The sequence below is a fragment of the Gastrolobium bilobum genome, unplaced genomic scaffold (genome assembly GCF_033153095.1).
Source record: "Gastrolobium bilobum isolate Gb01-03AN ecotype WA unplaced genomic scaffold, APGP_CSIRO_Gbil_v1 utg3161, whole genome shotgun sequence".
Taxonomy (NCBI): Eukaryota; Viridiplantae; Streptophyta; class Magnoliopsida; order Fabales; family Fabaceae; genus Gastrolobium; species Gastrolobium bilobum.
This window is the reverse complement of record NW_026899561.1, coordinates 11,283-64,028: the sequence shown is the minus strand read 5'-3', so window position 1 is coordinate 64,028 and position 52,746 is coordinate 11,283. Positions and strand designations below refer to the sequence as shown.

The 52,746-nt window shown below is 32.8% G+C and overlaps 4 protein-coding genes and 1 non-coding gene across 14 annotated transcripts; 2 read left to right on the top strand and 3 right to left on the bottom strand.

Moving 5' to 3' along the window:
- Positions 1 to 5,691: 5,691 nt before the first annotated feature.
- Positions 5,692 to 7,447, bottom strand: LOC133291476 (zinc finger protein JACKDAW-like). The gene is made up of 3 exons (XM_061489743.1): positions 7,348 to 7,447; positions 6,844 to 7,240; positions 5,692 to 6,697 (listed from the first exon to the last, which is right to left on the bottom strand). The coding sequence occupies exons 1-3, from the start codon at positions 7,445 to 7,447 to the stop codon at positions 5,692 to 5,694; spliced, it is 1,503 nt and encodes a 500-aa protein (XP_061345727.1).
- A 17,018-nt stretch (positions 7,448 to 24,465) lies between these two features.
- On the top strand, positions 24,466 to 25,867 carry LOC133291504 (NAC domain-containing protein 2-like). Its single transcript, XM_061489776.1, has 3 exons — positions 24,466 to 24,637; positions 24,915 to 25,201; positions 25,322 to 25,867. Exons 1-3 carry the CDS (start codon positions 24,466 to 24,468, stop codon positions 25,865 to 25,867), a joined length of 1,005 nt encoding a protein of 334 aa, XP_061345760.1.
- Positions 25,868 to 27,807: 1,940 nt separating this feature from the next.
- LOC133291502 (syntaxin-71-like) lies at positions 27,808 to 31,833 on the bottom strand. The gene is made up of 9 exons (XM_061489772.1): positions 31,513 to 31,833; positions 31,199 to 31,324; positions 30,419 to 30,578; positions 30,224 to 30,309; positions 30,028 to 30,096; positions 29,899 to 29,943; positions 29,480 to 29,542; positions 29,299 to 29,375; positions 27,808 to 28,073 (listed from the first exon to the last, which is right to left on the bottom strand). The coding sequence occupies exons 1-9, from the start codon at positions 31,666 to 31,668 to the stop codon at positions 28,058 to 28,060; spliced, it is 798 nt and encodes a 265-aa protein (XP_061345756.1). The 5' UTR covers positions 31,669 to 31,833; the 3' UTR covers positions 27,808 to 28,057.
- A 7,153-nt stretch (positions 31,834 to 38,986) lies between these two features.
- LOC133291474 (probable E3 ubiquitin-protein ligase HIP1) lies at positions 38,987 to 47,160 on the top strand. 10 transcript variants are annotated; one of them, XM_061489734.1, is made up of 10 exons: positions 38,987 to 39,194; positions 40,710 to 40,761; positions 40,926 to 40,959; positions 41,037 to 43,265; positions 44,576 to 44,748; positions 44,874 to 45,623; positions 45,713 to 46,128; positions 46,426 to 46,524; positions 46,616 to 46,753; positions 46,846 to 47,160. In XM_061489734.1, exons 5-10 carry the CDS (start codon positions 44,649 to 44,651, stop codon positions 46,993 to 46,995), a joined length of 1,653 nt encoding a protein of 550 aa, XP_061345718.1. In that variant the 5' UTR covers positions 38,987 to 39,194; positions 40,710 to 40,761; positions 40,926 to 40,959; positions 41,037 to 43,265; positions 44,576 to 44,648; the 3' UTR covers positions 46,996 to 47,160. The 10 variants fall into 10 exon arrangements, with proteins under 10 accessions (XP_061345718.1, XP_061345719.1, XP_061345720.1 ...); XM_061489735.1 differs by having other exon boundaries at positions 40,926 to 43,033; positions 43,211 to 43,265; XM_061489736.1 differs by lacking the exon at positions 40,926 to 40,959.
- A 3,824-nt stretch (positions 47,161 to 50,984) lies between these two features.
- On the bottom strand, positions 50,985 to 51,056 carry TRNAP-AGG (transfer RNA proline (anticodon AGG)). Its single transcript has one exon. It is a non-coding gene; the product is annotated as a tRNA-Pro (tRNA).
- Between the last annotated feature and the right edge of the window lie 1,690 nt (positions 51,057 to 52,746).

Genomic DNA, 52,746 nt, shown 5'->3' with positions numbered 1-52,746 from the left:
GGTGAAGTGCATCCTGGTTACATCTTTTTTATAATATTTTCATCAATATTTTCTCGCGTTCTTGATCTTTTCTTGCATGCGTTCAAAATTAATTGTTATTAATTTCCTATTTTAAATTTAATTGTTTTTAAATTCTATTTTGAATTCCAAAATCAATTACTTTCACAAACCAATCCAATTTTTATTTTCCAACTTAAGGGGAATAGTTAAACTAGTACTTGGTGCATTAATCCTCGTGGAAACGATACTCTACTTATCACTTTATTACTTGAAACGAACGGTAAACTTGCTGATTTCGTAACAATATCCTTACCAAAGAGGTATTCTAAAATATCTTTTTTTCAATGAATTTTTTTTAGGATTTTGTTATGTTGAGAATTGTTACTTAAACGATGGTAATGTGATGCTCAGGACCTGTTTGGTGTGACGTATAAGGCATGATAGTATAAGCTTATACTATACGTTATGACATTTTCAATTGTTTGGTGTGACCATCGTATAGTATAAGCTTATACAGCATAATCCCTTAATACATCAAAACAATGTATAACTTAATCTGACCTAAGGGTAAGGGATAAGGCTTGATAAGAGATTGATGTATTAATATCGTTGACCAATGTAATTCTCAAAAGTTAATATATTATTTTAATATTAATCTATTAAAATAAAAATTAATTTTTCAATATATTAATTTTTAAATTATTGAATATTTTTATTTTTATAAAAATTATTTTATATTTTGGACACACTAATCAATAAATTTTTATAAAAAATTAATATCATATGACATTTTTTGAAGAATTATATAAATTATTTATTAAATGATATTTTTATTAAAAATATGTATTTTTTATCATATATAGCATTATACAGTACATTACCAAATACTAGATGATATTATCTTATACAATATATTATTTTATACAATACCGTGCCAAACGCTGGATAGTATTAAAATTTAATCAAGTCTTATACTATCAGGCTTTATCCTATACTATGCACCAAACATGCCATCAACGTCGATCATGGGATACTTGTTGCTGCAAATGTGAGAACATATGATATTTTTTAGAAAACATTTTCAGATTCAGATGAATAACTCAATGCGTGCTAAGTGCAAGGCAAAATATACTGGGCCAAAACACAATTATTGCACTTGCACAAGATGAACACAAGACATGGGTTCAGGCTTTTGGAGCTGATCAGTTTGATACAACAACCCAGAGGAATGCAGGGCCAAAAGTTCATTTTTTTTTTTAATTGGTTGTAGTTTTACCCTTAATGAAGGTCTCTTTGTGACTGTTTCCATCTTGAACTATGTTCAGCATGATGTAGAAGAAAGGGGCCTTCTTTTGAGGATTGGTAAGGTGTCTATTGTTGCAGTCAACAATTGGCGAATTACCTCTTCAGCAATCTGCCTCACAAAGCTTCAGAACAATTTAGGTAACAATCAACATCAAGAAGCATTTTTTTCTTTTCTTTCTTCCCCCATATATTGATGCCTTAATAGAAGCTCAAAATATGAAACAATTAGAACTCCTCTAAACTTAAGTACGAACAAACTGCTTTCCTTCGATATTTTCGACCTGACTAGATTTCATTCTCCTAGTCATTCGGGTAATTTAAAATGAAGTTATTGTCCATTTATATTTTATTTATTGGACATCTTCGGTGTTGTCATCAATTTTACTGACTAAGCTTTTTTCCATTGCCAAGTATAACTTTTAGTTCTCTTCACTTTATAAGCAGGAATTAAGTCAAACTAATTTTAATAATTATTATAATTTTTTTTATAATGAAGAAAAAAACTAAATGCTAAAAGCTCTCAAGAAAAGTTTTTTTAAGATGTATTCCAATTTTTTTGACTCATAATTTATTTTATAATTTTACTCTTATTCTAAATCTATAGCTAATCGAGTAGCTCTAGAAGCGTGTGTACAAGCTCAGAATGAGGGGCACCAGCTTATGTTTACAAATTTTATTATTTACCCTTATAATTTATTATAATAATAAATTATTTTATCTCCCATCCTTCAAAACTATCAGAATAACCGTTACTTTTAGTTTTTTTTTTTAAGTTTTTTTTTTTTTACTTTAACTTAATTGTAACTTTTAGCTTAAAAATAAAATAAAGAGAAGTGTCAAATAGGCTCTTAGAACATTACTCCTAATTAAGAAGGAAAAAATATTTTATTTTTATTTTTTCTTTCACACTCACATAAAAATAAATAAATTTTATTATGAAAAAGATATTGAAAAAACTAGTCGGATCCACCTACTTTTTCATGAATGTGAGAAAAAAAAAATTGGAGGAAAAACAAAAGTATTAAACCCTATCAGGAATTAAGGTTTGCACATATGCCTTAATATCTCTCTTTATTAATCTGTGATGCATATAGCCCATCAAAAATAAGTTATATGAGGGTCCCGAGTGTTGGAACGTATGCAACAAAATCAAGCGTGCAAGAAACTATTAATGAGTTAAATATAACATCTCTAGGGACCATTGGTGCGGGTTTCCCACTTGGCTTGTTGGTTTGGAGATTGTCCTTCAGCCTCAAGTTTTCAGTTCGATTCCCGCATAATTGAGGGGGAAGAGTGATAAGAGATGAAAATGAGGTATTCTAAAATACCTCTAATTTTAATCGATTTTTTTTTTTGGGTTTTCGTTTGATAATCTAATACTCCACGCCACGACCTTCAAAGGAAATGATAAGAAAAATAAATAAATAACTGTAAACAATTGTTAGCAAATAAAGGAGTTCAAAGTCCAAAGAAATTGGTTGGCTCGACTCAGGTCTCAAAAAACTGGTCGTGAAAAGTACCAATGTAAAGTTGTAATCTCGTTAGGCAATTAAAAATGCTTTGCCTTTTTCTTTTGGGGTATGACCTAGCTAGGGATTGCTTAACCTCTACATACACCACCAATTGGCCATTGGACATGTACAGGCTCTCCTAAGTCCTAGTCTAACCCATTATTTCATTTTCAACGATAATGAAAAGATTGGAAAGTCAAACTCAGTTTTGTAACCATATTAATAAGGTTATATTTATATCATGTTACATAAGATAAATAATTTTCTATACACATAAAAGAGAAGTGAGTCTCATATCTATTTTTTTTTCTATTCTTGTATATGTGGGTTTCACTTGTAATTTTATTTTTACTACATGAAATAAATTTTTTCTTATAACATAAAAAAACCATTTCCCTATTAATAAAGTAACAAAGAATGAGGGTCGATCGACGCTTAGAAGTTAGAACACTGTAAAGCAAAACGAAAGCATTACGGTGTACTGGGCCTACTGGCTTGCTTTCTCGTGGCATTATTTAAGAGAAAAAAATAGGTTAGTTGTTTAATCAAATGCCAAATGTTATATGCATATTTAATAATGTGTAAATTATTTACTTTAATAGCGAAGAAAATAATCATCATTATTATAACATATCCAACGTGTCAAGTTCTTGAAATTTGCAAAGGAGTTATGATTTGTGTTTCGGTTTAGAAAGAAAAACAGTATAACTGGTTGACCGCGTGTCAATTTCGTTTGGTTTCATCACAACCAGGATGCATTTTCCGATCCAGCCCACACTAACTGCAATAATGGGCCTGTTCGGAGACTATTAACCAGGTAGACATTGATTATAATTTATATTTCCAGTACCAATTACCGCCGGTTTCCCAAGTGGCTTGTTGGTTTAGGATGATATTTCCTAATCGCAAACTACTCGGTTCGAAGCCAGCATAGAGAGAGAAGAAGAGATAAAGGGGACAACCTATGAGGTATTCTAAAATACCTCTCTTTTTAATGGATTTTATTTGGGTTTTCGTTCTTTTTTTTTATTTTTTTAAAAAAATATATATAAAATAACAATATAATACTCGTCGACCTTGCAAAAAGATTACAAAATCAAATAAACAACAGTAGACAATTGTTAGAAAATGAAGAAGTTCGAAGTCCAAAGAATTTTCTTGGCCCGACTCGGGTCTCAAAAAGCTGGTCGTGACAAGTACCAATAAAAAGTTGTAATCTCGTTAGGCAATTAAAAATGTTTTGCCTTTTCTATATGTCCTATTAGCCTACTGACGAACAAAGTCCAACATAATCAATAGATAATTGGATCTTTTAATCATGTTGATAGAAATTCAATCCTTAACTGTATGTATAAAAAACACTTTGTTGGTAGAAATAAGATATACTTTGATAATCTCTACGTTTCGGTTGAGGATTATCTTGAAGAAACTCAAAAATTAAAATAAAATTAGCCTACCTATTTACTTAATTTTCGATGCATAAAGCCTTATTTCCTTTTACCTAGCTTATATTTAATAACGATAGTGAAAAGCTTTGGAAAGTCAAACTCTGTTTTATAACGATCCCCAAAGCACGTGCCGCAAGGACAAGGCCTACCATAGATCGTGTGGGCATGCATGCAATATATATTTCTCTTAATAAAGCAACAAAGAATGAAGAACGATCGACTACTTAGAACACTACTGTAAAACAAAACAAAAGCATTACCAGAGTAAAATTTCATTAAAACTCATAACATGTGTCTGAAATTGGAATGGGATAACTTTCTAATTACTAGGACATAAATATTAAATTGCAATTGGCTGTGGTTAGCGGCTCAAACGAAACCTTAATTGTTTAACGCTGGATAGCCAAAAACGGGAGTGGATCCTCTTACGTGAAAAAATGATTATGTGATCATGTTATTTGATCATAATAATTTATTTAAAAATTATATATTTTTTTCTCTCTTATCTGATCATCAATAAGTGATTATGATCAAATAACATAACCACATGATCACTTTTTATCACTTTTTCACATAAGAGGATCTACTCCCGCTAGAAACTATGGTATAATAATTACGGTCTATTGAAAAGCTAGCCTAGCATCTACATTCTAGCTACTTAATATTAGTGTGCAGCACTTGATATGTATCTTCCAATCAAGGAGCGTGAAGTCCTTATCTCCTGATCCTGAATTTCCTCTTAATCATTATTGTTTATTCCTATAATTACTAAATATATCATATCCTACGTGTTAAGATCTTCTTCTTGTTGTTTTGTAATGATAGCGATGTGCAAACTAATCAATAAGCTACTCACTAGCCTTAATTAATCCTAGCTGTTTAAGATGTGAGCTAATAATTTTTGGCTTTAGTTTTTGTTGTTGTTGGTATAATGACATCAATCTGCAAACTAACCAAGCTACTCGCTGCTAATTAGGTTGGGTTAAGATGGTAGCTAATAATTTCTTTGTAATTAACCCACCAAGGTTGACTGACGGTCAACAATAATAATATATAATATCCAATACGTTGTTTTTCTGCACTTCGAATTCTCGGTTTTTCTAGTTCCTTTTATAATTTTATATCTTCTTTCACTTCTCTCAAGGAAGAGAAACCAAAAACGATAACATGGTTTAAGACAGAAGACCAACCAACAAACAAGAACAACTACTAGCAGAACATGCACGACTCGGGGAATTCGCTGCTATTCCTTCATTCATTTCAAAGTTCAAACATGCAGTGGGTCCCCACTACCCTCTGAACAGCTGGCAACACAAATTGGTATCTCTGTGAGAAGCACGAACTCGCTATAACTTAGGTTCCCAAAAATTTGGTGTTATTTTACATAGTTCCATACACTGATACACATGAATTGGGGTGGCTTGACTTCATTGATGGCCTGCAGTGAAATGGTTCAAACCCATTGATGAGCCTATGGAAGCAAACTTTGCCAACTCTTGGGGTAGGAATGGATGGCCTGCAGCTCCTCCTCCACCCACGCCAAGAAAATCTCTTGTCATGTTATGTTCTGCAGAGTTTGAACCACGATGAAGCTTCAATTGCATTGGCTCACTTGGTTTCACATTGGTTTGCATCATCAAATGATCAAAACTGTTTGATGAGTATATCAATGAGCTAAAGTTAGTAGAACCACCCAGCATAGCTGCACTGCTAGTTGGACTAAAATTCCCGTGTTGGTTCATATTCTGATAAGCCTGGTTAAGCTCATCACTGTTTTGGTTTCGGTTGGGAATGGCATTGCTATTGAGACCAGTAGTTTGGGTGTAAGATGAGTTCATTACTCCAAAACTGTCATTGAAAATGGACGGGTTAGTGCTTCTGGTTGAACCCATCTGTGCTGCCTTCTGTAGAAGCGCAGTGGCTGACATTGGAGAAGATAACTTTGATTGCTTGTTTTGACTCTCTGAATAAATAGACACCAAATCTGCATTTCCACTTTCTCCCTTTTTCCCAATTGGTAATGGCGATAATGAAAGTTTTGCATTAGATGAAGTCATTGAAGTGGAAGCTTGCATTCCAAAATTTGACAATAGTGAAGAAGAACCAATTAAAGCATTAGCTTGTGCCATTTGCATAACCTCAGGAAAACACGAAGAACTTGATGACACATGATCAAGTGGATAAATATGAGGATTTCCCTGGTTCAACCAAAGTGACAAGCTTAGCATTTGGTTGTCTGCACCCATGCTCATTCCATTAAAATCTATATTAAAACCATGTGCACCAAATCCATGAGCCAAATCAGGCTGTGTATTCACCACAGTTGTCTCTTCACTCTTAAAACTTAGATTTGTTGTAGCAACTGAAGTGACTTTCGCACTCTCTTCAGCTAAGGCATCACAAAATGCTCTGTGGGTAATAAAGCTGTCTTTCCTGTGCAAAGTTTAATGAAATTCCTCATTAATTTTGTAATCATTTAGACTATAACTTGCACATATATAAGCATTTATGTTATCTACAATAGAAACAAAGATTGCTGAGAAAGGAAAAAAAAAAAAAAAGATATCAATTATATATACCTAGAGAAGAGGGTGCCACAGTCACACTTATATTCTCTAGTGCCACAAGTTTTGGTGTGAGCTTTCCAATCAGATTGGACTGCGTATTTCTTCGAACACTTGTCACACTTCCACTTCTTTTCGCCGTGTTTTCTGCTGAAATGCTTCTTTATTCCGGTGAGGTCGCCGAGTGCTCTGGCGGCGTCATGGTGGACGCAGGTCTTCTCCGGGCAGATATATACCTTCTTCCGCACCTCCTTGTTTGACCTCTGTCGTAGCTTCCATGGAAGGTTGTGACCCCTTCTGTGAAGCTGAAGGTTCTGATCCCTCTGAAACCCTTTGTTGCATATTTCACAGATGAACCTGTTCGTGGCCATGAGTGTCTTTGGTGAAAGAGCAATGACCTCGGCATCTGGATCTGTATTAGTACAAATTCAAAACCCATTTGAAACAAAAAAAAAAAGAAATAACAAAATATACTTATCATCCAAAAAAGAATAAAGTTTTTAAGTTAATTCATATGACCTGGTGTTCCTGGTAGATTTCTCTTCTTCTTGGTGGTTGGAGGGGGATTAGGGTTAGGGTTTGTGTTTGTGGATAGTGAAAAGGGGTCACTGGGAATCATTTGCATATTATAAAAAGAAAAGTAGCTATACTGGAATGGTTTGCTTCTAGCAAAACAGCTAGCTTTCAAAGGTTTCAGACAGTACAAGAAAGAAAACAAAGGTTTTAGAGTAGCTAAAGCCAAGAAATTAACATAAAACCTTTTGGAGGTTACCCAAGTTCTGTAAGAGAGACTGGCTGGCTATTGACGAAAAAGACAAGAATAAGCCATACACGAAACTTGAATCGAATCAAAAGTATTTAACCCCTGAAAAATAAACTATATAGTATATATGTATAAGAGCTTCAACCTGGTGTAGTCTAGTTTCTTTTTTTGATTTCATTTACATATGAAAGATAAAACCAAAAAGCCCATATAACCATGACATGGCTATATATAATATGTTAGCACTTTAATTTTTCCGAGCTCTCCCTCTCTCTTTTCTCGCTTGCTCTTGCTGTCTTTGCTCTCATGGATACTAAGATTATACTTGATTTATTTAATTGTTCAATTAGTATGAACAATGTTATGAAAAAAAATTTCAAGACAATACAAATATCTAAAATTTTGTCACCCACTAAATTTTTTCCACAACACAAAATGAAGACAAAAATGAATGATATTACAATTTTTTTTTTTTACATTATTTGATTTATATATATATCACAATAATCTTGATTTTAAACAGTTATTCACAACAAATATATTATTTACTCTAGCGTATATCCTAAAATGGACGGTCAGCCATAGTCTTTAATGGGCCACCACATGTATACGTACACACTCTCTTTCACTGTTTCACAGTTACAGACGTACACAAACGGACGACAAATTTCTCAAACAGATACAAACACTGGCAGTTCTGTGGACGAGTGTGTGTGTTTGAGGAACAAAACTTCAATGTAACTGAAGCACTGAACATGTAGCCACGTCCTGAAATCTTAGAAATTTGTGCAGATCCACCCACGTATCTTAGAATAAATGAATTACCGATGTACTGAATATTAGTGCATCAATAGTATTGAAGATTTTTCCATGTTTGAGGGAGAGTGAGCTGCATTTTTTTGCCTTTTGTCTAGTAAATCAGAAATTTGAATGTGTAGGGAGAGGATTTGGATCCTCTCTCGTGTAAAAAAATTATCATATTATTTGATTACAATCGCTCGTTAACGATTAACGATGAGATAATAAAGAAAAAAAATATAAATTTTAAATGAATGATTTTGATAAAATAATATGACTAATTTTTTTATGAGAGGATCGAAATGCGTAGGGGGATTATCTTATAGTAGAGCATATTTGAGCAGAAACTCCAACTGTTTGCTTAGAAAACCGAAATTTTGTAAAGAAGGCTTTAAAGAACTAAAAACTAAACCTTAGGGAGAAGTTAATACAGTTACATTAATGTATGCATATGTTAATAGTATCATTACAAGTACATATAAAAAGGATTGTGCTTGTGCACGTAGTAGGGAAGGGAAGAAATAAAGGTTAAAATGATGCTAGGGTTGTTGAGAACGAGGGGTAACAGAAAAGTTACTTACCTTTACAAGAGTCTTTAGCAGGTATTGAATGATTAACCCATAATTACAGTGAGTGCTCCTTTTTAGCATGCGAGAGACTATCAGGTCAGAGTCAGAGATGCATTCATACACTCGCAGACACGGGTGAAACTGTATGCAAGAGAGAGAAAGTTCATGTGTGGGGTCAATATACTATATAGTGGGCCAGTAGTTGGGGTTCTCTTTTCCCAAAGCAAAGTGATAGGACCGTCCGTGATACTATGTCTCTGTCAGAGTCATCCTAGAGGCCCAGAAAATTGAGCTGTGGGGTCCTATCTGCACCGTCCATCATCCCAAAAAGTGCCATCGATTGATCTTTTGTACTATAAATGTTTTTTACTCTTCGTTTTCACACATTTTTTATGGTACAACCCAAAAATATAAAATTTTCTTTCCCCCCTTTTTTTTTTTGAAATAAAAGGTTAAAATTTAAGGACAATAATATTCACATACCAATTATTATTATTTTTCATTTTTTCTATTTTGAAAAGAAAAGAATTAGGCTAAACTGTATGTTTTTTCTTTTACAAAAGTTGTATAGAAATAACATAAGAAAATTAGTATATGAATACCATTATTGAAAATTTTAAAATATATATACAATGATGAGCTCATTATTGCGCTTACATGTACAAACAGGTCAATAAAATGTCGCACACCGAGTTAAGTGTTAGTTGTTACTATAGTAATTAAGTACGAGCTAGCGTAGGATACCCAAAAAAAAAAAGTACGAGCTAGCGTACGTACGTAGGTGTATACAGTTACTTACATTTACGTTAGACTGACACGAAACATGTCTGGGAATATGCTCGTATTGTTTGGTCACCACGACGACGTTACACTAAAATGTTTAGTTTGCAGCCCTGGCCCTGGCTAGTAGTTGTTCCCATCAGCGTCCTAAATAAGGACATGTGTCGACTGTGAACCGTTAAATGCGTGTGTGTGATGTTAATTACTTCAACTGATCAATTTAAGTAATAAGAATAGACAGCATCGGTGATCGTTTCTTTTCAGGTTTGTTAAGATAAACTATGACTATTCCTTCTTATATATTCCTGAAAAACTCGATGATTCATACCGTTCATTTTAATTTCAAAAGCTAGGAGTTTCTTTGTATCACGTTGTGAACAATATGATATATATATATATATATCAGGATCATTTTATATCTGTGCAAGTTACACTCTTAATTTTGATCATTGATCTTATTTATATCTAATGGTTCTGATTTATTGAATATTTAAGTCATTGAATGCAAGTAAATAAATGATCAAGATTTGATATAAAACTTCTTATTTTTACACCGGTGTAAGAATATGTATATATATATATATGACATTATGTATATATGCCATTATCGATTTACACCAGTGTGAAAATTAGAAATCTCACACCTAATCTTAGTCATTGATTTGTATTCATATGACAATTATAATTTATTGAAAAGTAATAATTAATTAATGGTTGAGACCCAATAAATAACAACCATTAGGTATACACATATCGACGGTTAAGATTAGATGTAAGACTTCTTATCAGTCGTTGATTTGTACTCATATGACAATTATAATTTATTGAAAATTAATAATTAATTAATGGTTGAGACCCAATAAATAACAACCGTTAGATATACACATATCGACACTTAAGACTGGATGTACACATATGACAATTATAATTTATCAAAAATTAATAATTAATTAATTAATGTAAGACTTCTTATCTTTATACTGGTACAAGAAGATATCTATATATATATATATGAGAAAGTATTTCTCCAGTCACCGGAGATAAAGTTATTTTCAGTGAGCTCAAAACGACGTCGTTTTGAGTTATAAGATTAAAAAATTATAATGATAAAGACTAATATAACCCTGCAATATATTATAATTACAAAAATATTTTGATTTTCGCCCAAAAACGACATCGTTTTGAGCTCACTGGAGATAACTTTATCTCCGGAGACTAGAGAAATCCTTTACCCATATATATATATATATATATACATATATATATATGTATGGATATGATTAATTTATACCAGTGTAAGAATAATAAATCTTATATTAATCCAAATTGTGGAAGCCTATGAAGCACCGACACTTCAAAAACTCTGACGTGTCGTGTCCGACACTTTCCGACACTCCCCGACACTCTAACACGCATTATAGAAATTCAAAAAAAGGTCAAAGGTTGCGTTGCGTTGAGTTTTTAATTCCAACTATTACATTTGTTGGATTACGATTACCATTTTATTAAGTTTAATATAAATATTTGAGATATATTATGTTTTTTTGCAAAATTGATGAATATTATAAGTTTAGTTTCATTTTTTTGTTAAATTATTGAATATTAAATATAATATACACTGCATAAATTAAAAATATTATTTAATACCAAAAGATGTCCTAACGTGTCGAAATCTAATATTTTTTAGAATTAACGTGTCAGAGTGTTGTGTCGTATCGTGTCACGTGTCCCGTGTCAGTATCGGTGCTACATAGGTGGAAGTTCAGTTGGCGCATGGGAGCTAAGCAGGTGGGGGTGAGAGCATGTGTTCGAATCTCCTCAGTATTCCACCTTTGGGAGGAATTTAAAGCCTTAATCATGGACCCGCCCCGAAAGGATTAGTTGCGAAGCAATGAACCGATTGGAATATTTTCAAAAAAAAAATCTTATATTAAATCTTAACCGTTGATTTTCATGTATCTAATGATTATATCATTAATTAATTATTAATTTTTAATAAATTACAACCGTTAGATTAACATACATCAACAATTAAGATTTGATTTAATACTTATTATTCTTATTGCAAGTTGATGTGTCCCATATATATATGGGTTAATCGAATATCAAGTTCCTTAATATAAGGATTTGTTCAGTCGGGGAATCATAATCATATACAGGTGGATCAATGATGATAAAGGAATAAAGAGAAATATAATATCTATTTCCAATCAATTAGATAAGGAAAATAAATATGTAAAATGATATAGTTTTGGGTGACAATGAAAAATAATTAATTATATATAAATATAGATAGATAGAGAGAGAGAACGAATCTTCCCAACTAAACATGACCTGAAGAATAGATATGAGGTCTTTTATTGAGTGATAAAGACATTTTACCTAAGTTCCACTCCCATAATTGATGATAAGTAGATGACCACGAAGCCAAGATAATACTTAATAATCATTGGCCCATGTGGTTTTGTGAGTCATATTTTCTCTTTTTTCTCTTTCTTTTGTACCGCTAAAATTCTTGGTAATGTCATGTGCAATTGATTATTACAGTCAATTCAAATAGATATTCTAAATCTAGTTACTCTATATCTAATAATTATTTCGCATTCTTCTTTTTCGGTGAAAAAACCTTTTAGAAGACTATCGAACTTATGCATTACACAAATAACTGCACAACGTTACACCTCTGTAAGAAATTAACACACTGCAATCTAATGTAGAGAGTAATAATTTTTTTAAGCAACCCTATATATAATCCGAGTTTTATGCGTGTGTATGATTCCACGGGATTAATTAAAGATTACTTGGCTTTGAAGAATTATGTATTTGAATTCCTCGTAATAACTTTTTGTCAAATTTCCAACAACCCTAAGTATGTGTCTCCTGTGAACAACTTTGTAATTTGCCATCGCAAGTAACAGTATTGATGACATTTTCTTTTCCCACCTCAACTAACCACACTACTACTAAGTTTAATATGAGGACTATTTTTCCATTTATGTAGGGCACCAAGTGTCTCCGAAGGATGATGAATTTTTATTCTATAAATGATCGTTTATAGATCGTTCGAGCAGCCTCACGGATTTGGTCCTTACACTACTACTTGACTTTCCCTGCAATGGGGTATATGGGGAGATGGTGATCATGAGCCTTTATACCATCCTAATATGCACAAACCTAGCTACTAAGTGATTAGTTATATGCAGTTATAGGAGGACCATCCTTCTTATTGGTGCTCATCTTAATTTATATCCACATGCTCAAAGGAAGAATGGAAGAATATGATCATATTTAATTCATATATATAGCTATAGCCAGTTGAAGTGTGAGTGCTTATTTTGGCATATAATCCCATTTTTGTGGCCTTAATGTCCAACAACCAGAGTTAGATTTCTAAGCTATTACCTTGTTTGGTAGGCGTGCAAATGTGGCAATTAATGGTTTAGAAAAGGCTAGAGCACTTTTAATCGCTACTCCGTCGTCATCCCCAGTTGAAGCCGCCTGTCTCTTTCGATACCAAACTTGTATAGTAACATAATATATTTGAAGCTTCAGTAGCTACTTAATTAATTTGTGTTAATCTAAATAAAGACTTTCACTAGTGCAATTTATCACTGGTAAATATATTTCTCAGCTACCCCACTAGTGAATTCCTGTGGCAATACTTAATTCCTACCTCTGTACTTTATTATTATTATTATTATCTTTTAGAATTTTTCACCGGTTGATCAATTATATTCGATTAATCTGGTCGAGTCGGACAGAACCACAAAAAGGGCAAAGCTCTCCCTATCAAGCGAGCTCTTTAGACTTAATTTGTTTGAATAATACACAAAGTAACCAAGTATCTTATCTAAAAACTCAAGCTATTAAGTAAGGTTAACCTTAATAGTTTTATATATTACTTCTCTAATATGTCTCCTCACGTAAAAGTCTCCTGTTAAAGAGATTATGATATCGTATTAAACAATCATCTCAGCTCAAGCTATATAGTAAACACCACGATAATGATTTTATATAGGGTTTAATAAGAGTTATGTTGTAGGAAAAGTGATTGTGTTATGTTATAGAGATTCGTTTTGCGTGCCAGAGTTTTTTTTTTTTTTTTGGTTTCAAAAATTGTGGGTCCCACAAAATGTTGTGTGTGTAGGAAAGTTGTTGTGGTCATGTTAAATTATAGATACAAAACCCTTTTATATATTACTTCTAACCTGTTTGACAACATTATATTCAGAGGGCTACAACTTCTATACGTTATAGTTAAAGGGTTTTATAATTCTCATTTAATATGAGAATTCAAATTTTCCTACACACCTTTCGATTTCCGTGCTGACATGCGTCCTACATATAATTTTTTCTAACAGAGTCCTACATGTTTTTTATCTCTACAACATGAGAATTGAATTCTCATTTAACATGAGAAAATCAAACCCCATAGTTAAATGGGGGAAAGGAAAAGGTAACATAATTAATTTAGTGGAAAACTTATTGTGTTTTGCTATAATAATTAGAGACATTTAAACAGCTTTTGGCTTCACGCATTTGGAGCTTCTCATCCAATGAATATTGTATCTTTCCTCATATCCCCATTTCAGTATCCAATGCTCGATCCACACACATTCACAAGAGTATACATTCAAAACCCCATGTGCAAATAAATAATATTATATAATTAATTAGAACTTAATTAGATCGAATGCACAAGAACTCTGTTTGATTTGAAGGTAGGGCCAGGGAAAGGAATGGAAATGAGAGGTGCAATATAAAAATATATTATATATATCCGACCAGATAACGACACCCCTGTCATCTATCCCTTCTATGGATTCCCCCTCTTCCCCACAAGCTACAGATATCGAATGCTTTGTTTATAAACTATAATTCCCTTCAATTTATTATGCTTGGTCTTCGCTTGCAAATTGTAAATAGATCTGGGTTATTATCTCAAAACGCGTTTTAGTGCAAGTTTTTCAAAGACTCTAGTTCTGTGCCAGTATAAATATTTGTTGGTGGTAGAATTCATGGCTTTTATTATTGATTCGATTCTTTTGCTACTTAAATTATCGTGAAAAAAAAGTACAACACAAAAAAGCGGAATAGAAAAAATCAGGCTAATTGTTCTAAATCTTGGTGAGTCAATCTCTAAAATAAAAGTTAAGCACCTCAAGTTGTTTAGAGCTAAACTTAATATTTGTTTGAAATTTTTACCCAAAAATTGGATAATCCTAAGTGTTTTGAAAGACGGTTGAAATTTTCAAACATTCCATACCAGAACCTATTGATGAGAAATTGTAAAAAATAATATAGATGTTTATTTATCTGTGTATATATATATATAGGGGAAAAATATACTTACCAGCAAAAAATTTTACAACCTTTACCACCAATCTAATCATCGTTAATTTTCGTCAATCTAACGGTTATCATTTATTGGAATTAATAATAATAATAAATACGACCCAATAATTTTTAATAAATGATAATCGTTAGATTGACAAAAATCAACGGTGATTAAGTTGATTTTAAAATTTGTAATTTTTTTTTGTGGTAAGTATATCCTTCCTCATATATATATATATATATATATATATATATATATCTGAAAGATAAAAGTGACTGTAAAATCACTTAATAATCATGCGACGATGTGCATTTTGTCATGGATCTCGTACGTTTATTTTCAAAATCGCTCTTTAAAATTGTTTTTATATCACAGCAACTAACCAGAGTGTGATTTCTCAGGCCCAACCCGAATAAGGATTAGTGTATGCTGTTGCTATAATTAACGGGAAAAAAAACTTTTTGATTATGAGTAGTTTAAACATGTATATATGTTGTGTAGAAGTCCAAACTTTTGAAATTTTAAATTATTTTTTTATGAAATCCAACTTTCACGTCAATTACAGGAGATTTGTGAAAGATATAAATATTGAATTATAACATATATGCGATATTTCTAAATAATCTTTTTTTTATCTTTAGTCATAGAATTATTTTCTCTAAAATTTAATTATGATTGAATTTAAGGGTGTTACTTTAAACGTGCTTGAACTTCAAACTTGGACAGTTGGCGTAGTCACGACACATGAGATGACTTCAACGGAGATCAAAATCATAGAGGAACTAATGCGATCATGAGTCACGACCATTGGAACGTGATGTCTACCCAACAAAAAACAGATCGTTACGTGGAGAATTTAAAATCTGGCGTAGAATTAGACGCCATTCATTATATACAAGACAAATAGAAAGCCTCGGTTTGATCATTTATACTGCTATATAAGGTGTTCAAATTGGAATATTTTATTTACATTTTATTTTTTATGAAAATGAATTTTCTTATAACAGTTAGTGATTTCTTTTTTCTATTTTATGAGTTTTGTCATTAAAATTAAGGGTTCGTCGTTTCTCCTTTCGCTGCTGATGAGAAAAGTTGCAGCAAATTATTAACACTAAGATATGGGGTCGTATTCTGGCCTACAAAAAAAATAAACACATCAGGATTAAGACGCGTATCCTGATAAAAATAAATGTTGCTGCACTTTTTCCCATCTGCAGTGACAGAAGAAGTATATAACCTTAAAATTAATTGTTGATATGTCAATCAATAGGATAATATTATATATCATATTAAAATAAGATATGAGATTATCCGTTCCCATTTTACACACTACAGTATAGATACTTAACGTGTGTGTAAAATTTTCTATAAATTCGAGATCATTCCATCACTTGATTTGATTTAGATATCTTATATCCCCACTCCCCCACCCCAAAAGAAAATTAATCAAAAACTTTGAAGAGTGGGGCTTCTTCAATCTTCATGGACTAATATTTCGTTGATTGAAGTGTACAGGCGTATAGTTGTGACGCAGTAGAGAAATGTCAAATTACAGCCTGTCAATTAAGGGGAGAATGAAAATTGGGAAATTGAATTGAGTTGATTAGTTCCAAGAAGAAGAAACCAAATTACATAATCAAGTTGGTCTTATTAATTATGCTTATCGAGCCTTCGTTCATGTTCTATTTCTTGGAGTTTTGTACAATATGATTATGGTAGGAATAACGCCAAATACAAGGATCCTTCCCCCATATCCGTCTTTATTTTGAAACCGAATAGCTCTATTATTTTGATGTAACTTAGGGCCTCTTTGGTGTGACGTATAAGACATGATAGTATAAGTTTATATTATACATTATGACATTTTCAGTTATTTGGTGTGACCATCGTATAGTATAAGCTTATACAACATAATCCCTTAATACATCAAAACGATGTATAACTTAATCCGGCCTAAGGGTGAAGGATAAGGTCTGATAAGAGATTGATGTATTAACATCGTTGACCAATAATGTAATTCTAAAAAATTAATATATTATTTTAATATTAATCTATTAGAATAAAAATTAATTTTTCAATATATTAATTTTAAAAATATTGAATTTTTTTTATATAAATTAAATTTATATTTTGGACACACTGATCAATAAATTTTTATAAAAATTAATATCATATGACATTTTTTGAAGAATTATATAAATTCTTTATTAAAGGATATTTTTATTAAAAATATTTATTTTTATGATATATAGTATTATACAGTGCATTACCAAATACTAGATGATATTATCTTATACAATATATTATTAATATCGTGCCAAACGCTGTATAGTATTAAAATTCAATCAGGTCTTATACAATCAGGCCTTATACTATCAGGTCTTATATTATCAGGCCTTATCATATACTATACACCAAACATGCCCTTACAAGATAATCTCCTGCTTTGTAATATATATATATATATATATATATATATATATATATATATATATATATATATAGAGGTAAAATCATTTCTGCAGCCGCTTTACGCACAACAACGATAGGTGTATGGTTATGATTAGGGGTGAAACTGGGCTGGGCCAGCCTACAGGGGCCTACGGCTCGGCCTACGTCATGCCAGACCTGACTTAGTATATTTCATAAAATATGCCAGGCTTGGGCCTTGAAAAAGCTTGTTTAAAAAAAAGGTCGTTGGTCCGCTTTCACAAGGCTTGGTCTATAAGCCTACAGACCGACCTATATTGTATTATTTATTTTAAATAAAATAAAATAGAATAAGTATGCCTTGAAGAAAAATTTTAATCAATTGCAATTATTTATAACTTAGTTATATTCAATTATATTTTAATAGAAATCTACTTTATTTCTTATGTAAGAAAAACAACATATTAGCATGTTAGATTGTGTATATGAATATATTAAAAGATTTTCGGGAGAGGTTATACTTACTACAAACATCATGATGTGTTTGTTGGATTCATGTAGCTATTTTAATTTACATATTTATTTGTTGGATCTGATAAAATGTACGTTATTTAGTTTGAGTATTTTGCTTTTGAAAGTGACTTAAATGCAGATTGTATGAGTTTTGTTGTGATTCATGATTCTGTCTGGAGGTTAAAATTATGAGTTTTGATTTAGTACTAACAGAATTTGAGTATTTTGTAAAGTTGATTCATGGTTCTGCTTGGAAGTTAAAAGTTAACAGGCTAATGGGCTAGGCTGAGCCATTTGTTTTTTATAAACGGGTCAAGTCAGGCTAACAATTAGACTCGTATTAGGTTTGGGTCAGGCCAAATTGAAATTTTTTGGCGTAGGCTTGGGCTTTTCGGGGCAAAGCTTGACTCAGCACAACCCACTTTCACCCCTAGTTATAATTCTCCGCATTTAATACTTTCAAATAGATATATAGCAAGTATTTGATTGTTGCACGTACAGCGGCTGCAGAAATGATTGTACATATATATATATATGGCTTATCATTTCTCAAGCTGCTTGAAATAACTTTATCTTCGGCAACTAAATCATAACCGTACAAAGATGGATAAATGATGATAAACGAAGAAAGAGAAAAAGGGAATCATAATCATTCAAAGGGAAATCAATTAATATAAGAAAATAAATAAATAAAATGACGTAGTTTTGGGGTGGCCAGAGATAAACTTATCTCAAGTTGCTAGAGAAATATTTTTCCCATATATATATATATATATATATATATATATATATATATATACAAATAAAAGAATAATAAATCTTACGCTTAATCTTAACCGTTGATTTTCGTATATTTAACCGTTATGATTTATTAGAAATTAATAATTAATTAATGAGTATGACACAATAAATCACAACAATTAGATTCACGGAAATCATCGGTTAATATTTGGTGTAAGACTTATTGATCCTGCCCTAAGTCTTATACTTTATTTTAGCCGTTGATTTTCGTGCATAAGATGATTGTGATCTATTGAGTTACAGTCATTAATTAATTATTAATTCCCAATAAATTACCATTTCATATGTACGGAAATTAATGGTTAATATTTGATATAAGATTTATTATTTTTATATCAGTGTGAAAAGATCTTGCCATATATATATATATATATATATATATATATATATATATATATATATATATAGTGTTTGCTTTTTCTGTAATCACTGCAGATAAGTTATCTCCAGTTACTGCAGATAAGTTATCTGCAGTAAACCCAATACAACGTCATTTTAGGATGGAAATCATGGTATTTTTGTAATTTTAATTTATTTTAGGGTTATACAGTCTTTATAATTATAATTTTTTAATCTTTCAATCCCAAAACGACATCGTTTTGGAAGTAAATGCAAATAACTTATCTGCAGTAACTGCATAAATATTTTTCTGATATATATATATATATATATATATATATATATATATATATATATATATATATATATATATATATATATATAAGAGGTTATATTTACAATCGCTTTCATGGTTATTGGATCAAACTAAAAATCAATGGTTCTCATTTAATGTCATTATAATGACCCTAGCTTATAAGTAAATGAATTAAAGTCATATTTGATGAAAAATGAGTTAAAAATGACAATTAAGGGGTAAAAATATGAGTAGGCAAAATTGCCCGAAAGGTAAAACTAAAAATAGAAACATGACTAGAAAAATATTCTAGTCCATTGGGTAAAATTTGATAATGAATAGACAGATAAACCTTTATCTAGTTGAATTTCACTTAACCTATGTAAGTGAAAACTATCGAACCTTCATACTTCTTCTTCTTTTTCCAGCATCATCGACACAGAAGGGAAAATAGAAAAGGATTTTGAGCGAAATTTTCAAAATTTCATAGAGAGAGCTAGAGACCTCGAAATCACTTGGTTCCAATGCCAAACTTGGGAGAAATTTTGAGAGGAACACATTGGTACCCATATTTTCATGTGGGGTTCACTGTAGAGAGTTCTTCTTCCCTTAAGATTTCATGTTTCATGAAAAAGATGAGTTTTGATGGAACTTGAGGCCATAAGAACTTGAAGTAAGCTTTCCCCTTCATTCTTGGGTATATTGTGGTAAGGAATCACCTTTCTTTTCTTGTTCTCATAAAATTTTAAGAATTCTAGATTTTATGATGAATAGTGCACGAAAATGTGAGGATTTTATGGATTGTGATGGTTATTTGTGGTATATACATGTTGTATAGTTGATCCCAACATTGTTTTGAGCGATCTTCACGGATTAGAATCCACATTCGCTTGAGTTGGAGATTTATGAATTTTTCACATTGAGGTAAGTTATGGTATGGATAGTTAAAGAGCGATTTGGATATAGCTTCCTTTGTTAAATATGCTTATGATTTCTTCTTGATGAAAGACAAAAAAATAAATCACCGTTTAGCTCACTATAGAAAACTATGATTTTCGGCTATATGTCAATGTCGAAAATTTAATGGTAAATAGTTGGAGGATGATTTGTAGGTGAGTCCCTTTGTTAAACATGCTTAGGATTAGTTCTCGTAAAAGGAAAAATTATGAAATCGCCATTTAGAACACTTCGATAAATTGGACTCAAAATCAAGTTTAGGTGTCTTGTATGTGTAGTCTTGAAAATTGAATGTGGTAAACTAGTATATATATACTGATTGTCTTCACATAATTGGAATAGGTTGTGATATTGTGAGATATTTTGGTTGTGACCTTTTGGATACAAGGAGCGCATTTGAGGACGTTGTTTGCCAGGTAAGCTTTCGGTCCTTGGGGTTAATCCCTCGTTTGTTCCTCCAAACTCCAAGGGAGGGTGGTAGTTTGATATAGTATGTTGAAAATAATTTTTTATATGTTGCAAGTATATGTAGGTATGTTTGTGTGCTACACAAGATGGTGTTTCCTTGTGTGAGGCACAAGATAGTGTTTTCTTATACATAGTATAAGACGATGTTTCCTCATACGGTATGTTGTAAGACGATGTTTTCTTGCGTAATGCATACTTGTTATATTCTCTGGCCAGTATGATTTATTATTTGCACACTACAGTGTCATACATATTCTGATGCATGCATGAATATTTTATATGCTGTGATTATACCAGAAGTGAGCTTAGGGGTGGAGGAGCCCTCTAAGGATCCCTAGCTTACTGAGGTAATTATATTATCTCACCCCATGTTATGCGGATTACCATTTCAGGTACAGGAGCTGATGGTGTTGAGATATCGCGTGGCAAGAGGCCAGAGGAGAGATACTATTTGACATGATAATATGATTTGATTGATATGCTGATATGTATTTGGCATGGTTTTATTTTAGATATATATCTTTATGCCATGTCATTATTTTGAGAGCATAGAGAATGTCTATGCCATGTTGCTAGTCTGTATATGTTGTAGTGATGCATGCTCAGGTCTATGTTACTTATTTAATTGCATCTCTTTTGTTTATTTGATGTAATTATTTAAGTAACATTATGGATATTATATGGAGATCATATTACTATGAGATAGCCTAAGCCGTTGATGGCTAGGCAAGATGTTTATTCATTTTGTGGCATGTTTAGTATATTGATAAATTGTTAATTAGGTGAAAATTTCTAGGATGAGAATTAATCCCAATAGTCCGAAAAACAGACGAAATGTCGTTCGCGAAATGTAAAAAGAGTAGATATGAAAGGAAAAAAGAAAAAGTTAACCACAAGCTTCCGCATTTACTAAGTTAAAATGTGCTGCGCTTAATATCATATGAATGTTAATTAACCGGCTGTAGACGGGGCGTTACAGTCATTTTGTAATCGTTGATTTGATTTTGATCTAACAGCCATAAAAATGGTTATAAGAAAAAATATGTCGTAAATATAACTTTCCTCTTTTTTTATACCATTCTGAAAAAAAAAAAAAAAAGTTAACCAGAATATAAAGCATCAAGTTAGTGAGATCCTAGAATTAGCAAGTCATTTTGGGACCGAAATTTGCAGACAGCACGACGGAGTTCCAATATAATTGTGGATCAAATTTCATAATTATGAAGGGTCAAAAAATTTATCATATTTTGCAAATGAAGGTAGCTTAAGAATCTGCTATTTGAATGTTTGGTAGTAAGGAAAAAGTGGAAAATTGCAAAATTAACACTATAATGTTTAAAGGGTAAGTTGAACTTATAAAGTATGTATACTTACACCAAAACGAGTAGTTTTCACTTCACTTTGAGTTCGTGGGAATATAGAACTCCCGTGAATTTCGGGTATTCCTGAAATATGGACTTAAGGCTTTGCTTGGATTGATGAAAAGGAACTGAATAGAGGAGAATGAAATAGCATGAGGTTAGCTATTGTTTTTTTTTTTTATACATAGTTATCATTGTTTAATTTAGATTGTTTTAAATTGGGTGAAATAGATTAAAACCCGATGAACCTTTTTCATCCCATATATCTATTTTTCTTGCTCTCCAATTTAGGATGAAAAGATAAAACTAACTTATTGTTTATAAATAATCTTTATCATTTCATTCACTTCTCAAACCATGGAATGTAAATTGTCCTATATTTCATTATAAAATATTCAATTAATAGTGTGTTAATTTGATTCCATTCCATTTCGTCTATGGTCACATATCCAAACATTTAAGGAAAGTAGTGGCTACCTAAGCATTTTCTAAAACTTAAAAGGCAATTGTTGTTAATGTAACGCCTCCGTTTGCAACCGGTTAATTAATATTTGTATGATAATAAGCACAACAAATTTTAAACTTAATAAATGCGGAATCTAACTGGTTAACTTTTTCCTTTTTTTTTTATCACAGTTAAGGTATCACAATATTGTATTGTTATACAGTCAAAGTACTCATATTGGAGTTGAGTTAACTCTAGTCCGTTCTCAATTTTATATATATAATACTCAACAACAAGAATCGTGTAAACAAATTTTTTTTTTTGTTACTATCATATCGACTTTCAAACATTTGTTTATCTCTATCCCAATCCCAGTTTTTGTTGCAACTTTTTCATTTTAGTTTAACAAAAGCAAATTCTTGAAACCAAGAACATGAAATTATGTATTCACAATATGTAGATTCAACTACTAGACACCACGTTTTAATTAAAAATATTAAAAGAATAATTTCATCGGTCATTCACTTCTATGATCCTCAGTCCATTCTTAATTAGTGTGAGGTTTCACCACTTATACTTAAAAGGTTTAGTGTGTGTCTTTTTAAAAGATATAAGTTTATGTCTTTCACCTTTTATAACTATGTACTCCAGTACATAGTTATAATATAAAGAAAGAAGTTCACCAATGCCTCTGTGGTTTGCTTCAGAATCACCTATGTCCCGGTGATTTTTTTATATCACATATATCACTGTGCTTTGTAAAAAATAAAAAACCACAGGAAATATGTGATAAAAAAACTTACCCTTTTGCAAATCACAGGGTCATATGTGATAGAAAAAAATCACAGGGGCATAGATGATTCTGAAACAAACCACAGGGACATTGGTGAACTTTTTCCTAATATAAAAGTTGCTTTTTTTTTCTCTCTCCACTCTAGCCGACAAGATTTTGAAGAGAGGAAAAGAAAAAAAACTTAATATTATAACTACGTATTTCGCAAAATGCAGTTATAAGGGGATAAAATAATCCTACTTGATATTTACCACAAAAAAAATAATCCTACTTGAAATTATCTCCTCTTATTAAAATCAGGTAGCCAGATTATTATAGCTACATCAGCAGATGTTTCTCCTTAATTTTAGGATTAAATAATCAAAACTTGTTATAAAATTAGAATTAAGTATAAGCCTCTGTAATTAGGCACGCTGTCTAGCTAACATGATGAACTCTGCGCCATCACATTGATGCCATTTCCCCTGACAGTACTATGAATCTACAATCAGCTGGTCAATAACTAGCATATATTATAATTTTGAAATGCATCTATATCATCTGCAACTTCAGGCGGCCGGATAAGCAATTTGTTTTACAAATATTAGATAATTTAATGCAGAAAATTGACAAACTTTGTTGTTAAAGTTTCAAACTAAGCTGTTGTTCAAACCTGATTTTGGTGACCCCACAGAACTCAATCTTTTGTCTAAATTGCAAAGCAACCATGCTGATTAAATTATATGGATGGCCTTTGAAGAATGTTGGATATCAAATGAGACAAATGAGTTGCTTTCGTCATATCTTTTCCCACACACCTACCTAATGCATTCTAACCTACCTAGTATTATATTACCAGATAATTGTCACTCTCTGCATGACCTAAACAACATTTATATATAACCCATGCACAGTGATTTCAAGCTTACAACCATTTTGATCGATAATATCTGGAAACTGATTGATACATTTCCTAAGTTCCTCCGTGGGAATTATTCCTTCATCTTCATGGACAAAGATCCTAATTTAGAAATCCAACTCCCTCCTGGATTTAGATTCCACCCTTCTGATGAGGAGCTCATTGTTCACTATCTGAGAAACAAAGTGACTTCATCTCCCCTTCCAGCTTCATTCATAGCTGAAATAGATCTTTACAAGAATAATCCATGGGAGCTCCCAAGTCTGTGTTAACACTTGCACTGATTTAGAATTTTGTTTCATTGTTTTCTTAAAGGAGAGGACGAGCGTGAAGTAGTGGTAAAATTACTCTTATGTGATTGAAAAGTCACATGTTCGAACCTGAAAAGCAGTCTCTTTGCAAATATGCAAAGATAAGACTGCATACAAGGATTGTCCTCACCCCACACTCCCTAGCTAGTCGGGGTTTAACGGGGAGTGCTTTTGTTTTTTTTAAAGGGATAGTTACTAAAAGAATGCTAGCTTTTCATTTTCAACAGGTAAAGCATTGTTTGGGGAGGATGAATGGTATTTCTTTACTCCTAGAGACAGAAAGTATCCCAATGGAGTGAGGCCTAACAGAGCAGCTGGTTCAGGTTATTGGAAGGCTACTGGGACTGACAAACCTATTCTTACTTCCTGTGGAATGAAGAGCATTGGAGTGAAGAAGGCCCTTGTGTTCTACAAGGGACGTCCACCCAAAGGATCTAAAACTGACTGGATCATGCACGAGTATAGGTTGCATGATTCATTGATCTTGAATTCCAAGCAAAGAAGGTCTATGAGAGTAGGTCAATTAATGAGCATGAGTTCAATTTTTCATCTTCCAAAAAATTTGATGGTTTATGTATATATGAAGTTTTGACAATTTCTTGTTTTTTTTTTTGTTTTTCTCCTTGTGCTTCAGCTGGATGAATGGGTGCTATGCCGGGTTCGACAAAAAATCAGCAACCCAAGAAGCATTTGGGAAGATTCAAATGAACTTAGTTATGAACCAATTACAAGCCACTTTCAACAAATGAATGAGAACTCTAATCTTGAACCAGTCAAAATCTCTCTGCAGAATGAATATCCAATGTTACCTTATATTCTGGCTTCTGAGAGTACTCTGCCTAATTCCATTGGAATGGCCTCAAGCTCACGCTCTTGTTGTAATGATGATATAAAAGAATATGCTTCATTGCATGAAGACAACTTAAACATAGTAGGAGCACAGTTCTTAGCATCTGCAGCTGAGGGCTTCTTTAATCCGCTGAAGAGAAAAGCCATTGAAGAAAATCAGTTGGACCTTTATGCTCCCCTCAATAAAATACTAAGGAAAGAAGTTGATGATGGAAAGCAAAAACTTGAAATAGATGTAAGCAAAGGGTACAATTTCAACAACTTTGAGCATTGGACTTCCATTATACAACCTCAAGAGCTTAATGGCTTAGCCTTCACGGGATATACATGAGTCGTTTTAGTGTATATGGACATGCTTGTTCGTGTGCATATGTAGCTGCTGCATGGGATGGATGGAAAGTGAATTCTATATATGTAACTAAGCAAGAATGCATTTGATTTCATATTTGTACAGTGTGATTATTCTTTTCTGTGCGTAGGAATGTACATAGCTGAAAAAGCATAGGGCATTTGCATACTTTGTTATAGGATATTATTTCAGCTGTGTGTATAGGGTAATATATGAGAGATAGCTTGAAGAATAAAGTGCCATCATAATGCTACTGAGTTGTTGATTGTATTGTATTTTCAAAATAAACTTATGGAAATTGAAATATTTTTTTGAAATTCTTTCTTTTTGTCATGATAGATAAAGGCGTTATTTGTAAGTACTGAAAATCCATTGCACTAAAAACTTCGTGCATTCTAAAACAACTAGCGTTACTGTGAACTGTGAAGGCTGTTTGGATTTGTGTTGTTAATTTCAAGGTACCGAATCAAAAATGACAAAAAAAAGTCATGCATGTATTTAAAACTACGCCACCGCTTTGTAACTTGAACTTTTCAATTAAGAATATCAGTATAAAATTGTAGTACGGTGTAGGATTTTGGAAATAATGCCTTGGAATTGGAGTTTACTTTTGTTCCTGCCTTGTGTGGTTTAAAAGCTAGGAATTTAAATGTATGAAGAGTAGTTTTAACTACGAAGCTAAAGAGTCAGGAGAAACTTGAAAAACAATTACCATTTTGCTACTTGTCTCAGTTGTCTGTATCCTGGAGGGTTATAGGCAATGATGCACGGACACGGACACGAGACACGACACGACACGCCGACACGTTAATTCTAAAAAATGTCATATTTCGACACGTTGGGACACGTTTTGATATTAAATAAAATTTTTAATATATATAATATAATTTATATTTAATACATATAAGAGTCCATAATAAGTCATATAACCAATCAAATATTTAAATTTTATAACATAAATATAAACATAAATATAAATATTTTTTCGTACTTTGTTAAATTTTTATGTCAAATTTCATAACAGAAAAAAATTAATTTATAAATTTTTTCTTTTATATTTAGTTAACAAAATAAAATTAAGATTAAAAAAAAAAGGTATCCGAGCGTGTCCGAGCATTGACCGCGTGTCGAAAAAATGTGTCGGAGAGTTGACCGTGTGTCCTCAAACCGCGTGTTGGACGCGTGTCCAAGCGTATCCGTGTTGGACGCAATTTTTTTTTCAAACACCGTGTACGTGCTTTGAAGGTTATAGAGAATATCTTATATGGGTAGTGGATGAGCTCAGCAGCAATCTCGCACCCGAAAATTTCACTATTAGTATGTATTTTAAGTGGACAAGCAATGAATCATTGGCCGGCAACATGGCGAAGATTTAGGAGTATAGGAAGCAAGGCAACACCTCGTAGTTGGGGCCTTAAGAAGATGTCCAACATTGTAGTTTATACTTTGGAAATTTTATTTTTCAAATAGATTCAAAAGAGATGTTGACCATTTAGGATTGGGCTTAAAAAAAAAAAGATTGGGGGGAGGGGGATTATCAACTGATAATTGCTTTTTAACTGAAACTAGTGACAAAATTTCTTAAATCACACATCATGTAGACCGATTCTTGACTTGCTGACACTAAATTCATATAAAAAAATGATTGTTTGTATATGCGATGGAAATATGCCATGGATTTCTTCACAGATCACATGATTTTAAAGTCGGAAACAAAGATCGCAGGCCCAAAAAAATACAGAAAAATTGATTGTATAATAATCGGTTCTATCTTTCTTTTTTCCTCATGTTTTTAGCTCGCTAATTTCCATTTGATTTCACCTCCCGAACCTCGTCCTCTCTTCTGCTCCAAATTAAAATAGATTATTTGTATAATAGTAAATTGTGAAATCCTCTACGAGAACATTGAATCAGTACGTTCCACAAGTTTTTAAAGATGGGCATATAATACAAGAGCCAGATTCAGTGTCAACACATACCAAAAATATATAAACTACTCGGCATATAACATAACGGCATACCGAGTCTGTTTATAAAGGACAAATGTATCTCTCAAGTGACAGGAAAAATTCACAAAAAATAAAATTTATATAAATAGACACGATATTCTCAAGAAAATAAAATAAATACAGGTAAGCCACACGAATAGATCCAACGGCCTTGTATGCCGTATCATTTCTTTAGCACACTGCAACAAAAGCACAGCAAGTCAGAAAGGTATCTCAAGAAGTAAAACAAAACAAAAAAGACTAGTAAACACCGCCATGAAACACATGCGATGATATTAAAGATCTCACCCATGCTATCAGGAAAGAGACTAAAAGCTACCACGTCAGAAATTTGAAGATTCCAATTAACAGTGCCTCAAATGGATAATATCCAAATTTTAAGTACAGACAGGACACAATATATTTCAACAAAATTGCATTTGAAAATTGATTCATACTCTAGTTTTTATTTTTATATTTAAAAGAGAGGATATAAGGGAAGACATGGAAAATACAAAAGACAACCCCCAAGGCTAACAAATCAAAAGATTTATGATCCCTCTCACTACATGGATATGATCTTACATATATAGTCAAGCTTTTTAATCTGTCAGTGTGTTACCAATTTCTCAGAAATTCATTTGGCCCATTTAACCGTAAGTTGGCAAATAACCATTTCAAAAGAAAGTTCTAGTCTTAGTATACGAGTTCTTATGTGGTACACCAGGAGTGGAAAATAAAACAAGTATTTGGTACATTGTTCGTATTAACTAGATCATCATCAAGAGTTTAGTGAAATATTTATCAACAAAAATATACTAAACTTTGTGGGCTTATATAAAACTTTGGACTCCTCCACCCACATGGAGAAAATAAAGCCTTAGATTAAAAATATATGCTCCTCTAATTTCAAAGGAATGCCATAATCACAATTAATGCAGACCAAAACTTCTCCAACATTAGATCAGAGAATTGTAGTAGAGTTAGCCAGTAAGGGAAAGATGTTATGATTTGTTTTAGTGATAAAGGATATGTTGATATGGATCGCAAAGAAAAACATAATGAGAATTGCATTTCAGAAACTTAGCAAAGTTGCCATACTAGCGAGGAAACATAATGAGATTAATTTCTGCAGCAAAGGCTGCATTGCCATAACAGGAAAATGTGTTGAATGCTTTCATTAAGAAACCACACACCTAATTTTCTAACTTAAGATGCAGCTTAAGGTCACCCACTTAATGACGAATGATTTAAACATGGACCTTAAATTTCCCACACAGATACACTTAAGGCAGATTTCCACTTTTCATATCAAAAAGAGCCACATAAGGCAGGACCAGAATATGAACTGGGCTTGAAATCCACAAGAAAAGAGAAATGGTTGGAACATCTTTTTTAATTTTAGAAAAGAGATAGGAGCCTTACTTGTACAAATAGGCAGCAATTCCCAAAATTATAATCAACAAAACAATATCAATACAGAAGTTTCGACTGGATCGAAGCTGGACAAAAACCAAAAATCACGTAAGATTCAACAGGAAATCTATCACTGATGCAACCGGAAATTGACGGAAATCTAAGACTGAAAGAGTTGCAGTTGTATAACCTGGTTCACCGTGTCTTTAAGTCTAACATTGGTATTCTTAAGGTCTGAGGATGCCTTGTCCACCTGTAAAGACAACAAAAAACAATATCTCATATTAATTTCAACTTCCTAACTCCAGTTTTGAAAAGTAGGGTGTGTTTGAGGAAATGTTTTCTGTTTTCACTAATGATTACAAAAGTGCCTCTTTTTTCACTTTGTTTCCTGTTTTCAAATATTTGTACAGGAAACGGTGATGCTGTTTTCACTATTTCCTGTACAAAATCTTTGAAAATAAGAAACAAATTGAAAGCAAGGTGGCATTTTTGTAATTATTAGTGAAAATAGAAAATGGAAATAGAAAACATTTCCACAAACCAAAGATACCCTTAGTTTCCAAGTTTTATGGCTTCAGGGCACAAGCAGTTATCGATGATTCTCACCTTCGTATCAATCTCATCCATCAGTGGAACTTGTCTATCCATTTCCTGCATTTGGCCCATAAATAATGAACTTAAAAGTGAAAAAAACCACACACAGAGAGGCAGAAAGACAAACACAAGGAATCTGACCTCATTCATATCATGTGCCATGTCTTTCAAAGTATCCAATCCTTCAGCAATCACATCCAAACCTTGATCCTAAAAATGTTTCATATAATTAGATTTGAAACAATTGCCTGGGTAACATTCAACATGTATATCATGCAAAAGACAGCACCAAAAAATCTCGTCTCCCTCCGGTTATAACTGTCTAAATGTGACTTGCCTGTTTTATTTTACGCATTTCATACTCCTGCCTGAATTGACTTGTTTCTTCAGTTTGTTGGAAATATTCATCATCAAATCGCCCATCTGTAATTGACATGATACACAGGAATGAATTGAGACCATTAATTAAAATGCCCCCCATTCATCAGCTGCTATAATTATATCAGTACGAGACACAGATAACTTCAATTACCTGAATCAAATTTAATTTCAGGACGTGAGGCAGAAGCTGCCCAACCTCCAGTTTGTTTGGGTGCAGCAGGGGTCCCATCTGGGATAGCTTGGATCCTATCCGGCAAAGCAAGAACCAAATCATTACGGGCAGCAAATTCTTGTGATGAAAGTCCCTTTACCTGTGAATCCAAATTGTACCATGCATTGGACAAATGTATAATGTCACTAATATTGAACATTTGCTTGCCAGTAATTTACCAAGTGTGAAAAAACGACAATCAAGCAATTGATAGGACATACACGCCAAACGAAATAAGTCAGATTTTTCTCAAATAATCAGAAATACATACAGGAGCAACAAAAAATATCCCCATTCCTAGATGGATAGGTGCACTGGTAAAAGAAGAAGTAGGATTTTTTTTTTCCACTGTCTTTCTCATTGTCAAATTTTATAACAGAACTCTTCAAGTATATTAAATAAATGATCTTTTCAGATAGCATGTCATTAGCTAGATCTCTCTAACTAGGTAATTTCATCAACTTGTTCTTCACTACAGCTGAAAGTGTCAGCTACAATACTATTGACAATTCACAATTACAATACGAATTCAATCAATCAGAGCTAAGACAGATATCATAAGTATAGAATGGAATTCACCATTCCAACCTAAATCCAAAACACGCAGATAACAAAGTTCATAAAATCAATAGAATCCCCACCTCACAAAAAGAAAAAAGAAAAAAAAAGAAACACAATTTCAAAGGATAGTAGAAGTAAGAGAGAAAGCAAAGAACCAACCTTTTTCACAGCCAACCTCTGCAACTTCGGTACCTCCTCGAGCAACCTAGCCTTGGTACGACGAATCTCAGCATTGATCGCTACAGTAGATGCCCTACTTTTCTCCTTGGAAGCGGTTTCTGCTTTCTACACAAAATTGACTCCACATACTATTACACAAGTTTGGGAGTGGAAAAAAAAAAACTCAAATTCCAAATCTTTTCATCAATTAGGGCACAAATTCCCCTATAACTCTGTATCCATGCGAGTTTCTGATACAATCAAACAAAATTGAAGGAAAATAACTATAGAGAGGAGGAAGATCACGATGTAACCTGAAGCGCGGCCTCGATGTCGGCGTCGACGACGGCGTAGAGTCTGGCGAAGGCATCGTCGCCGGACAAATTGGAATCCTTTTGCTTTTCGACGTCGTATTTGTCGTACTTCTTACAAATCGAGTCAACTCTGGTGAGAATGTCGATGACGCTCATGCTGCTGTAGTACCTTTGTAATCAAAATCCGACGTTTTATGTTCTGAATTTTGTTTTCGACAGTGACAAAACACTGGGTTGTGGGTACAGCACACCTTGATCCGTTTGATGCTATCAGAAGAGAGATATTGGCACTACTGTTACACCGTCCAGCCTGTAGCAACCATGAACAGCAAGCAATCTTTTTTTTTCTTTTTTCTTTTTTAAGTTACTGAATTGTAAAAGAAATTCTTATAATAATGTTAAGAGAAATATTCAATATTTTCGGAAAAATATATTTACAAATTTTTACAACCAAATTTTCATATTTAATTTTTATCAATCGAACTATTATAATTTATTGAATCACAATTATAATTATCAGATTAATAAAAATTAATGATTAAAACTTAGTTGTAAGAGCTCATAATTTTTTTTATATAGATATAACATTTTCCTTAATTTTTATTTCAGGATGGTGAAATTATTTTCATTAAACTGCAATTCTGCAAATAAATGATTATACTTGCAAAGTTTAAACTTAGATAAATAGTTTTTTACACCTTAATTATAAAAATTTAATATAAAAAAATGAGATAGTTGAAAAATAATACACATGAAAAAACATCACAGACACTTTAAGCTGTTAATTTTGAGGATTTGTAATAAAAAAATTTCTTATTGCATCTAAAAATTTAAAAAGTTTTGCTAATCAAATCATAAATAAAAAAGAAAAACACTTCAAGTATCTTTAGCTAAAATTTTTTAGTAATTTTTGTGTGAGTGTGTGACGCTAAAAAGAGAAATGCATTGCGAAAGAAGCAACGTACAAGCCAGAACTGAAATGAATAACCAAGCTTCTAAAGAGATGCAGTGCCCGTCAAGCAAGTCTAAGTGCGCTGAACAAAACAAGAAGGAAATAATACAACAAGAGGCTAATTAATTTGCAGACATCTAACATTAGGGTCCAACCTCATCTGTACCAGAATTCAAGTTGCAACTACTTTTTAGCAATCAATCTCTATTGGCACCTTCTAAAATATAACTCCAAAGTTATTTGATGACCGGAACAGGTCGCATATCCTTCCACTGGCATAGGATTCTGTAACAAAGGGTACAACATGAATCACAAGTCAGAGCAATCACCCCCCCTACCTTGCAATGATCAATTAAAAAAATAAAATAATAATAATTAATTAATTGTAGCTCCATCTATGTACATAATTTTCAACTTGACAACACTTCTAGGGGTGGAGGGACCCATTGGAGCAGGGGAGGTTCGACATTTTTTTTAATCTTGTTCAGAAATTGATTATACTTACGTCTTAGTACAAATGTCATTATATTTTCATTTTAATTTTATTTATAAAAACTAAAATTTACAATAATTATTTAGCTGTTCTTTATAATTAAGAGATATAATAAAACATGAATTATTATTAAGAAATATAATAAATATTTTTACCTAATACCATAAGTTTTATTATATACTTTTGTCATAGTTTAATGTAGTCAGTCATGCAAGCCCCTTGGGTCAATAAAATACACTAGCCACCACGGAGAGATACAGAGTAAATAATGGTCCAAAGGCTTGCTCACATAACAAAAATGCATTTGTTTCTTTTTCATTAATGGATGGTGAAGAAGTGGAATCTGCATCGTTTGTTGTTCTTAAGATGCTTTGTTGAAATTGCGTGGTCAAATATGTCACCCTCTTTGTTTGATAGGCTAAATTCGTGTACCACCACCACACCAAGCATATTGCAAATTCCCAAGTGTCAAAGCAAGTGGGGTCCTATTGAATTAGTGCTGCTTATAAATCTTGTCGATTGAGGCATTACCCAAGCCTAACCAAATGCTTATGATCTAATCGCTGGACTATTCTTGGTGAGTTAGGTCCACTGTCCACACTTACATTATTCATTTATCTACACTTCTGGCCCCGTTGATTTTCATCCACCTTAAAAGTCACATTTTGCGCTTCTTCTTCTTTCCATTACATTAAGATCATGATTACAAGAAAGGGGAATAAAGAAAACAGAAAAAAAAAAAAGTAAAGCACTTTTTTTTTAGTAACAAAAAAAAGGACTTTACTTCACTGAATTAAATACTTAAAAAATCTGATAAGAGACAAAGCATTTGTCGACATTGCACGGCCTTAATAAATTGTCAGCCAAAGAATGTGTCGATCCTTGTGAGGGAAGGTAACCACAGTAACCAAATTAAAACTTCTTCCACTCCTTCACGTCAATTGTACTGATCAGGCTTTGAACTCTTCTTTTGTTGATATCAACCACATATAATTCGGAAGATATATATTATGTATGGATATTCAACATGAAAGACACGTGATGAATGAATCTTCTTTTCAACTTTTTCTACTCTATAATTCATGGTTAAACAAAATTTGTGCGTGAATAGTATTCTTTTGTTACTGCAACTATTATTAATTAAAATATTTTGAGCAACATAAAATTACATTCACAGCGAAAAAAGTGTCACACCCCTGAACCTACATTCATTTTTTTTTTATTAAGTGAGTTATTTATATTGAATTTTTTCCCCTTGACACAATTATGGTTAATAATGAGCATGATTCGATTCAATTTTATCTGATCATCAGTATGTTTCGGTTCATTGAACAAGTTTAAAATTGATTTTGAAGATAAATAAAATAAAATACAAAAATTTAAAATTATACGGTTTGGATTTTTTTAAAATTTTATTTTTTCTTATTTATAACCCCTTTTAAGTCATTCAAATTTTTTTCATGTGGGGTTTTTAACGTATTCTTTTGTATGTAAAATCATTTTTCCTTTGCGGTGTTAAAACTATCAACGTCTGCAAGTTCCCCCCTCCCTCCTCCTCAAGATCCAACCTTTAAAATTACAAAAGCTTCTCAACTTATATACAAAAAAAAAAAAAAAAAAAACTTCCCAACTTAAATAATTTTTATGGGTAATTTTCCTTCTAATCACTTATGCTTTTTTATTTTAACTTTAAATATATTTTATATTGATTCAAATAAAATGATTTAGTTATACGAACTTCTATTTAATTTTTGGCAAAAATAACGACTGATTCTTATGTGATTCAGTTAACTTTGTTTTTATACAAATAAGAATTTGTAACCTAATACAACTTACTTAAATCCCTTAATTATTAGACGAATACTAGTGGCTTGTTAACTCTTTTTTAATTATCACAATTGACTCATTAATTTTACATAAATTAAATGCATTGACAATAAATTTATAGTAAAAAATAATTATTTATAAATTTCATTAATCTGAAATTGAATAATATTTATATCATATCTTTTCATTATATTTATATATATATATATATATATATATATGAATATTTAATGAAAAAACTACCTCATGATATAAATATATATACAATTCAAACGGTCAATCACCAATAAAATTAATGAAGCTACCCACTAATTCTAACATCTATGTGAGCATTAAATTTTAATTCTTAATGAACTCAAAAGTCAATGTCAATGTCAAATTCAAATTATTCGTTTTAAATAAATTTAATTTAACTTTTTATTAATCGATATATATTAAAAGAAAAATTGTCAATACATAAATATATTATTTCTAAATGAAAATGATGCGTAAACTTCATTAGAAAAAAAATGTTTTCTTCCTTTATTTTGTTAGTATCATTTTTGTCTCACAATAATATTGTTTTATTTTAGTTTCAAGTTTTTTTAAAATTCATTACATTCATCCCAAAAGGTAATGTCAAAAAAATAAAAAGAAATATTTGGACAATAATTTTTTCCACATAATATTATATGTCAATAAATTTTGTCAATTTAACAAGAAGGAAGAATTTAATGAGTTTTAAAAAGATTTACCATTAAAAAAAAAATATATTTGTCATTTTAAATGATATAACTTTGTGTCATTTTCGGTGAAACAACGTTGTTTTGGTCATGATTTTTTTTATTCTCTCATATCATACACCAAAACATTTTCGTTTCATCTAAAATGACATAAAGTTATGTCAATTAAAATGAAAAATACTTTTTCCATTAATAAAATATAATTATGAATAAACTTGTAATAAAGTTAGTAGGAAATAATTTTTGCCTTTAATATTATTTTAAGCGCATACTTGTTGGAAATCGACAATCACACAAATCACAAACGAAAAGAGAAAGAGAAAGAAAATTGACACAGTGATTTACACTGATTCACCCAATTTAGACCAGTATTTTAAAACCCTGGCCCACCCCGCGGTCAACCCCTTCGGGTCACTGATCACTTCTCTTTGAGGGTTCGGGTTAGTAGTTAGACATACTTGCACGTTGACTCCTCTAACCCCTGAAACCCTCCGGTTGAACCCTTGACTCTCGGGTCAAAGAGGTTGCTGCATTTTTTTAAAAAAAAAAAATTATACACAAAATGACGTCATTTGATGTGTAAAAAAAAAAAAAAAAAAAAACTCTTTGTTGCCTAAATTTAGAACTAAATCTGAAATTTGAATCGTTATTTTTCTTCTCTTCCGATCTTCTCTCCCTGACTCATACTCAGTCTTCCTGTTCCGATGATCATCTCCACCTTGCTGGTTCTTCTTTTCCATCGTTAATTTGTCGTGTTGTCGCCTTTCCTCCGCTATCATCTATTGGGTAAAGAATCTCTTTTCACATACTATTGTAGGTGCATGAGAAGAACAAGAATGGCCTAAGTTTGATGATATAACTTTTTATTAACTCCATTGAAATATGTGTTTTATACTTTGATAGTTTGATTAGCTTGTGAATATTGATTTGTAGATGTAATTGGTTGAATTATGTTAAGTATATTTTGAATCTTTAATGATTGGAGGTTTAATTCTTTTGAATTTTTCATATAGCATATATATTTATATTTTTTTAATGTATAATACTGGGTCAGCGAAGTGACCCCGTAACCCCCCGGTTGAACTCGTGACCCCTGACCTCGGCCGGGCCGAGTTTTTAAACACTGATTTAGACTACTTCTAACTTGTCTGTACTATATTTACTTCATTGCCACTCGTTACAAGTAGGGGTGTAAATAGACTAGGCTAGGCTAGACTTTAACTTAAATAGGTCAGACCTGTGTAAAAAAATATTGGGTCTGACCTGACCTCTTAATCTTTGTAGGCCCCAAATTACAGTCTGGCCTGATCTATATTTAAAAAATAAAAGCATTGGCCTAGGCCTGTTAGCCTATTTAAACTTATTAAATATTCAACAATTAAAGAAGAACTAAAATAATATTATTTTATTATTTTAAATTATTAAAATAATAATTTTATTTATTTTATTTAAAATAAATAAAATGATGTAAGCCGTCTTGTAGGCTTATAGGCTCGATATGTACAAAAAAGCCTATAGCATATTTTCTAAATAGTTTTTTTAAAATTCTAGGCCTATTCTATTTTACTATTTGTAATAGGCCAAGTCTGGTCTAATATAGGCTAGACTGTAGGCTCCTGTAGGCCGGCCTAGTCCATTTACACCTCTAGTTACAAGTCACTCGATTTATAAGAAAAATATAAATAGGATTAGAAATTAATCCTAACAACAGTTATTCATGGGCTCAAACCCAAACTATTAAGAAAAGGAAAAATTACAATAAATTAGAGGTCCACAACAGTACATAACTTCTACGGACCCGAGGGCACTGTCCCTTAGATCCTCGTCCGTCCACCTGAGAGCGAGACCTCAGTTGTTTTTTTGTTGATCCCGACAATAAAAACTCTCATCAACATATGAACCATACCCAACAATAAGATAGAAAACAAAGCTGGCTGTTATCATAAGCAATTAGCATCATTTTATCACCATCATTGAGGAATATATCGAATCAAAACATTGATTGTCATTTGATATTGGGGGTTAAACAGTGTTTGTAAATTTAATCCCTAAGGAGGTGTTTGGTAGAAGAAAAAAAAAAAATTTATCCGAGAATCTCGATTTTTAAAAATATGATGAAAATATTCGATTTACGATAATATCCGAAAATTAAAAATTTAAAAAAATTCAGTTTTTCAAAAATCCTACAAAATACCTTGTATCAAACGCCCCCTAAGGCAATTTTGAAAGAGATATAATATATCCTTTCATTAAGGAAAACGTTGCTATAATATGTAGATTTCCGTATTAAACTTCACGATTAATTGTACAAACCTCTAATAAAAAAAGTTTGTGTTTTCTAAAGTTACTTTAGGTAACTTTATCTAATGTTCATCAAAACGACGTCATTTTGGGACGGAAATCATGGTATTTTTATAATATTAATTTATTTTAGGGTTATAATAGTCTCTATCATTCTAATTTTTTAATTTTTCAATCCCAAAACGACGTCGTTTTGATGAACATTAGATAAAGATATCTAAAGTAATATTTAGATATTTTTTTCCATAAAAAAATGTATCATATGCTAATTAGAGGAGATTTCTTCTCCTTTAGTAAAGAGAGACTTTTTCTATTCGAAGATCAGCGTAAATCACTACACTTGAAGAGTGGATAAATATAAATTTTTATTATTCAAAAAATGAGATTTGCTTGGAATTAGTAAAAGATTCTGAAGCTTACTAGTTACTGAAACTGAGGGGTTATGCGATAATAGGTGGGTTTTTTATTTCTTTTTTTTTTTCAATGTCATACCAGATTATGTACGAAATAATAAGAATATTGTAAAGTATAAAATTACTTCGTATAATATTTCTCTTTCCCTCGACGGAAGGTAAAGATGCATAGTAATATATTTAATGCTAATACTAATAACAACAATAATGTGGTAAGAAAAAAAAACTCAACAAAACAAATTAATATTATATTATATATATATGTTTTTAAATCTTGGCCTGTAACCACAGCGCATGCGTTGAGTTTACACGAAGACATGTTTTTCTTTCTTCTTTTTTATTTTGGCGGTTTTTAAAGTTGGGATTGTAGTCAACACACGCATCTGCGAAGCTCTCAAACGGTCGCGGCCAGAGGGCGAATCATCATATGGCATTTTGGCGCAACGTGAATCAAAGAAGCATCCCAATATATTACCCACCACCAAAAAAGCGCGTCCCATTGTGGTTAATATAAATATAAAGTAATACAAATTCTTTTGCCCTTTCATTGCATGCAGAGAGAGAGAGAGAAGAGAAAAAGAAAGAAAAAAGAAAGAAGGAATTCGAACCTCAAACGTAAATAAAGCAAAAGAAACTGAAAAATTGAAAAATTGAAAATTGAAAATATTTATATATACTAACTAATATTTAGTAACATAACAATGAATGAGAGGAGTTATGTTAATAGTATACGGAATGTATCGGTAACCGGTAAGAAAATTGGGCAGTCCTGGGAATTTTCTCAACCGCTTTATTTCATTGTCTCCTTCTTAGAACAAACCCCTCACACCCTCCTTCTTCTGTTTCTTCTTCTCATCTCTCTCTCTCTCTCTCTTCTCTTCATCTGCAACTCTCTCTCTCTCTCATCTTGCGTGTTTAAGATCGTTACTCAACCGGTGCTGTTTCCTCACCGATTCTCAAGGCACGTTTATCTGGTTGATTCCTTTTTCTATCTATTATATATTCTATCGTTTATAAATTTGCCTGCTTTTATGATAATTCTTGACGATCATTCGCGTTCTCTCTCTTTCTTTCTTTTCTGGTACGCATACCTCGAATCGCTTGCTTGATCAGTTTCAACTTTTCTTCTGATCTTTCTCGTTCATTGTTAAATTGTTTCTGATGAATCATCTGCATCTTCAAGCGTAGATTTTAATTTTTTAATTTTTTTTAAGGAGAGCGTCTGTTGTACTTGCCACGTGTTTGTCTTTGATGATGTCACCGATCCTCAGATTGTTTGTTTTGTTGAGAGTTCTGGATTTCCTTTGGGAAATTCTATGATTTATTAGATTTTTTATATAGATTTTTTTTTTGGCTCGCTTGTGTTTTCGTGTTCCTTAGTTTGCCTGACAGAAATTTATTAAGTGTCTTTTGAGGATGGTAGAAAACACCATCAGTATGTTTCATCTTAACATTTATATATCCACTTCTTATTATAAAAATAAAATAAAAAAGAATAAAAAAAATTAAAGCAATTAAAATTTGTATATGACGAATGTGGCTGTATAATTATGGTTTTTTAAGTGTATCCCTCTTCTGTGTGGAGGAATCCAAGCTTCCTTTTTTGAGGAAATCATGTTACTCGGAACCCCTTTTGAGCTTTTAGTTTTGGTTCTAATTGTCATCTCCTTTTGTATATCTTCTTTTGTGCTTTCTCCTAAAGGAATCTCATTGTGTTAGTAGATTCTTTTATTGTTGATATTTTCGTGCGCAATTACATTTAGTTGTTCAGTGCTGATTTGAAGCGCTGTAAATCGCTCATTTTTGTCTGCTTTTGCTGCTTGATGGATAGATGTCATAGAAAGCTTTCTCACTTGACCTCTTTTGTAGCAGAAGTGCAAAAACAATATTATTAACATCTGCTCATACTTCAGAATGTTCATGATTTCCTTCGTATGTAGTTCATATCCTATCTAACTCTTAGTTAGTGTAAAGAATTAATTCAACTCAAAAGTTAAGCTTAAGGCTACATTAATGGTTTTATATAACTCTAACTCCCCTCCTCACATGAGAGCCCACTGAGCTTGAAGAGTGGACAATGCACAGACCCACCTATCTGTGTTAAGAAATTCCACAAGAGAAAGTGGGGCGGGGAGGATCGAACCCAAGATGGCTTTGATTCCATGTAAAGAACCAATTCAACCCAAAAGCTTAGGCTGTTGGGTGAGGCTACATTAATGGTTTTATATAATTTAACCGTTAGTATTTCTTCCCTTTGATTGTCTTTTTTTGGCATCATAGGGAGTGCCATTCCTGATTTCCTGTATATTGGTTTAATCTTTATACTTTTTATTTATATTTTGATATTTGTCTTTTTGATTTATCTAATATGTGCTGAATACTAATTGTCTATCAAGAATTATAGTTTAGGGTGCTGTAAGTCCGGTTTTTATTTAGATTTCCTTAGAATCAATTAGGTTTAGAACTTTAGATGGTTTTTTATTATGCAGGTTTCTTGGTGCTGTTGGTCTATTTTACATGATTACATCTCTACATGTGCTGGTGAGATGCGCATTCTCATTGGAAATTCTCCTTCATTCCCTATTTTCCCCACCTTTCTTAATAATAATTTACTCTACATAGATATTTCCAAAAAGCTTTAGTTACATACACTCTTACACCTTTGGGTTTATTCATTAAAAATTTATTATTGTTATTATTGGCAGAAGTTGGTTTTGGCTTTGCATTTGCGTCGTGCAGGTTATGGAAGTGGGTGATTTCTTCTTCATTTGGTCGATTCCATTACATTGTCTGAAATGCAAATGGTGTTGTTGTAGGTCCCTTTTAATCCTGGATTAATGGAGTGACTATAGACCTGATGAGTGATGACTTTGGCATGTTTTCTCAGGATTTATTAGCATGATATGCCGCAGTTATGGAGTGTTCTTAGTCAACTTTCATATAGGAAGAAGAAAGTACATCGTACCAAAGAAGCTCTTTTAATTGGAAGAATTGTATAACCCTTGTTCAACTGGAATGTGTCCTTTAGATCATGTCCATCCATCTTTTGGGATTGGATGCTAGTTTGGCATGAAATGGCCTAACAATTATGCAGAGGATACTGTGGCAATAGGTTTGTCACATCCAATGTATAATGATACAAGATGTTGGTGTGGGCTCTTACAGGAAATTTAGGGGGTGTATATCATTGTTATAGTTCTAATTGGTACTCTGAGGTGCTAAGATGTGGGTGTTGGTAAACCTCAGTACTATCTTCCCCATGACTTGTAAAGATCTATAGTCAAATTCTTCCTCTTCTCTTAGTTTGGAAGTTGACAATGATAACTGCTATGGACGTGGTGCTATTTATTAATGGGGACTGGTATAATGAGTTTAGCAGTACAATTTTCTTAGAGCATTCACAACATGTTAGTATGCACTTTGCAGACTGCGATTTTGAACCACTAGTGCATACCATTGATGGAGACTTCTGTAGTGCTGTGCATCCACTCTTAAATGACATAGACCGCCCTTTATGTTGGTGCAGTTTCTGATGAGACTGCTGAATTGCCGTACATCCACTCTTAAATGACATAACTGCCCCTTATGTTGGTGCTGTATCTGATTCTGCAAATGTTTGGTTTCTCCAATAATGTGACAATTCATGGTTGGGATTGGAGTAGTGCTGGATGGTGCATTATTTGGACGTGGGCATGTGAGCTTGTTGACATGGAAGCTGTATAATAAGCATGAGTTGGTTACAATCTTCAGTCATGGTTCTAAATGTTGAGGAATGAGGTGAAACTTGTTTCAAGGTGTTGATAGTCTAGCCAGATTGCAGGGCACTCTTCCATTTGCATTTCCTATTTATGGGGGATGGAAAATATTTTACTTCCATGTTCGAGCCTAATTTTTAATTGTCATGCCTTGCTGGGGGCAATGGATGACAGACAAACAATTGTGTTTCATTGTGAAGAAAATTGATTAGAATTGGATGTGGGTGACATATTTTGATTCTTAATATTCTGGTAAAAGGCAAACAATTCTGACATGTTTTGAAGCTTTTGCACTTATTTTGTATTTAGAAAAAGCTTACAGTCACAATGCTCAAGACATAGCTTTTAGCTGAAAAGCTGTTTTTGTGTAAAATTAAGAATAACCAAACATGTCATCGATCTTCATTGCCATATAATCAAAATCTGTATATATACTTGCTAATATCAAAAATTTTATTGCCCAAGCTTTTTTTAAACAAGTTTATTTGATTTTTCGTGGTATATTAAAGGTAACAAATTCTTTGAAGCCATCTCTACTGTCTTGGGGAAGCTTGGCTTTGATTCGTTTGAATCTCCAGATTATAAAAATATCTTTTTTTATCTATTTTAAGTAATATAGTTTACTGTTGTGCCAATGTAGTATTCTCGTCTATTATTTCTCTATTAGTAAAATTTCTGTCTAGTCAACAGTTTTTTTTACTCTGTTCCGTATGGTTTTATTTATAAATCCTTCCTTTACCTTTTCTGCTAAGTTATACATCTCTCTCTCTCAGGAAATTTTTTTCATTGTTTAAAGTGAACTTAAATCTATATTCTTTTTACTATACAAAACAAGTTGTTTATTTTTTATTCTGTGTTTTTTTTTTTTTGCTGGTTCCTGGGATTTACTTAACTTATTTCTGTTTTTTTGTTCTTGTCTTGATTACTAATTAGAAGGCACACAAAGGAGTGTTTACCCCTATGTGCTCAATGCCTGTGCATAGTCGATTATCTTTTTCAAGTGCAGGAAAAGATTAGAAAATGCTAACACCTTCTAACACTCGCTAAACCTTGCCCAGGTAATATCTGATGCGTTAGTCATCCTATTCTCCAATCCTTCCTCTTTTTATTATGTCAAATCTGAACTCTTGCTATCATTCATGATAAGCTAGAGTGAGGATACATCATCTCATTTAAATCTAGCCAGTTTTTCTTCCTTCTGTTCACTTTTTCCCTGCACTGTTTTCTTGCCTCAGACTAGAAGGTGCTCTTTCTGTATCAGTGGATAGAGGCATGAGTAAATGGCTTCAAGTGAGTGGACTTATTTGGGGCTGTTGGTAATTAATGTTTAAGGAGACCATGAGTGGCAAGTGTTTAGTGTTTACAGGCTAGTTATGTAGATTTATTGTAAACTCCTTCCCTCCTCCAGAAATAATTGCTCTTGGTGATTCTTCCCATTGTTCAAATTGTTGTATGCTGTTATTTATGCTTCAATTTTCATGGAGGCCTATTGGTGGCATTTTAACTCTCCAAGCTTGTAACTTTCATCTTTCATGCAATTTTTGGTGGCACTGTTGGAACGGTATCATAGATATTTATACATGCTGGGAGCATTATCCTCTTGACTTATTAAGCCCATCATTTTGTAATCTTGATATCTAATAAACTCATACCAACTAGTTTCGTATTTACTTTAAACAAATTTAATAGCTGGACACGAAGTCTCCAGCTGAGGTCATTGCGTAGGCCTAAATTTTTTGTCCTAAAAAGGATCAAATGGCAAATGGTGAAAACTGATGAATTATATATGAGAAATCGAAGAAATTTTTCTAATGATGTGGAAGTGGCGGTGGCTATTGCTTTTTGTACATGCTGTAAGTGGAAGTAGTACTATTTTTCTAATGTTAGGAAGGTCAAGGAAAGACTATTCTGATCACATCCATCTGACATCATCTCTAGGTATCGACCCCCCTGCTTTTCTTGTCGGTAGTTTACTCTTCCTAGCCATGTTGTTCCCCTTGGCATGTTACTTATAATTCATGATAATGAAAACTACTAACTTTTAAAAAGTCTATCCCCTAGGAGTTGTGACTTCTGATCCTACTTTCGTGTGTCTGTATGCGTATGCATCTCTATTGTCTTTTCTCCCTTCCCCTTCCCCCTATACAAATATCTCCAAATGATTAATAAATTAGGTTCGTTCTCAACTGTGCTTATCTGTCACTTGCTCATGGTTATACGTGTAATATTTGGGTTGTTACTGTCTGCATGTTTTTAAATTGAATTAGTATCCTGACAAGTTTTTAATTATGTGTTGTGATTTTCTTTTACATAAATATTTTGACTGGATTTGTAAGAGCAATATGCATGGTACATATTTATATTACAATGCAGAGCTCGGCAGGCTCAATTCAGCATGTTGGAACCAGAATAGTTAAGATGCAATTGAGTATTTAATAACAGTTTATTTTTGTTTTAATGTTATTTCATATGCTGCAGTCATTGTAAAGCTTTGGTCTCTTACAAATGTTGTTGTGGCTTACAAGCAGCTTTGCTTGATTGTTTTGAATTAATTTTGATTTTTGATATTGAATTTCTTCATATACTCTTTTGCTTTGCAGGTTGTGTAAGTTATTTGCAGATCTGCCTCAACTACACTGTCTATTGTGACTCCCGAGATTGCAACTGACAGTTATGGGGCATCGACACTTGTATAGCACATCTCCATTTTTTGAGGGTGAGCCTGACCAGAATTGGAATCATATGCATACTGATCAACATTATGTGCACCTTGGTAATGTCAAATTTTATGTGCCTCACTTTCACTTGTATATTGGTTCACCAGCCATTTCTTTTAGGGTAAATAACGTCCTTGCATTCATCAACACCATATTTACTAACAGGCAGTGTCTCTTACAGGTAGGACTAGCACTTCAGAGAATGGTTCTTTTATTTATCCTGTGGAAAATATGCCTACAGATAGCATTTCTTTCCCCTCTCATTGGAACTCTGCCACAAGGTCAAATGGATACGCACCCTCAAATCCCAATATTGAAGTACCTCCTCATCAATCAGATGCATCAGGCACTTCTAATGATCATTTTATGCATTCGTCTAGTGCTGGTTCTTTCTTTGCAGTGTCTGAAAATTATTTGCACCAGCCCTCTTCTTCCAATTATGACAGACAAGCATTTCATGTTGATGGTGGTTTTATTGATCTTACAATGGGAAATGGACCAGGGCCTCACAAGCGAAAGAGCCCTGGAATTCCTTCAGTCTATGAGAGAGGCAGTTCAAGCAGATACTATAATGCTGGAAGTTCAACTGATCTTCCTTTATCTTCAGAATTAAGGCAGGAGAAGCCAAATATAGATTCTCAATATATGCCCTGGGATCATGTTACTATGGCACCCGCATTCAGAGGTGCTGGCCTTTCAATAAAGGGTGAGGGTTCTTCAAGGAATGTGAGGAGTCGTTCTGCACTTGATTTGGAATCCAACCTGGCTAGGACCCATTTATCAAGTAATCAATCACACAATTCCTACTGTGCTGTCCCACCAGTTGACCACCCTAGCGTGGTGGATCTTTCAGGTCAGACTTCTACCACTTTGACAAGGGATTGGAGCCAAATGAACATATCTCCTGCTAATGGAAGGGTGTTATTACCAGGTTAGGTTGTTAACAACTTGTAGTATCGAAACATACACATTTCATTCTCTTTGCCTTTATATCTATAATATCTTTGTCTTAAAATGCAGATACAAGTGCTTTTGGTCTTGAGACAAGTCACTTCCTTGTTGGAAGTGGTGCTTCTGCCAGTAATGCTTCTGTAGATGGTGGGGGCTTCCATCATGAATTTGGTACAAGTAGAAATCCTACTGCTCCTCAAAGTTTTAATAATAATCTGACTCAGACTGCTAGGGGAATTCGAAGTAACTATTCTCAGAGATCCACTCCAACTTTTAAGGCTTCTTCAAGCTTGCGCTTGGGACATATGATACCTTCAGATGATGGATTGCCTATGGTAGCTGAAAGTTACTCTTCTAGACATCCAAGGCCGATGACAACCGTTGGCTGGAGGAACAGTGATAGAAATGGGAGGTCAAGAATTTCTAGTGAAAGATATCGATCATTGGCTGTCGAGGCTGGCCTCCATGATCGATTTTCCTCTGAGGTATCAGTCAGTATCTCGAGGAACTCTATTTTTCTGTGTCAGTATTAATGGAAGGATATATATGTAATATTTGGAATTTGTAACACAGTTTTTGCCTGTGACCATGTTAGTTAACCTTAAATAGGGATGCTTGGTTTTTTTGCAAATTTTTAAAGAAAATTATTTCCGACTTAATCTCTTATGAATTGTTCTAGTTGCAGTATTCAATAGGAGCAGCAAAATTATTCTTTCTTTCTTTTTCTCCACGGGAAGCCTCAAACTTATTTTTTTTTTCATCCTTTTCTTTTGCGCTTTCAGGGCTTCATGATCGTTGAGCGTGCTTCACTGTATGGTTCTAGGAATGTGAATGATCAGCACAGAGATATGAGGATGGACATAGATAATATGAGCTATGAGGTGATTGTTAATTTATTATTGTTTCGTGTTACAACTTGCATCATATACTCTGAATTCTTTTTCAAATTATCTTGATGATTGGTTTGACCAGGAACTACTTGCACTTGGCGAGAGGATTGGCCAGGTCAACACAGGATTGTCCGAGGATTTGCTTTCCAAGTGTTTGACAGAAACAATATATTGTTCATCTGAGCAAAATCAAGACGAAGGAAGTTGTGTAGTTTGTCTGGTAAGTTTACCTCTTTCCATTCATAATAAATAATTTAGATATCTTTGGATGACCTTAATCAGGTGCTTACGAGTTTTTATTGAAAATTACAGGAAGAGTACAAGAACATGGACGATGTTGGGACACTTAAAACTTGTGGACATGACTACCATGTGAGCTGCATTAAAAAGTGGTTATCTATGAAGAAACTATGTCCTATCTGCAAAGCTTCTGCTTTGCCCGAGGATACGAAGGATAAATAACTTCTACTGTAGTATAATCAAATCTCATTGTGTGTATATATTTGGACATCCCTCAAAGTGGAGGAAACAAACTTGCTTTTGGAGATGTGTTGTAACAGCAATGCTACTTTATTCCAATGTATTTGTTTTTGGCTTCTATCTCAATTAGGTGAAGCCTTTAAATTATTGTGTGTGGTTTTCTAATGGATCTGGATTATCTCCTAATTTTTAAATAACAAGAGAAAGTTATGTTCGAGATAAAAAAAAAAAAAACATAAGTAGGTTGAAATATAATAACTGCGCTTCATAATTCATTATAATGAGTCCTATAACAAGAAATTTTGCTTTTATACCTCTCCAGGTTATCTTTTATCAGTTTAGGTTTGACTATGTCAAAATCGACAAGGTTGAAGGCTTTGTCCAATAGAATTAAATTATTTGTTCTTTTTACCTTTCTCTTTTTCTTTCTTTCCAATTGAAAAATATTACTTTAGCAACAAAACCTAACAACTAAGAGAGCGTGTGATGTTGTGAGATTTTTTTTTTCTTTTGATGTGGTGTTAATTTTTAAATATGTTAGTAGGAAGTTCAACTAACACAGCAATTTCTTAGTTGAACATCAACTCAAGATGTGAAGCAGCTGATTTTATTTTTTTTCCAAAGGATTTTCAAGAAATTTGTACAAAAAAAGAAAAGGAAAAGTTCAAAAATCCCTGTGTTATTGCTTTGAATCACTTATATGCCTATGCTTTATTTTTAATCACTTAACCCCTGTGTTTTTTTCATCCACATCTCTTCTTAATACTGTTAGAAAATTTATGAAATATACCTATTCTATCATTCTTAGAAGAAGAAAAAGAAAAAGTTATAAAAAAGAAAAAAAAAGAACCAAATATTATGAAAAAATATAACACTTAATAAAATACTAAACGAAAAAAATTAAATGTGTTTAAATAAAAAAATATAAAAAAAGAAAATAGAAGAAAAAGAAATCACATTATGAATTTTCCATATATTTGCTTTTATTTTTTTCTATTTTTTTTGTCCTTGGACTATTTACTTTTTTATTTAGATATGTTCGGTCTTTTTTATATCTCTATTTTATTCTCTCTTTTTTAATTTTTTTTTACAAAAAAATTTAGTAGATGGGGTTGGCCACAAGACTAAAAAAATTTGAGAAGAAAATTAGAATAAGATAGATCAAAAAATGAAAAAAAATAAATAGAAAAAAGACCAAAAACATTTAAATAAAGAAAATAAAAGAAAAAATAAAACTAAATATATTGAAAACTCGTAACCGTGATTCCTTTTTATTCTATTTCTTTTTTATTATTTTTTATCATAATTTTTTCTTCTTGTTTTTTTATCTTCAGTATATATATTTTTTATTTGGACTATTTTCATTTTTTTTTTTTAAATTTTAGTCTTTTTAGTCATTGTTGTGATTTTTAATATATATTTTTTATTTTTTCTTATATTTTTTTTGAGATAAACCACATGTATCCTCCACATGATGCGACCCTGTTATCAAAAAAAAAAGTTTTAAACCCTTCCTAAAGATGATACATGGAATGATCGAATACATGCTCTCATCTCCACGTAGGGATGGCAAAAATGAGCCAACCCGTCGGGTTGGCTCGTAACCCGCACAAAACGAGCCGGGTTGGGTTGGCAAAAATGAGCTGCCAGCTCGATTTAGCCCGACCCGAGCCAACCCGAGCTCAAACGAGCCAGCTCGCGGGTTGAACGAGCCAGCTCGCGGGTTACTTTTTTTTTTTTTTTTAATAAAATACAATGGACTTTACTGATGGATTCTCCACTGATGGACTTTACTATATTGGTCGCTTTTGCAGGTCCTTTTTTTTCATGATTGGCTTTTGATTCTAGATGCTTATCGTTGAAATATATAATGGATTTCTTTTATTTTTTATTTTTTGGCTTTACATACGTTTTATGGTTATCGTGAGTTAGAGTAATTCAGAAAATCATGATAAATGACTCCTGTGATTCGTGGAGTGGTTTGTGTTTCATTTAATGTTTTTGGATTTTGTAAACTACTCTACTTGTAGTTGGACTGCAAAATACAATAATTTTATACAGGAGAACAAACCACAAAAATTAAATTTTTTGAGCCAACCCGCGAGCCAATATTTTGAGCTAACCAACCCGCGAGCCAACCCACTAGCATCATTTCGAGCTAACTCGTGAGCTTTTTTTGAGCCAACCCGTGAGCTTTTTTACGAGCCAACCAGCGAGCTGATTATCGAGCCAACCCGCGAGCCAACCCTAACCCGGCTCGGGTCGAGCCGGGTTGGGTTTTCTGGCTCGTTTTTTTTTTCGAGCCAACCCGACCCGACCCATTTTTTCGGGCTGAATGCAGGTTGGGCCGGGTCGAGCCGGGTTGGCCCGTTTTGCCAACCCTACGGTACTCAGCTCCCATGCAGCAACTGAGCTACCATCATTTGTTTTCTTCTATTTTCTTTTTTTTATACATTTGTTTTCTTTTTTTTTGTTTTGACATATTTGATTTTTTTTTTACTATTTTTCTTTTAGTCTTTTATTAAGTGTTCTAAATTTTCATAATTTTTTATCTTATTTTTCTTCATCACTTTATTTTTTTCTTCTGAAAAGAGTAGAATATGTATACTTAGTTAATTTTCTAACAGTATTAAAGAAGGAGTGTGGATGAAAAAATCACAGTAGGTTAAGTGATTAAAAAGAAAGAAAGATATATAAGTGATTCAAAGCAATACCACACTGATGATTTTTAACTTTTCCAAAAAAAAAAAAGGAGTTTTAAGAAATATAAAGAGTAATTAAATCTCTCGTCAATGTTTTCTTTCAGGTGTTAGATGCATTTGCATTCTCTTGATAAAATGAAATGCATGCGGCTTGCGAAGGGATTTTTGGATAATGACAATGGATACTTTGTTGTACATCTTGTTGATTGACATCGCGGAAATATTCCGCCATCAGTTAAACCCACTCTCAGTTATTTGACTTGGCTACAATATTGTGTTTTACTCCTCTGTTCGTTTTGGGGGTTTGTTCATGGATTCGAAGTGTTAGTCAAGGCTCAAATTTCTCCTAATCTAAAATATGATTTTGTTGGTAGTTGTTAATTTTATCAAAAGGGGATGCTCTCTCCATGCTTTGGCTATGGAGTTTGCTTCAGGGAAATTGGGATATGGATATAGGCTATAGGCTATAGGCCATGTCTTGGGTAAAGGAAACAGATGTGGAGATCATTTAGTGAATTGGAGTCATGAATTTCAGTTGGGAGTTAGTGGTGTTTAGTGTATGTAAATTGTACAATGTACAAATATCAAGAGTTCTTTTGAACTAATTTTAAACTATGGTAATTTACATGAGGTTTTTTTTTTTAAAATTGTACTCTTAAAACTATGGCTGCTTCTACAGTACACCATACAATTTTTACGTAAATCCTCAAAAACTCATTCTAGTTGTTAAGAATTTATAAATGTCGGTCATATTAGTTCTCAAGCTCTAGAGAAATTAGTTTTAATGATTATTATGATGACATATATTTTTTTCTTGAAGGCCAAGATATATTTTTGTATTCTCAAATACTAGTGTGTCTACTGCCAACTCTGCCCCAATTTACTGGGTTGAACTGAGTTGACATAATGCCATTTATATTGCCAACACATTGTGTCTAACATGATTCATTTCTGTATGGGAACTTTGATATTGTTGGTCAATCTACTCGTCCTCATTTCTATCTTAATGTTCAATTGTATGCTGGATATTATTGTTAGATTTAATATTGTAGTTAGACGTTATGTTCATTGTTCGTGCTAAGTTCTACCCTAATGCCAAAAACGAAGTCTTGCAAAATGTTCACTTTAAGCTTGATATTGTAGTGAGATTGTTATTTAGATGGATATTATGATGGTGGTGTCCCTGACGTATTATATTATATGGGAAGCTTTTCAGTTGAATGCTAGTATGGTAGTTTGATGGACAAAAAAGTATTATGCGAATAAAATGGGGCATTCCGAGAATTGAACTCGGGACCTCTCGCACCCTAAGCGAGAATCATACCACTAGACCAAATGCCCTTCGTGACACTTTTGCGCCAGAAATATATTAATATATTAACAATTTTTGTTATTTTTAAGCAATTTTTCTTTTATTTTGGATTTTCCAAGGTATCTTCCGGCCGACAGTCGAAGACTAATTTTTTCACATTAAATGGGTAAACCTCTTCCAACAAAGTCTTCTCCATACACATGGCCAGGAATCGAACCCCTGTCAGTAGAGGTGGAAAAGTGGTCGGCCTGTCCCGCCCCGCCCCGATTTTGAAAGTGGGTTGAAAAACTCAGCCCGCCTCGCCCCGTTTGGCGGGTTGGGCGGATTGGCCCGCCAGCCCGAGCCTATTTTACACTGACCCGCCTCGCCCCGCCTATGCCCGCCATCAACCCGCCAAAAAATGAGCCCGCCCCGCTTTTGAGATGGGTTGAAAAACTCAGCCCTCCCCGCCCCGTTTGGCGGGTTGGCCCGCCGAGCCGAGCCCGTTTTGCCGGCTCTACCTGTCAGCACGCTTAAGGAACCCAGCTATTTACCAACTGTGCTGGGCTTTGTTGGTTATGTGATGTTATTTTTACGAGGGAAAAATGTGTATCACTTTAAATGACATAAGTTGTGTCACCTCATAGACTTAAAGAAGTGTGGATTCCACTAAAAAAAATAAAGGTACGAGTTTCACTTCTTTATATTTATAAAATGACACAATTTTTTTTCTTTTTATATTATAAAAAGAGTACAAAACAATCACATCCATACCTTTATTGTTGTTTTTCTTTTGCCCAATAAAGGAAGATATGTCTTTTGATACGTTTGAGATAGAAGGTTTTAATTAAAAAAAAGTAAATATCTTTTTTGTTCCTCAGCAAATTTTATGATACCCGCTTTAGTCCCTAGCAAATAAAAAGACTATTTGTGGTCCCTGAAAAATTCAAAATGGACCCATTTTAGTCCTTTTGAGGACTAATGTGGGTCTTTTTTTAATTTGTGAGGGATCACAATTTCAACTAAATGGGTCCATTTTGAATTTCTTAGAGACCACAAATAACTTTTTTATTTATTACGGATTAAAGCGGATATCGTGAAAATTGCTGACGTCGAAAAATAATATTTACTCTTAAAAAAAAGGACGGGTATGTTTTTTATTGAAGTATCACACTGCCTTTATTCATCCTCATTAATTCCTCTCAAATTGAAAATTGTTTTGGCCTTTATCCATTTGCTTACACAATTCGTGCTGCGGAGAGATAAAGCAAAAATTCTTTTTAAAATGATGATTTTAAGATTCAAGCATTTAACATCATTGGTAAATTTCGTTCGGCATAAAAGCGTACTAAGATATTGAGTAAATTATATTAGAAGATTGAAAATTATGGCATCCAAAGATTGATTGCGACGGACTTGACATAGGAAATTGCTCTCGAATTTCCTTATCAAATTTAGCTTGTAAGCTTAAAGTTTAATATTTTTATTAATTGGTTTTGCCTTTGGTCGTTCTTGACAATTATTGTAGCTTTCACAATCCAGTGATTTATTCAAGACGTAGTCTCATTCTTTAGAAGAAGAAGCCTTCCTTTAAGTTTCCTCTCTTGACTGGAACAATTTTTGAGTTCTGCCCCCTAAGCAGGGTCCTCGGAGAACTTCTTAAGAAAAAACACTGACATAATAAACAGAAAAGGAAAAAGTCTTATATATACATATCACTCATTAATGATTTTAGAGTGA

Excerpts from the sequence above, each read along its gene's own strand:
- LOC133291476 (XM_061489743.1), bottom strand. The coding sequence starts at position 7,447 with ATGATTCCCAGTGACCCCTTTTCACTATCCACAAACACAAACCCTAAC. Across the intron at positions 7,241-7,347 it reads AAATCTACCAGGAACACCAG|ATCCAGATGCCGAGGTCATT; the intron begins GTCATATGAATT and ends GTACTAATACAG. Across the intron at positions 6,698-6,843 it reads TGTGGCACCCTCTTCTCTAG|GAAAGACAGCTTTATTACCC; the intron begins GTATATATAATT and ends AACTTTGCACAG.
- LOC133291504 (XM_061489776.1), top strand. The coding sequence starts at position 24,466 with ATGGACAAAGATCCTAATTTAGAAATCCAACTCCCTCCTGGATTTAGA. Across the intron at positions 24,638-24,914 it reads TAATCCATGGGAGCTCCCAA|GTAAAGCATTGTTTGGGGAG; the intron begins GTCTGTGTTAAC and ends CATTTTCAACAG. Across the intron at positions 25,202-25,321 it reads AGCAAAGAAGGTCTATGAGA|CTGGATGAATGGGTGCTATG; the intron begins GTAGGTCAATTA and ends CTTGTGCTTCAG.
- LOC133291502 (XM_061489772.1), bottom strand. The coding sequence starts at position 31,668 with ATGAGCGTCATCGACATTCTCACCAGAGTTGACTCGATTTGTAAGAAG. Across the intron at positions 30,310-30,418 it reads TGAAATTAAATTTGATTCAG|ATGGGCGATTTGATGATGAA; the intron begins GTAATTGAAGTT and ends TGTCAATTACAG. Across the intron at positions 29,944-30,027 it reads TGGCACATGATATGAATGAG|GAAATGGATAGACAAGTTCC; the intron begins GTCAGATTCCTT and ends GGCCAAATGCAG.
- LOC133291474 (XM_061489739.1), top strand. The coding sequence starts at position 44,649 with ATGGGGCATCGACACTTGTATAGCACATCTCCATTTTTTGAGGGTGAG. Across the intron at positions 44,749-44,873 it reads TCAACATTATGTGCACCTTG|GTAGGACTAGCACTTCAGAG; the intron begins GTAATGTCAAAT and ends TGTCTCTTACAG. Across the intron at positions 45,624-45,712 it reads TGGAAGGGTGTTATTACCAG|ATACAAGTGCTTTTGGTCTT; the intron begins GTTAGGTTGTTA and ends CTTAAAATGCAG.